General features: G+C 35.1%; 3 protein-coding genes and 1 long non-coding RNA gene across 6 annotated transcripts; 2 read left to right on the top strand and 2 right to left on the bottom strand.

Annotated features, from left to right (window-relative positions):
• The first annotated feature begins 20,512 nt into the window (after positions 1 to 20,512).
• Positions 20,513 to 34,876, top strand: LOC149408684 (uncharacterized). Its single transcript, XM_089650522.1, has one exon. The coding sequence runs from the start codon at positions 23,074 to 23,076 to the stop codon at positions 24,388 to 24,390; it is 1,317 nt and encodes a 438-aa protein (XP_089506648.1). The 5' UTR covers positions 20,513 to 23,073; the 3' UTR covers positions 24,391 to 34,876.
• Positions 28,675 to 38,459, top strand: LOC149408683 (uncharacterized). 2 transcript variants are annotated; one of them, XM_089650523.1, is made up of 2 exons: positions 28,675 to 29,462; positions 33,325 to 38,459. In XM_089650523.1, the coding sequence occupies exons 1-2, from the start codon at positions 29,260 to 29,262 to the stop codon at positions 34,358 to 34,360; spliced, it is 1,239 nt and encodes a 412-aa protein (XP_089506649.1). In that variant the 5' UTR covers positions 28,675 to 29,259; the 3' UTR covers positions 34,361 to 38,459. The 2 variants fall into 2 exon arrangements, with proteins under 2 accessions (XP_089506649.1, XP_089506650.1); XM_089650524.1 differs by lacking the exon at positions 28,675 to 29,462 and adding an exon at positions 30,183 to 31,743.
• Positions 38,460 to 44,927: 6,468 nt separating this feature from the next.
• Positions 44,928 to 64,493, bottom strand: LOC149408681 (uncharacterized). Of its 2 annotated transcripts, XR_016305427.1 has the most exons (6): positions 61,774 to 64,493; positions 61,328 to 61,480; positions 60,602 to 60,759; positions 60,171 to 60,364; positions 59,270 to 59,368; positions 44,928 to 47,450 (listed from the first exon to the last, which is right to left on the bottom strand). It is a non-coding gene; the product is annotated as an uncharacterized LOC149408681 (long non-coding RNA). The 2 variants fall into 2 exon arrangements; XR_016305426.1 differs by having other exon boundaries at positions 44,929 to 47,450; positions 61,328 to 64,486.
• LOC149408682 (uncharacterized) lies at positions 51,452 to 57,346 on the bottom strand. Its single transcript, XM_089650525.1, has 2 exons — positions 53,057 to 57,346; positions 51,452 to 52,158 (listed from the first exon to the last, which is right to left on the bottom strand). Exons 1-2 carry the CDS (start codon positions 53,320 to 53,322, stop codon positions 51,621 to 51,623), a joined length of 804 nt encoding a protein of 267 aa, XP_089506651.1. The 5' UTR covers positions 53,323 to 57,346; the 3' UTR covers positions 51,452 to 51,620.
• Positions 64,494 to 72,089: the final 7,596 nt, after the last annotated feature.

Below are 72,089 nucleotides of genomic sequence, written 5' to 3'. Positions count from 1 at the left end.
CTAAGGAATTTTAAAATAAACAAATCTCACATTTAGGTTAGTGTGTCAGGAGATGTTTATATTATTTGTTTACAAAACAAAGGATCACTGGAGAATTGGGTCAACCGCATAGTTTGAAAACGACCTTGGCCATAATTAGTTAGTCACAAAGGATTTTATTAATTACCCGAAACAGCTGGAAGATGCGTGTTCTCAAATACTTATCAATCACAAACGACAATTGAAAAATCACGGGTTAGCCAGATTTATATCAAAAAATTACATGAAACATTTGAATACCATTGATTAGATAATCGCACAGTTTTATTAGTTACCTGAAACAGCTGGAAGCTGCGTGCTTACAAATACTTATCATTCACAATCGACAATTGAAAAATCACGGGTTAGGAAGATTTATATCGAATAATTATACGAAACATTTGAATATTATTGATTGGGTGCTCATACAAAACCCCATCAGTTGCCTGAGATATTTGAGGGTCGAGTACTCTCTAATGTGGCAATCAACTACTTGAAACAATTGGAAAATCACGGGATAGGATGAACAAAAATTAATGTTGAACCCTGGAGGTAAAATTTAAAACAAATACAGTTCATCAATAGGAGGCAGTGGTCGCTCCTATAACAAGACCATTAACCAAATCCAATAGAGATGGCGATTCTCTTAAATAAAAACGTCAAAACCAAACAAACAAAAGCTTGGAGTTCGATAGCTCTCCAAAACAAACTATCAAATATGACCTTATTCTACTAGTATTTATTAGTATCACCTTATTAGTACGTATATATTCGGTTACCAGACCTAGAGCTTCGCAGAGTTCTTGGCGCGAGATCCGAGCTCGGGATGCGAGGTAGATAGCCTCGTATTGCGAGTTATAAACCTTTCCCAAACTGTATGTATACATATATTTATTCGTATGTACTGTTTACTGGAGAATGCGGACCTGCATACAGCTTGCATTTAGGTCGGTAGACCACTCTCGCATTCTCTCTTAAACGTGGAATGAGGATTCACGACCCGTAAGTCCACACCAACCGTGAGTATATGATTGTATATAGGACGAAACCGGTTCGCCCTAAGTAAATTGTAGTCCAAGGAGGGGTCGGAATTTGGGGGTATCGAGACCCGAGGGGAAACTTGAAGGCTGCACATGATGACGTGGAAGGCTTTTTGGGACGAGATAACTTAGGTATCAATCAAAGAGCCGTGTCAAAGGATTGTGCAAATTTCTTGTTGACTCACGATCATCTCGTTTACTTGCAGGAGGATTTGGAGCCAAATTATGCCAGCAAATGGGCTATTCCGAGTTCGTCAAATATGCAATTAACTAATTACATTAACCTACTAAATCAATCTTTACATGTACCTTATAGCAGCAGAATCATAAAGGAGTGGCGCCCCACAGACACAAGAGTTTACCAAAATCAAATTTACTAACAATTAACCATTTGAGTTATATCAAATTACCTGTCCAAATAAACATGTATAATATCTTTTAGCAGCGTTTAACTACGATTTTGTTAGGGTGCAGGGAATCAGAATAATTACAATAGGAAAGTTAGCTCATTCAGGGAATTCATTTAAGTCTAGGTTTGCAAAGGAAAGACCAATTAAATTGTGAAACTCAACACCTCGATCAGAACCAAGGGGGTTACCACAAAAAATGAAAGTAATTAAAATCCTATATCATAAATCAAAAAAATTACACAACGTTTGATGGAATTTAGTTACAATATAAATACGGGTATATTTGCGTTCAAGATCGTAAATAACGTATTAATTAGTTAAGTACATATGTCTATAAAGATATATAGTACAAGAGAGCTTTAAGTAGCTTTCTGTAGATATCAAAGAAAAGGGTCCAATTTTCATGGAGGCTTATGTGTTGTAGGGGAGGAATTTTCCATCCCTGCGAACACATATGCAAAGCCTTAGAGAAAAAAATTAAATATCGGTCATAGCCAAGAGAGAAGAAAATTTTATATTGTTTTAAACAAAAAAAAAAAAAAAAAAGAAATATTTAAAATTACTCTCACACCCAAAAAGGTGAAACATTACAACTGGTGCCGTGACCAGGAGGTTCAGGTTTTATAAGTTTTGAGAGAAAAAAAACAAAGTTATTGGTCAACCTATTGCAAAAACGGAGAAAATAATAATAATAAAAAGAACGAAATTAATTAAAGAGTTAACAAAACAAAAAAAAAAAAAATTATCAGAAAAGTGCGACATTACATAAATATACAGTGAAATTTAAAAATAAATAGATTAACGTAAACAAACAATAAATCCAAAAAGAAAGTGTTAACGAATAAATCTTATAATACAAAAAGTGTCCTTATAAATAAAAATGTGTTAATTCAAATGACCGTGAACTTTAGAGTCAATAAAAATACCTTTCATACGATAGTATAAACAATATGAAAGAAGTAGGTTAATGATGTCATTCACTCGAGAGGAATGCGTTCCGTAAACAAAAACATTGTTTATGTTTTGGGTTCATCGAACAAATCGGAATGTTGATATAAAGCAAGTTTAATAAACAGACAAACCCGAAAAACATCGAACTTATTGGGACATCAAAGAACATCTAAAAATTGATAAGATAAACATCGAGATTTTAAAAAGTCGGAAACATCGTTGAATAATACGTATCACTCCGAGGAACAAAAAATTAAATAACAAACGTCGAGATTAAATAAACAATGACACAAAACGAGATAGCTGGAACAAATATAACATAAACATTGCATTTGGATATCGTGAAGTATTAACGTAAACAATTATTGTTTATCTTATATCCGACCAGCGGCGGGCCGTGGTACTTAACAAATTATTCACAAAGTCAGGAAAAGAAATTATTATTTCATCGCTAGACATTCGACAGAATTATGAGGAGGATAGAAAGGTTTAGAGAAATTAAATTGATTAATGTTTTACAACACCCAATGTACCTTACTAGATATCATTGGTTTTGCAAAAATAATAATTACGAAAAATATAAAATTGATTAATATCAATTGATTAACAAAAAAAAATATATATATTTTTTTGATTAACTTTAATATCATTATAAAACAAAAGAAAAACAATTCTTTTGAGATGTTGGGGTGTAATATATTAGGATCATGTTATAACATAATAAATAGCGGAAATATTACACCCATATCATGTGATAGATAGATCTATAATAACAATAATATCAAAATAGAAAAGTGTAATTGTATTACATCATAATTACTCATTAGGACCACGTGTTAGATTCAAATGGTCGCGCTACGTGCCGCCAATGTAGATACTTGTTGTAAGAATCACAAATCTCGATAGTCGACAGAGACATTAATGAGGGTGAAACATTTGATGTTTTGTTTTGTGAGGTAAGATTAATCTTACATAATATAATTTACCATATAAACGGGTAAGTTGAAATAACGTAAGATTTACTCATGATAATTTTGTTGACATTCGGATCAGGTTGTTGACTATTAAGACATATTTTAAGACACAGAGAACCCAGTCAATGGATTCGATAAAGAATTCAAGTATAGGCCAAACAAATAAACGTTGTTTTGAAAAGACAAAATGTTAGTTGAGAATTCGACCTTCAATCTCAAAGAAAAAAAAATTCAATTCACAGTCGGCTCGAGACTTTAATGTCGTTGACGAATGTTTATGATGGGATATATATATATGTGTATATATATACCTATTGAAAAGAAATTCATGTTAGGTATTGAAAAAAATCATGTTAGGTATTTCAAAAAAATCATAATAGAATTTGCAAATTTTGCAAATTGAATATAGATTTGAACTCAACACTAAATAAATATGGCAGAGAAAAGAAAACTCGATGACGCGAAGGTAAGCCCCGAAACAGTTCCTTTAGGTGATGAACTGAGAGAAATATTCAAACGATCGCGAAAAAGTTCGTTACAAGTTGAAAATCTTAAGGCACCTGAAAATATGAGGCAGTCAGAGGGGGAGGCTAGAACATATTCGGATATCAAACAAGACGAGGGTATACAAGAGAGTGATGTGAAAATCATAAACGAACTTGAAATTTACAGGAACAGCCAGGTGACAAAACACGGAAAAAAATCTAGAAAAACAAAAAAAATAGGAAAAACGAGAAAATTGAAAAAAAAAAAAATAGAATAAGAAAGGCAACATATATATAAATAATTAAGAAAATTAAAATAGGAATATTAAGGTTGTCGCTTAGTAAGGAAAAAATATAGATACATAAGCCGGTAACACTCGGGAGAGCTAAGAAAATGGTGGGAAAACGTGGAATGGGGAGGCAAACAGAAGCTTTAGTGACGGCAATCGAGGAAAATGCTACAGCTGGGACGTCAGCAGTGAACATCGGAGATATTACTACAATAATTCAAGCAGCTTTAGCACCGCTTGTTGATAAAATGCAGGAACTTGAGAAACAATTAGGAAGACCAACAACAGTGGCGGTGACAGGAGAGGATAGTGCGCCGAAAAACGTTCTCCAAGTAGTGGAAATGCTACCGCAGCAAGAACGACCTTCATTTTCCGGTGGAAATCAAAACCCCATAAGTTTCTTAGAAGATATAAAAGAATACACTAGAAAAGTGAAACGTACAGATCCATTAATTGTCGTGCGGGAGAATTTGAAAGGGGAAGCAAAAACGTGGGCCAAACTATACAACAAGCGATGGGAAACAATGTTGGATTTCGAAAGAGATTTTTTAGCTACCTATTGGGGAGACATAAAGAAGAATGAGGTTCGCCGTCGTCTTGCGGAAGGGGTATATGATGCCAAGAGAGATATATCCATGCTCACTCATTTCGCGAATTATTGGGATTTAGCGAAAGCATTAAAAATCACAGAGGCACCGTTAAGCGTAGTTGACGAAATTATGAGACATTACCCTAAAGAAGTTCAATCGCTATGGTTTTCAGGACAGTCAGGGGATGAGATTGTCGCTGCTGAGTTTCTTCGAAAACTAGATACAATGGTTTGCACACCGGAAGAACGGAATACAAAGAAAAGGAGTGGGGAGGAGTTCGCCAAGAAGGACAAATACCGTGACCGTTACCACGCTATAAAGAAGAGAATTCACGCAATAGAGAGTGTGGAAGGAGGCGCTAGCTGCAGCAAGTGTGCCGAAACTACGACATCTTCAAAAGGAGGTTCTACAATAACTACAAGCGGCAAGGAGCTAGTCATCGCGAACAATTCGGGAAACGGCCGAGGGTTGATTCATTAGCCCTCATGAATACGACTCACACAGGGAGAGGGACGCCGGCACCAAAACACAACACTGCATTGAAGATTATGATGAAATGGGGGTGGAATCCCATGAAAGGACTGGGAAGAAATGAACAAGGGATGACTGTTCCAATAAAAGCAGAAAAGAATGTGAGAAGACGAAAGGATGGAGCGGAAGAAACGAGAACGGAAGCGGAAATAGATGTGGAAGTATGTGTCAATTCTTTACAACAAATAACGGATGAATGGAATCAATTGAAAGTGAACGAAGAGAAAACAAGCAGGGAAATTAGTGGGTTCAACAACATTTTCGAAGACAGAGATTATGAGGAAGTAGAAAAGGGTAGCACTTTACCGTTATTACCGGAAGCCAAAGCACAGATAGATAACACGGAAGTTCACTGTTTAATAGATACCGGAAGTCAAATCACGTGCGTTTCTCAAGAGTTTTATGAAAATTATTTAAATGATCAAACAATTTATCCTATTATGCCTGTAACGACTATACAGATTAAAGTAGCGATAGGACACAAAAGTCAGAGAATATCTAGGTTGGTTCTAGTACCGTTGCGATTTGGAGATGTTATAATAAATACGCCGTGTTTAATAATACCAAAGTTAATTAGGCCAATTATATTGGGTATCAACTGGTTAGACGAATATACAGCTGAATTTAAATGTGGAGAGAACAGAAAGTTAAAAATAAAAACAGGAAATGGGAAGAAGGAAATAGAGTTAGTAAATTCATCCGTAATTCATAGGAAACCTAAACAGGAGGTTAGAAATCAAAATTTCACAAGTGGAAAAATAATTAGTATTGAATTAAACCCTGAAATAAATAATACGGCGTGCCTCGAGCGTAGAATAACTACCTTTGTGTCCGAGTTAAATTTAGATTCAAAAGGAAAAGAAGGGTTAGAAAAGATTTTAATTAAACATAAGAATGTATTTATAGACAAGCCGGGTCTAACTACTTTGTACACTCACGAAATAAGAATGACGGACGAGACGCCTTTCGTTAAGCGATCCTACCCAGTACCATTTGCTTACAGAGATAAGATTGATGAAAAAATTAGAGAATTGGAGTCATTAGGAATCATCAGTAGAGAGGCCACGCAGTTTTCTAGTCCTCTAACATTTACCTTGAAAAAAGATGGGACGGTTAGGATACTCTTAGATGCTAGATTCTTAAACACCAGAATGCAGGCGGAAGTAGAAAAACCACCATTAACTTCAGAAATTATACAGCGTTTTCATGGTGTAAAATTCATAACCACAATAGATCTAAATTCAGCTTACTTTCAAATACCTATCAGTCCAGAAAGTCGCAAGTATACTGGGTTTGTATACAATGGAAAATCTTACGTATACAAGGTATTACCGCAGGGGTTAAAAACATCAGTAGGGAGTTTTTCAAGAGGAATGGACAAAATTCTAGGACCAGGGGTGAGGGAATTCTGCGCTAATTACTTAGATGATTTAATAATATATACGTGTGGTAGTCAAGAAGATCATTTTGAACATGTAAACGCAGTGCTTGAGAGGTTAAAGGAAGCAAACATGACTTGTAAACTCGAAAAATGTCAATTTTTATTCACAGAAGTACGTATGTTAGGACATATTATAACGCCTTTGGGAGTTCAAATGGATCCGGAAAAGATTGACGCCATAAAAAATTTTCCGGTACCCAAGAAAATAAAACAAGTTAGAGCCTTTCTTGGACTTTGTAATTATTACCGTAGATTCGCGAATAAATATGGGGAAACAACACGGGTTTTGTGCGATTTACTTCAGAAAAATAGAACCTGGCGATGGGGTGACTCAGAACAGCGCGCATTCGAGAGGGTGAAAACATTATTTTTAGAGACAGTTATTCTACATCATTATGACCCAAATAGTACTTATTATTTACAGACAGATAGTTCGGGGTTCGCCATAGGAGGAGAATTATATCAGTTGGATGAGGAAGGGAATCACCACGTTATTGGATTTATTAGCAAAGCTTTAAGAGGACCGGAGTTGAAATGGACCACGTCAGAACAAGAGTTATGGGCGATAATATATGCTTTACATAAATTTGAGACATACTTAAGAGGAGTACACTTAATAATTAGAACGGATCATCAAGCATTGACATTTTTAAAGAGCTGGAAGATGTACAGTGGCCGCCTAACACGGTGGATTTTGTATTTAAATCAATTTAACTTCACTGTAGAGTACGTCAAAGGGAAGGAAAATATAGGGCCTGATATTTTATCTCGTTATTCTTGTGATGCAAAAAATGTACAGGAGGAGAAAAACACGTGCCCAGAGATAGCAGCTTTTGCAGTTAAAGGTAGACAACAGATTCGAAAACACTTAGAAAATATAACTGAACTACAAAAACAAGACACATTTTTGGGAGAAATTTCCGGATATTTGCGCAAGGGAAAATTTGGGCCGCCGACAAAAGATGTTAATAGGTATTTGAAAAATTACAAAAAAAATAGGCAAGACTTTATATTACACAACAGGACTAAACAAAACGGTGTTAGCAGTACCACAAGAGTTGACTGAAGAACTAATAAAAATGATACATTTAGAAATTGGACACGGAGGAGTTTTTAAAACAGGGACAGCTTTGGGAGATAGGTATTATTGGCCAGGAATGCACCGAGATATAAAACGCATAGTGAGAGGGTGTCACCTATGTCAGCTGGCGAAGCGCGAAATTCGACCAACTGTAGGGCCGAGTAAATCCATAATTACCAAAGAAGTAGGACAATTAGCTATGGCAGATTTATACGGACCTTTACCGAGAGGAATAGGAGGGGTTAAATTCATTTTCGTGATCCAAGATTCATTCAGTAGATTTGTAAAATTATATAAATTGAGGATAGCAAGTACTAAGACCGTGTTAAATTGTGTAGAGGATTTTAATAAAACAATACAAATAGATGCTTTGTTAACTGACAACGGATCTCAATTTACGTCGAAGAAATGGGAAAACAATTTAAATAGGATGGGCATACGAATCGTACATACTTCAATACGAAATCCCGGACCGAACATAACAGAGCGCGTGAATAAAGAATTAGGTAGAATTTTCCGTATTTATTGTCACGAAAAACATACCAAGTGGGCGGCTTTCCTTAAAGAAATAGAACAAACCTACAATAATTCGATACACTGTTCAACAGGATTCTCACCTAATGAAATAGCTTTTGGGAAATCACCAACTTATAGTTTAGACAGGTATACTCAAGGCTGCGGAAAATCTACGAAAACAATAAATGAAATAAGATTAGCAGCACGGAAAAATTTAGAGAAAAGCGCTGCAAATCGACAGAAATACTATAATCTCAATAAAAGATTAATAACTTATGAGATTGGGACTCTGGTCAAGTTGGAAAAATTTACACAATCAAACCTACTCAAAAAAGAAATAAAAAAATTCAATCTGCTTTACGATGGACCTTATGTAATTGGGTCAGAAGTTTATAGTAACACGTATACGCTAATTGATCCGGTAACTCGGGAAATAAAAGGAGATTATAGCGCAATTCATTTAGCGAAATATTATACATGTAATAAGGAACAAAAACCGAGTTTAGAGATAGTGGAAATCAACGAATAAAATGCGAAATTTACAAATATTTGAAACTTTAAATAAACAAACGATTGAGAAATACAAATAAGAATATGTTAGAATACGATATAATTTAAGGAGGGAGGGAGAAAGAAAATTACTAAAATATTAGACTATCAGTTTGTTTGCGAGGGGCGGGTCGTCCTTAAGTCTTTAAGGTTGAGTGAACAAATTTCTTAATAAGCGACAATCATATTCTAATTTACTAATAGAGTAAGAGAAAAATTTTTTCGATAATATTGATTTTCTAGTTTAGAAAAAATTTTGTGTGTTAGTATGTAGGAAAATTTTGTTAGATAAGTAAGAACACAGAAGGAAAGCGTATGGGAGTTATATACCCACAAAAGGAACTTTAAAAATATATATATTATAAATAGGATAGGGTACGTTTTATAAAACAAGATTTTAAATTGACAATGCATAGAGTTAGAATTTTTTTTGAAAACTTGAAATAAGGTTATCTATAGATTTAGAGTAGACATTAGAAAAAGATAAAAAGGGAACATTAGAAATTACGATATGGTTAGGTTAATTTTCAAAAAAAAAAAAAATTTTTCATTAAAGAAAAAAAAAGATTGAAGAATAAAACGTCAAGAAACGCTTGTTGTGAAGAGGGAGGTCTTAGTCCAACCAGGTTGAGGACCACCTAAACACGCGAGTCGAGGGGCGTGTTTTTTTTTTCCCAGAAAAAAAAAGAGATTAATTTTGAGTTTATCAAAATTAGAGAAAATTCCATAAAATAAAATCTACGCGAAAAAAAAATAGAAAATACAATGTGATTCAAAGTCAAGGTTGTTAACAATCCAAACAGAATGGAAAGAGAGATAGGGAATAACAGAATGAGGGGGGGGAGAAAGGAAATAACAGAATGGAGAGAGAGATAGGGAATGATAGAGTGAGGTAGAGAAAGGAAATAACAGGAAGTGATGTAGGAAAAGGAAATAACAGAATGGAAAGAGAGATAGGGAATAACAGAATGAGGGGGGGGGAGAAAGGAAATAACAGAATGGAGAGAGAGATAGGGAATGATAGAGTGAGGTAGAGAAAGGAAATAACAGAATGGAAAGAGAGATAGGGAATAACAGAACGAAGGGGGGAGAAAAGCTAGACTACATTTTGAACACAATTTCGATGTCTAAAGTAGTATACAACGTTAGCCACAGCAAATTGAGTTCAGAGGGGGGAACTGTGATGAAAGGCTTTAAATCACAGTGAAAGAAAAAACAGATAAACCATAGCTGCAAGAAAATATGCAAATTATTTATGAAAACGGACATGCTAACGACATCTGGCGGAGAAAGAATTGATCCAGCTTGCTTGCAGTAGATTCCTGTAATAGTTGAAATTAAATCAAGGTTCCGGGACGAGAGCAGAGATGTCGTAAAATCGTCTAGGACTAGACAGGGCTTCCCCTTTTCTAGGCCTAAAAATAAACAATGAAGGTTGTCAACCAATAGATCTAAACAAAGAGCTATAAAAATTTTGAGTAACCAATCAGTGAACGAAGGGGGGTGTGTCTACGAAAGACAAAGGATTGAACCTTGGACCCGACATTAAAAAAGATAATTAATTGCATTTCCGTTCCCACAAAAATTAGAGGTGAACGCACTATGGCATAAACACTGACGTTCAAGGCGACAAACTCCTGGAAATGTTTACAATAACCGAGACATTTAGGTGATGGCGAACCGTTGAAATCGAGTGCTTTGAAGATTTTACAAATTGAAAAACACACGCACGAAAATGCAATGGAAAATTTATAAACGTGATAGTATAAAAAGGGACGGGAAAAGCGAAGGAAAGTTACTGGCGGAATTTCAACTGTAGTGCAATTATTTATGATAGAAGGAGGGTGTCATGTTCGATAAAATTCGTACTAAAGAGAGGAGTGAGTGTTGGAAACAATGGAAATTAATCGTTATCAATTTAAGATGAAACGGACATATTGGTAAATCAATCTTGAATGAAAATCTCGCAAAAAAAAATACACATTTTAGAAAAGTGCGGCGATCGAATGGAAGGATAGTACAGGGATTTTGGACTGCTACGAAGGTTCTAGGAAAATGAAAATTGAGTATTAGAAGAAGACAGTAAAATTAAACATATATCGATAGATTAGATTCAGGAAAAGTAGACATTTTCATGATTATTAGGTTAGATATATATTAGAGTTACCCAATATTACGAAGGGTTCGAAACAAGATAAAAGGTTGGCGGTCTCATGTATATTTTGAAGGGTAAACAATCGAAATCCGAACATGATTTTTATTTACGTTAAGGTAATAAACGATTAGAAAAGCGATTAACTTTAACGTGGACCTTATGGAAGTATTTAGATTAGTCAAAAGAGATTAACATTAATAGGTTTGAAATTAAACTAAATTTACGAGTCTGGTACCAAAATTTTAAACGTAAACAGGTGTCCAGACATATAATTTATGTGAAATCTTGTAAGTGAGGGATGGAGGATGGGGCGGAGATTGGATCAGGCAATAAAAATGACAGATATCCCAGAGTCTAATTAGGTATATCTCCCATAGAAGTGTGGAAAATTATATATTAATTAATAATAGATGAAGTATGAAATTTTCCTGGAGACCACACACATCGGGAAAAGTGGAGAAAAGATGAAAGAAAGGGTAAAGAACGGAGATAAAGAATAATCCAAGTGGAGAAAAGTGATACAATTCAAATTTATCCGTGAAATAAATAAATACGACTTGGAAAATAACTAGTTAAAGAGTTATGAGAAATGACATAAGAATAAAGAAGAAAATTGTGCAAGAAAACGTCGCGGATAAAAGAAAATCCAAAAGATAAGGAAAAATTCAAATCTGCGGCATTAAGAGAGAAAGTACTGGTGAAAATGGAAAAGCTCATATAGGTGACAATAAAATTGAGTAGAATTTAGATAAATCGAAATTCTAAACTGCATAGTAGGGATTTCAACATGGATTTAGGTATTTTTCACACGAGATGCGTAAAATTGAGATGTATATATATATTATTGAGGACGGACCTATCGCAAATTGAGAAAAAAAAGGAACACAAAATCATGAGAATTTAACTACATTTTGTATGAACACAGGACAAAGGAAGCTTGGGCGATTAACACAGACTTACCCGATTCGGACCCTATCGACTTAGATTTGTGAGATAAAAACTAACTACCGCCCAGAGCCGGAAAGCAGAACATCTTATGGGAGCACATTCGATATTGATGGAAGGGGTGTTTGGATTTACGAGTTGATAGGAGATAGAATTAAGCATCAAGAGACATTCAGATACGTCTTTTGGAACCTGAGAGGGGTATAAAAGATGGAACTCATCAGTCAGGAGGTCAGTCGCGCCGAGGGTTTGAAAAGTTGTTACGTGGCAGTACTACGTCTATTGGTAAAATTCTAGTGAAATAATCTAAGTGTTAAATTCTGAACAAGTACCTGGACTTAGAAAGTTTTGTAAGAAGTCTTAAATTCAGTTTCTAAATTCTGAAAACCCCACCAGTGAAGTTTTGTTAAATCAGTTTAATTTGGTTAAACAGTGGAAATAAATATAATTTAAACTCAGTGCTTAAAAGTGTTAAGTGAAGTGCAAAAAGTGAATTGTGAATTAATTAAAAATTTAAAAATAATTATTTCATTCAAAGTGAAAACATTCAAATTAAATTTAAGAGTTTGTTATCGTTAATCTAAAGTGAACGTGATCGCGTATTGATATTTAAAAATAGATTATAATTTTGTGTAAAAATAATAATAGTAATAAATATTTACGTCTTAGTTTAAAATAAACACAATCTAGACAGTTCGAAAAGAAATAATAACAAATGCTCAAACCTTTGTTCTAAAATTAACAGTTCGGAAAAGAAATTAATTTTAAGAATCGAGATAATTAAAAGTCTGCGCAATTCGAAAAAATTTTCTTTTAAAAATATATAAAAAGAAATTTAGAATTAATAAATTGTTCAATTAAAATCCATCGTGCGTATAGCGACAGTGTTAAAAGTGTTTGTCATTTTAACCGGAATTCTAAACATCAATCTACCATTTCGAAAAAAGTATTTTAACAGCTATCATTCAAAAGTCTAAACTAGAAAAGTGTTATTAAATCAACGGGTTTTCTGAATTAGGATTTCGTTCGGAAGAAAAATTAAATATCAGCTAATTTATACGATTCAAGCGAGAATAAAATATTAAATAGGAATAAATAGTCGAAAAGATTTATTTTGAAATTAGTTGAAAAATACAATTAATTAGGTAGGATTTCTTCATCAAGGTTGTTGTGTACTACCCGACCGGAAATACCTTGACGTGGGTGAGTTTTCCTTTTATAAATAATTTTCAGGTCCCAGGAGACACAGAAGGGCTGTGAAGTGGAAGTATATCAATTGAATATTAAATTAAAACAACAAAACAAAGAATTACACATTAATATATGTATATTGTATATTTGTATATATATTTATAAATATAAAATAAAATATTGTATATAAAGAATATATATATGGGTAATGTAATTATATATATGTATTTTATTTATTAATCGAAACATCGAAATGGTAGCGATTTTTAATACCTACCCGAGAACATATCTATATTATTGAAAAAGAAAATATGTATTTATTAATATTCAAGACCATGTAGAATCATATACCTTATATTTATTTATTAATATATGTAATCTTAGTTAACATATTTTGATAATCGAGATATGTGTACTTATATATGTATATTTATTCTTCAATTAAACCTAGTAAGTTTACTAAATTCGGAAAATGAAATAAATAGTTTAACTTCAATAAAAGATTTAAAAATATTTTAATAAATAGTGCGCAATAAAAGTAAAGAGGCACAAATGACTTCTAAGGAATTTTAAAATAAACAAATCTCACATTTAGGTTAGTGTGTCAGGAGATGTTTATATTATTTGTTTACAAAACAAAGGATCACTGGAGAATTGGGTCAACCGCATAGTTTGAAAACGACCTTGGCCATAATTAGTTAGTCACAAAGGATTTTATTAATTACCCGAAACAGCTGGAAGATGCGTGTTCTCAAATACTTATCAATCACAAACGACAATTGAAAAATCACGGGTTAGCCAGATTTATATCAAAAAATTACATGAAACATTTGAATACCATTGATTAGATAATCGCACAGTTTTATTAGTTACCTGAAACAGCTGGAAGCTGCGTGCTTACAAATACTTATCATTCACAATCGACAATTGAAAAATCACGGGTTAGGAAGATTTATATCGAATAATTATACGAAACATTTGAATATTATTGATTGGGTGCTCATACAAAACCCCATCAGTTGCCTGAGATATTTGAGGGTCGAGTACTCTCTAATGTGGCAATCAACTACTTGAAACAATTGGAAAATCACGGGATAGGATGAACAAAAATTAATGTTGAACCCTGGAGGTAAAATTTAAAACAAATACAGTTCATCAATAGGAGGCAGTGGTCGCTCCTATAACAAGACCATTAACCAAATCCAATAGAGATGGCGATTCTCTTAAATAAAAACGTCAAAACCAAACAAACAAAAGCTTGGAGTTCGATAGCTCTCCAAAACAAACTATCAAATATGACCTTATTCTACTAGTATTTATTAGTATCACCTTATTAGTACGTATATATTCGGTTACCAGACCTAGAGCTTCGCAGAGTTCTTGGCGCGAGATCCGAGCTCGGGATGCGAGGTAGATAGCCTCGTATTGCGAGTTATAAACCTTTCCCAAACTGTATGTATACATATATTTATTCGTATGTACTGTTTACTGGAGAATGCGGACCTGCATACAGCTTGCATTTAGGTCGGTAGACCACTCTCGCATTCTCTCTTAAACGTGGAATGAGGATTCACGACCCGTAAGTCCACACCAACCGTGAGTATATGATTGTATATAGGACGAAACCGGTTCGCCCTAAGTAAATTGTAGTCCAAGGAGGGGTCGGAATTTGGGGGTATCGAGACCCGAGGGGAAACTTGAAGGCTGCACATGATGACGTGGAAGGCTTTTTGGGACGAGATAACTTAGGTATCAATCAAAGAGCCGTGTCAAAGGATTGTGCAAATTTCTTGTTGACTCACGATCATCTCGTTTACTTGCAGGAGGATTTGGAGCCAAATTATGCCAGCAAATGGGCTATTCCGAGTTCGTCAAATATGCAATTAACTAATTACATTAACCTACTAAATCAATCTTTACATGTACCTTATAGCAGCAGAATCATAAAGGAGTGGCGCCCCACAGACACAAGAGTTTACCAAAATCAAATTTACTAACAATTAACCATTTGAGTTATATCAAATTACCTGTCCAAATAAACATGTATAATATCTTTTAGCAGCGTTTAACTACGATTTTGTTAGGGTGCAGGGAATCAGAATAATTACAATAGGAAAGTTAGCTCATTCAGGGAATTCATTTAAGTCTAGGTTTGCAAAGGAAAGACCAATTAAATTGTGAAACTCAACACCTCGATCAGAACCAAGGGGGTTACCACAAAAAATGAAAGTAATTAAAATCCTATATCATAAATCAAAAAAATTACACAACGTTTGATGGAATTTAGTTACAATATAAATACGGGTATATTTGCGTTCAAGATCGTAAATAACGTATTAATTAGTTAAGTACATATGTCTATAAAGATATATAGTACAAGAGAGCTTTAAGTAGCTTTCTGTAGATATCAAAGAAAAGGGTCCAATTTTCATGGAGGCTTATGTGTTGTAGGGGAGGAATTTTCCATCCCTGCGAACACATATGCAAAGCCTTAGAGAAAAAAATTAAATATCGGTCATAGCCAAGAGAGAAGAAAATTTTATATTGTTTTAAACAAAAAAAAAAAAAAAAAAGAAATATTTAAAATTACTCTCACACCCAAAAAGGTGAAACATTACAAGGACGACCTGGACTTTCTGGTCAATGTATTGTTTAAAAAAATTACCTTCTTTTGAATACAGATAAATGTAGCATCATATCTTATTCTCGAAAGAAAAATACAATATTCTATCCCTACATAATTAAGAACAAACTTAAATAGGGTAAATGTTACTAGAGATCTTGGAGTTCTATGAGAACTTATAATCTCCTTCCATTTAAGGAAGGACATTATTTTCACTTGTTTTTTTTAAATGTAAAGCCGCACTAGAGTCCCAACTGCTCCCAACCGTCTGGAGCTAGTGAGACTATGGCTTTCCCAATTGGGGTATGTTGTAAGGCTGAAGGTAGTGGGGAAGAAGGGGGAGAGGAAGGTAGGGAAGTACCTGGCTATTCAGACCTGTTGACCTGGCTAAAGTCATTTCAAGTTTCAATTTTGAATGGTGGTCTTACATCTGGGCGATACTGAGAGTATCTTCCATTCTGGAATGTGCCGCAAAGTGCTATATATTATTTTAAATAAGAAAATTGTGAAAAAACATAAATTAATCAAATAAAATTTACTTGCCCACGCTGGGATTTGAACCTGTGACCTCTGGCTTGCTAGTCGAGAACCTAACTCTTCGATCACGGAAGCCTCTTGACCTTTTTTTGATTAAAACAGTTGGAAAGGAACACTTGGAAGGTAGGAGTACCTAACTGAAATAAGTCAATAACAAAATAATGTAGAATACTTATAATGCCTTTAACTTCTCACATTTCCTATATATTCTGATGGCAGTATGCTACACTAGCACCTCCTAGGGGTGCGAGTTTCAATCATACATTTGAATGAATTTTATGCCATACTACACTAGCCCCTCTAGCGGCCAAAGTTGCCAACCAAAAGTAAATACTGCTAATATTTTACTGGAGTTGGGAGTATTATTAACATTCTGACGGCCTTCGTCAGTAGTCAGAGAATAATATAATGAATTATAGCAACTTACCTTCAGTTCCGGCTCATTCAGCCAGTGGGTCCTGTCGAAAGGGCAGTTCACCTTTGGTAAGTTTGGGTGCGCCTTGCGACACTTGTCCAGGTGAAACTGCATCCTGGCCGTTGCAATGGTATGGTCACTGTTATACGGGCACTGCATATAAGATGACGTGTCGTGGGGCTATTCAAAACAATGCATAATTACCAACCCATCATTTCAATTTAATTTTATAATGTTCTGAAAAATAACAGTCTTACTTGTGAAGATTCCCTAATACGCCGTTGCAGTGTTGGTATAGCTAAACAAACTCGTATAGCTCGGGTTAAAATTGTTACACATAATAATATTTCGCTAGATTTTTTTAGACTGGAATCACTTTTTGTTCTAAACCTTAGAAACACAGTCATTTTCGCATTTCGTTCCTAACTTCACATGGTCTATTTTTATTTGAATCGAAATCCGGCCAGTTCGATTATGCGTCCATTTGCTTTGGTAAATCGATTTAAAATATCCCACCGATAGTGCTGCAAATGAGTATTACTGCTTTTTTACATTTTCATTATGTGATCAGTAAATTAGGTCAGTAAATTTATGCATTCTTCATATTGCCGGTGCTATCCTGACACTATAGTAAGGGGCCAGCCGGTATAAATCTGACAGTTACGGCCGTAATACGCACGATTATGAGTAATATTTTCCACTATCACAACATTATATGACTGTACAGGGTGCGCCAGAGAAACTTACTTATTTGAAAGTTCAATAAAAACAAAAGAACTGTAGTTATTGTTGTAATTCTTTTTTTATTTGAAAATGCAATGTACCAAGTTTTTTTTCATACTGTTTTAAAAATTACATCTTTTAAATGGCGACCCTCATCGCGCATACACTGGTTAAGTCGTTTTTTGAAGTTTTCGTCCACTCTTCTCAGCATATCAATCGGAATATTGGCAATAGCATCAGGAATGTTGTTCTTCAGGTGATCTATGGTCCGTGGTCGATCGACATAAACAAGGGATTTCAAATAACCCCATAAAAAAAATCACATGGAGTCTCGGAGAGAGATGAGGCGGTTGGGGAAATGTTGTCGCAGCAAATTCATGCCCGCTGCTCTCTAGACCACAGCATAATGGCAACTGACGAGAATGGGAAACAAACTTGGGGACGTCCTCCTCCAGATGCGCCCCCTCCCGCTCCTCTACTTGCCCAACTCAACGGTCGGGAATTTTTTCAAATAAGTAAGTTTCTCTGGCGCACCCTGTATAATATTTATACCGCAAATATGAATAAGTCGGTAAAGCTTTAAGAGCAGAATTCCCCGCTCGTTGTGCAAAACAGCTGTTTTCATTTTGATGAAAATATGTTACAATGTTTAAAATTATCTATCTATCTATCCCCCATCCGTGAAGAAGGTTTTTACCTGAAGGGCGTGCTTTTGAAGATATAAGGACTGGAAGATGTTTCGCCCTCTAGAGATTTCTAGAACAAGTATTCGAGAGCATTGCACAACATTCCGGAACATTCTGGAATATTCGCGAATAGTCTAGAACGTTCGGGAACATCCCAGATCATAATGAACTAAAAATGGGATTAAAGGCCGTTATAAATTTTATCATAAACTTTTAGTAAATTCGTAATCGTGACAATACAATGGTATCTCTAAATATTATAAAACAAAGTCACTATTCGCGTCTTTCTGTTTGTGCGCTTAGTTCTTCTAAACTATACAACAGATTTTGATAGGGTTTTCACTATCATTTAAAGAATTTCTTCCGGAAGGTTTATATATATAATATACTGAAAGTAGAGAAAAATTGAGTAACGCAGGGTACATATCAGCTAGTTCTAAATATAGGAGAATTAACAAAATACTCATTTTAACAACATCAACGATGTCTAAACCTCGTATTAGTAAAGAGCTTCTCGAATAATTTCCAGTCAGTGAGTGAATATCAAAACGGGAGGACGTCCGTTTTTGCAGGAAAAAAGTTACATCAGAAAAGGGCTCATACTAACGGCATCATTGCATTACAAGTTGATTTTTTTACAACTACCTAGCAAGTAAGTTCTTCAATACCTGCCTACTAATTATTAGAAACCATATATAAGTAACATTTTTTAAAATCAAATAACGAAATATTTAATTTGTACAAAGAAACATCTCTATCTCAATAAATTTTAAAACTTTCTTCGGGTAGTTACCTACCATAATATTGAAAAAAAAAAAAAGTGAGTAAGTCCGATTTATTAAACAGGACGATTTCACATTTGATAAAAGAATATTGACTGCACCATTATGGGCCTCACAGACGACTCAATATGATTGAGCGGTATATTAATTTGGTCGAGATGAACGTAAGTATGCAATAAGGTTAAAACTAAATGGTTGACACAAAACAGTTAAACCAACCAAATTGAGCGGTCTGTATGTAAAACGGCCACACATTTAAAAATCGTAAATTGGGGGAATATTTGTATGCGAATGTACGAAATAAATTATGGTTTGATGAATTAATATATTAATAAATTATATTGAATGAATTACGGCTTTTTAGCGTAAAGATGGGAAAACGTGCATTTTTTTCATCGTTGATTTTGTGGCGATACACCGATTAATTCGCCAAAAACATCAAACCAACAGAAAACATAATTATTTTGGTATTTTCCATTACTAGAGGGTACAATCTATAGTATTTCGTCTCGCACAGCCGGCAGCACTATTTTTCGCTTCCCCGTAGCAAGTAACCTCATTTCTTTCACCCCCGAAATATTATCCCAATCTTCGTCTTTTTGTTCTCAAAATATAAAGGTACAATATGTGTCAATTGGTATCAAAACTGGTCAACTCCACTTTAGGTGAATTTTCAGGAAACACCAAAACAAGTGCTGGATTTGACTATTTTTCATACAACAGCAGCTTTTTAAACCGGTTTCTCTTACAAAATATGCGGATATGACTGCTTTTGAAAAATAAGAACTGTTCTTTTGTTAATAATGAATACAGTTCAATACTTAGTTTATTTTTTTTTAATTTTGGATCTGACCAGTTTTGATACCAAACAACTCATATATTGATGACACCACATTATGGCAAAATAAGTAGATATATTTTACCTACCTACTTTTCAAAGCATATTGCAATAATAACGCAATCGAAAATGTTAATAGTGAAAATAATACCAAAAAACATTTGTTTCATCAGTAATATGCATTGTGGCAAATGTATTTTGCATTGCACATAAAAATTATTACTTAGTCAACAAAATAATCATAGCTTTGGGTATTTTCGGCCAATGAATTGAAAATAATTGCGAATTTGAAATTATCATTTATTAACATACTTACCACGTTTGCGGATCCTGTGCCATCTGTGAAATCCGATAAACGGAATTCCATGTTTGTGACAACTTCTTTGTTGGTGGACTGACTGGAAACGAAAAATATTTAACCTTGGGTTCAAGAAATCAAGCAAGGTAACATAGGATAAAAAATTTCATTTAAAGTTGTCAGTGCCAGCCTGACAAAAGCAACTGTCCTGATTCCGATTGGAAATAATAAGGTTTGCTGAAATTGCACAAAATATTGCGAAGACGAAAATTTATAATCTTATAGGCATGACATAAAGCACTATACAAAATTAAAAGGTATATTTTAGTCGAAGTGTGGAGTCAAGATAAATGATTTCTTTGAGAATAAACAAATTCTAAATTGAGATAATAACAATGTTTAAAAATAAAACTCACAAGAACAGAAACAGAAACTCCGAACTTCCAGCGAAACAGCTGAAAACACACCGGTCACAGAAGCAGTCAGTAAAATGCTTAGAAGAAAAATTACTGAAGAAGTCCATAGAAATGTCGAAAGAACAAAAGTAGACGGGCTTTCAACTTGGGAGTCGGGATTCGAACTTTGACAGTTGAAGAACTCACTTGTCTTTTTTCCGTTCGAATACGAAACAACCTAATTTTATTGCCTTTTTTCGGTTAAAACTATATTTTTTGTCCTCTTTGAGTGCCTTTATTGCTGACCAAGTCCAGTAAGTGTTATTTTATATTAATATACATTCCTTTTGCCCCAATGGCCTTTGCCATGGGTAAAAAACCACCAGATCCCGTCCCGGGTGAAATGCAGATCACGCCAAACTCTGGGAATTGAATAAAAATGCACTTTCTAGATGAGAAAAGTGTGTAGAAACTCATTAAAAAAAGAATTAAGGCGCGGAAGAATAAATTGAGGGAGATACAGCCGATCAAAGTTTAATAAAATTGCACTTCGCGATCTGAGGGTAATATTCGGTTTATGGGAGTATAACCGAAATTGAACTTGATTTAGACTAATTTAGGGCTGGGGAATCCGAATCTGAAAGAATTAGGTGGGGGTCGGCACTATTAACTGAGTTATAGGGTTTTGAAACTTCGTACGCGATACATAGGAACCATGTTTTATTTGTCAATTATGACTTAAGAAAATCAAATTAGCAACTATTTACTTTTGAAATTTCAGTAGTGCCAACCAAAAAAAAAAAGTGTTGCCATATAATAATAATATTTTTTTACAAAATAGGTTAGGTGTTTAGTTTGGGTTAGAGTAGGCAGAAGAACATGGGAAAAATGTATTAGAATTAAATCACAAACCAGTCTATACAACCTAGCGTAGCCCACAAACTACTTGAAAACTGGGATATAACTCTAAAGGGGACGCGAGCAGGCGTTATTAAAGGGGCAATTTTGTGTAACAGGAAATAACATGGAAAAAAGGTATTAGTATTAAATCACAAACCGTCTATACAAACCTAGCGTAGCCCACAAACTACTTGAAAACTGGGATAAAACTCTAAAGGGGACGCGAGTGGGCGTTATTAAAGGGTCATTTTTTTGTTATAGAAAATCACAGTTAGGTTAGGTTATATATATACATAAATTAAGTATTTACAAGATTTTAAATAATAAACTACCAATCTGGCAACACTTTTTATTTTTTGGATGGCACTACTGAAATTTCAAAAGTATTAAAAGTTTTTAATTTGATTTTCGTGACAAAATATGGCGGCGGACTGTCCGAATATGGTGATAATATCAGATCGCGAAGTGCAATTTATTAAATTTTGATCGGCTGTATCTCCCTCAATTTATTCTTCCGCGCCTTAATTATTTTTTTAATGAATTTCTACACACTTTTTTAATCTAGAAAGTGCATTTTTATTCAATTCCCAGAGTTTGGCGTGATCTGCATTCCTCCCAAATTGCACTTCGCGATCTGAGGGTAATATTCGGTTTATGGGAGTATAACCGAAATTGAACTTGATTTAGACTAATTTAGGGCTGGGGAATCCGAATCTGAAAGAATTAGGTGGGGGTCGGCACTATTAACTGAGTTATAGGGTTTTGAAACTTCGTACGCGATACATAGGAACCATGTTTTATTTGTCAATTATGACTTAAGAAAATCAAATTAGCAACTATTTACTTTTGAAATTTCAGTAGTGCCAACCAAAAAAAAAAAGTGTTGCCATATAATAATAATATTTTTTTACAAAATAGGTTAGGTGTTTAGTTTGGGTTAGAGTAGGCAGAAGAACATGGGAAAAATGTATTAGAATTAAATCACAAACCAGTCTATACAAACCTAGCGTAGCCCACAAACTACTTGAAAACTGGGATATAACTCTAAAGGGGACGCGAGCAGGCGTTATTAAAGGGGCAATTTTGTGTAACAGGAAATAACATGGAAAAAAGGTATTAGTATTAAATCACAAACCGTCTATACAAACCTAGCGTAGCCCACAAACTACTTGAAAACTGGGATAAAACTCTAAAGGGGACGCGAGTGGGCGTTATTAAAGGGTCATTTTTTTGTTATAGAAAATCACAGTTAGGTTAGGTTATATATATACATAAATTAAGTATTTACAAGATTTTAAATAATAAACTACCAATCTGGCAAATGATATTTAATTTTTAGAATTTTCCATGCATTGATATTATTATATGGCAACACTTTTTATTTTTTGGATGGCACTACTGAAATTTCAAAAGTATTAAAAGTTTTTAATTTGATTTTCGTGACAAAATATGGCGGCGGACTGTCCGAATATGGTGATAATATCAGATCGCGAAGTGCAATTTATTAAATTTTGATCGGCTGTATCTCCCTCAATTTATTCTTCCGCGCCTTAATTATTTTTTTAATGAATTTCTACACACTTTTTTAATCTAGAAAGTGCATTTTTATTCAATTCCCAGAGTTTGGCGTGATCTGCATTCCTCCCCCCGTCCCCCCTGATCCTGACCCTGTTAATTTTGATAATGACATTGCTAGCGAGGTTGAAATAATGACTGATTCCTCTACTCCCAAAAAACGAAAAGTTAGCGTCCTTCCGAAAAAGGAATCTTCTCAGGTTACAGTTCCTGTAGAGACTGTCGCTCCTCCACTCGCTTCACTGTACCCGACTTCAGCAAAAGCCCCCTTCATCGTGTATGTGCAAAACAACACACAAGGCCACTCACTGCATCCCCTTGATTTCGGTAAATTTGTTGGAAAAAAACCACTTGGCATTTCCCCAGGTGGTATCAGATCCGAAGGAAGATTCCGCATTTGTGTAGAGTTCACAACTGCACTCAATGCCAATAAATTTATAAATTCCATTGACTACCTCTCTGCCAAAAAATACAAGGCTTACATCCCTTCATTTAATGTCTCCCGCATGGGTCTAGTGAGAGGTATCCCCACAGACCTATCCGAGGAAGAACTCATCACGGAACTTATTATCCCAGCATCTTCGGGGAAAGTTTTAAAGACTAGGCGGCTGAATTATAAAGATAGAACTTCCGATTCTATAGTTTGGAAACCCTCCCAAACTGTAGTTCTTACATTTGAAGGCCAATCTCTTCCCTCTCATGTGTACCTTTTCCACAACTCTCTCCCAGTGGAAATTTATTCATACCCGACAATTCAGTGCTTTAACTGTTGTCGGTTCGGCCATTCCAAGCAATCATGTCGTTCTTCTCCTCGCTGCTTTAAATGTGCAGAAAGTCATTTAGCAGAGCAATGCCCCTCCCCTTCCAACCCCCCTACTTGCATCAACTGCTCAGGCTCTCACACAGCCATAAATCCATCCTGCCCCGAACTTTCACGCCAAAAAAACATTAAAAGTTATATGGCTTCCAATAGCGTATCATACTTCCATGCTTCTAAAATAATAGCTCCCTCTAAAAAATCTTTTGCTGAAGTCGCCTCTCAACCCCAGTTAACTCAAAACATTATTCCTCCAAACTCGTCATACAGGAAGACTGTAATGACAAAATCTGCTTCTCGTCCTCTTAAATCCCCCGGATATGATCATCTTGGCCATAACTCCCAGCTCTTGTTCCCAAATGGTAACATCAGCTCCCCATTTCCACAAAATACCGTCTTTCCTAACACCAATTCTTTGAACTACAATTCCTTTATCCCTGATTCAAATCCCAATTCCTCAAACAACATCATTTCTAATGACAATTCTAATATTATTCAAACTCTCATCATGTTACTTATTTCTATAATTAATAACAATAATTCCCTACCGTCCAACGCTGCCTCTATACTCTCCTCCTTAAATTCTCTTGTTTCCAATGGCTGCCCTGACAGCAGGGATTCTTCAGTGGAATAGTAGAAGCGCCTTCTCCAATAAGGCTGACCTCATCCGCCTTCTACAATTACACACAATTTCTATTGCTGCCATCTCTGAGACTTGGTTTAAACCATCTCAGCTCTTCAAGGTGAGTGGCTACCAATGTCTGCGGGACGACCGCATTGATGGGAAGGGTGGTGCAGCCCTTCTAATCAAAAACTCCCTGTCCTTCACCCCTATTTCCATTAAACCCCCAGATTCATCCTTCCAGTTAGTGGCAGCTACTGTCTCTAATATTACGTTTGTATCCCTCTACATTCCCCCTTCTACATTCCCCATTCCCCCTGGGCAGAGCCCTAGTGCGGTGGATATAACTCTTTGTTCCCCAAGTATATATCCAATAATTCCCTGGAGAACTTCATCAGACCCCTGCGGCAGTGACCACTATCCAATTATTATAAATCTGGCTCAAGGGTTAAATACTAACCTCTTTAAAAGAAAGCCAAAATTTATCACAAAAAAAGCCGACTGGTGCCATTTTAGAGAATCTGTCCAGGGTCACACCCTTTCCCTGCCTACACCTTCTTCAGATAACTGCACCTCCTCTTACAAATCTTGGTCTGATTCCATTCTAAAATCTGCAGACAAATCTATTCCCAAATCATCCCCTGTAAGCACGAAGGCTCACCCTCCCCCCTGGTGGGATGAAGAATGCCTTCGAGTGCTGAAGGAGAGGAAAGCGGCCAATAAGATATACTGCCAACAGATGACAATGGAAAATTTCTTGAAAGCCAAGAATGCCCAAGCTGTTGCTAAACGTACATTCCGTTTTAAAAAAAAAAACAGCTGGCGTAATTTCTGCACTAATATATCCCCTGCTACTCCAGCGGGGGAGGTTTGGTCCATGATTCGCAGGTTTAGGTCTTCCTTTTCCCTGCCGAAGTCATCTCATAATTCTGGTATTTGGATTTCTGACTTTCTTAACAAAATTGCTCCCCCTTATGTACCTAATCTTGACGAAGTGCCTGTTTTATCTTACTTCCCAAATTCTTCATCTTGGCTAGATGCTCCATTTTCCATAGACGAGTTAAAAAGAGCCACGGAAGACCTAAAAGACTCAGCTCCGGGCAATGACGAAATCTTGAACATATTCATCCGCCACACTGATGACGATTCCCTTTCCTACTTTCTCTCTCTCATCAATATCTTTCTGGACTCTGGTATTATTCCCCCGGACTGGAAAATTCAAAAAATCATTCCCATTTGCAAAAGTACCAAAGATCCAAGTCTAGGCTCAAGTTACAGACCGATTGCTCTCTCTTCAACACTTTGCAAAGTAGCTGAAAGAATGATTAAGAATAGATTAGACTGGTTTGTAGAGAAAAATCATATTCTTCCCCCTTCCCAGTTTGGATTTAGAAAGGGTAAAAGTACCCTTGACAACCTTTCCTCTCTTGTTACAGATGTCAAATTAGCGTTATCTAAAAACGAATATTGTATTGCAGTATTTTTAGACATCTGTGGAGCATACGACAATGTAAATATACCCATTCTTAAAGAAAAGTTACTGGCGATTGGCATTCCTCCTAAATTGGTTCAATTCATTATCAATTTGCTCTCCGAAAGAACTGTTTTTGTAGATGGATCCGAATCCTCTCCCCACATAAGACAAATATTCAAAGGACTCCCGCAAGGGTCTGTCTTAAGCCCGATTCTGTATAATATTTACACATACGATCTGGAAAAATCTATTAATTTTATGTGCAACATACTCCAATATGCTGACGACTTAACGTTTTACAAAATATCCGCCAATCTTTTCATCGCAGCATCAGCAATTAACAACGCTCTTAGAAAACTCTTGGCTTGGTTAAATAGTAATGGTCTTGAACTTTCCCCTGCCAAAAGCAAAGTTGTCATCTTCACTCGTCGACGAAAGCTTCCGGATATTCAGGTAATATTTGGCGATGAAGTGATCCCTATCTCGAAGGAAGTTAAATTCCTTGGAATGTTTTTGGACTCCAAGCTTACTTGGAACTCTCATATAAATCACGTTGTTACAAAATGTGAAAGCAACATCAATCCCCTCAGATTTCTAGCAGGAGTGTGGTGGGGATCCCACCCAGCTTCATTAAAACTTCTATACAATGCCCTCATCCGAAGCCATCTCGATTACGGATCTTGTCTGTTTGATCCAATGTCCACTTCAAATTCTCATAAATTAGATAAAATCCAGTCAAAATCACTTCGCCTTGTCTTAGGAGCCATGAAATCTTCTCCAATCAACGCAATGCAAGTGGAATGTTGCGAACCTCCCTTACATATAAGAAGGCGATGCCTAGCAGAAAAATATGTTTACAAAACATGTTCAATAACATCCCATCCCTTGATTCCTATACTTCAATCCTTAAAGTATGAGGTTAATTCAAATCACTTTTGGAAAAATCATACCCCTCCCCTTTTTTATGATTGCTACAACTCTTTCCTGGATTTATCTACAAACACCTATCTCAATGAATCTCTTCCCTTATACTCATACCCCTATGAAAGCCTTACTTTCTATCCGAAGGTCCATCAATTTATAGGAATAAGTAAAAAAAACATTAAAAACTCAACTCAATTAAATAATGCAGAATTTAACACAATTATTGAAAACAACTGGCCAAACTACATAAAATTTTTCACAGATGGCTCCAAACTCAGTCAGGACTCCCATTGCGGGGCCAGTGTCTATGTTCCTCACAGAAAATTGTGTTTCCCACACAAACTTCCCAAAGAATGCTCCATTTTCTCTGCTGAATGCATAGCTATCATAGAAGCTCTTCTACTCGTCAAATCATTAAATATTAAAAACGCACTCATCCTTTCAGACTCGCTTAGCTCACTACAAAAAATAAGCGCATCCCCACTCAATTCCAGTAGCGACTCTCTAATCTGCTCGATCAGGGACCTACTGCATTCCTTGTCACTGGTTCATGCATCAGTGGTCCTAGCCTGGATACCGGGACACCTCGGTATTACTGGGAATGACATGGCTGATCATATAGCTAAGGAAGCCACTGCCCATGGTCCATTAAGTGATATCCCTATTCCGGTTAGAGACCATTTCCCTATCCTAAAAATTAAGTACCAACTCCAATGGTCTTCTGAATGGAAAAAATCTTCTTTGATAAAAGGTCACCAGTACTCATTAATTCAACCTTCTATTCCTGTTAAGCCCTGGTTTCACAAATACACTACCATGCCTAAAAAATATATTTCTTCCTTAACCCGAATGCGGCTGGGTCACACTTGTTGTCTTAGCCATCTTGCCAGGTTCCACATAGTCAGTTCGCCGTACTGTGATTGTGGGTCAGAGGATACTCTGGACCATAATTTTTTTGAGTGTCCTATCAATGACCAATTTCCAAACTTCATGCATGAATTGGTAAAACTTGATATTAAATTGCCTACCAGTATTCCCTGCCTGCTTAGTTTAAACACTCCTGAAATTTACCATTTGTTGGCAAAATTTATTTATAAAAATGGCCTTAATATCTGACCATAATAATAAATATAAACCAAATTTCTTTCACTTTCATTTGTATTCACTTGTTCAGGTTCCTATTTTCATCTATTTTTACTAATCCCAACTCTGCATATTTTGACTGAGTTAAAACACTATTCTTTATGCATTTGTATATTTTTCTTGATTCTTTTATTGTATTTGTTTATATTCATATCATAGAACTGTTTTAAAAAAAATAATGCTTCTAATTTTGGAAAAATCTGTTCTTTTAAATAACAAAAAATGCCCACTACTATTGTGCACAGGTTCCTATTTTTATAATTTAGTAATTACCCATTATTACCAGCTCTGTATTGTTTTTGTCAAGTTATGTTTATGTTACACCCATGTTATGTTTATGGTAGGTTTATGTTTATGATATGTTATGTTCATGTTATGTGCATGTTATGTTATGATATGTTTATGTTATGTTCATAGTATGTTTGTGTTATGTTTTTCTTTATGTTGTTAGAAATTGGAGTTTGGTTGGCTTTGCATAGATGTCGCTGTGTGTATATGCTTGCCTTTCCAACGGACTGAAGTTAATAAATAAGTTGATAGTTTTTTCAATAGATGTCGCCATAAATGCTCCCCTGCTAAAAGTCAATAAATAGGTTGATTTATAATTTTCTTCCTCTTCTGCAATAAACATTTCTGGCGAAACAAGTGGGTTTAAATTTCTACCTGGATCCAAAATTATACATTGGACCTTCGTGCCGCATCCGTATTATCGATTGAATCGCGGATGATAAAAGAACCAGCAACCATCTTCAACATCCAACATCAGAGGGGATCTTCAGAAAAACGGGCAAGTGACCATATCCCATATACCTACCTTATTTTCCCAGGCAGGAGAGCATGATTTATTACACAGCCGTATTTCTTTGTTTGTTTTAAAATTGAATCGGGCTGATTGTTACCAAGTGTTGTTTGAATTGATTTCATACCCATCATCGAAATTGTAGTAAGCAATAATAATTGTTACAACAATATAAAAAGAAGTTAGAATACAAAGCAAGTATTTTAAATTTCTTAAAAGATTTATTACGAGCGGTTATATTTGAAAATCCGTTAGTTTAAATTTCGAAAGTTACCGCGAGTCGGTAAAAACACCAACCCAGCCGCGAAGCAAGCTGACGCATGCGCGGTGGAGATTGTGGAGAGAATAACAATAGTGTCAAATTGTTTTCTTTTTGACAGCCATCGAGCTGTTGCATTTATAAAATTCAGATAAAATTCATTGTTTATCGGTTAATTAGTAAAGTTCTGTGATCAAGGACAGTGCACGTGTAGTGATTGATTACAAGTGATTATCATTTGACAATACGTTCTGTGAATACCTCCTTTCTTGATATTTAAAAATGGATCTCAAAACTTTGATTAACCAGCGTGGAATTTGCAAGACGAAATTAACTAGGTTCAATGAATATATAAACGGTGATAATTTGTCGCAATCTGAAATTGAAGTCAGATTGAAGAAACTTGAACCAATTTTAGACACTTTCGACTCATTACAAGATAACATAGAAGCAATTTCGCCGGAAGAATTAACCAAAACAGAAAGGCAAGCATTTGAAAATTTATATTATAATCTTGTTGCTAAGGCTAAAGATAAATTGTTAAATAAAGTTCAGAATACAACATCACATAACATACGTTTGCCTATACTTGAGTTGCCAAAATTCAATGGGAGTTACGAAAATTGGTTGAATTTTCGGGATACTTTTGTTGCCTTAGTTGAAAATAATCCATCTTTAGAAGTTATTCAAAAATTGTATTATCTGCGATCATGCCTCGAAGGTGACGCAGCTAAATTATTAACCTCACTTCCAAATAACCAGGAGAACTATCATACTGCATGGGAGATGTTAACTTCTCGCTATCAAAATATAAAAATTATTATACATAAGCACGTTGAAGCATTATTTAAATTGCCTGAAATAAAATTTGAAAATTCCGTAGCATTAAGGAATCTTATCGATGAATCCGAACTACATTTAAAATCGTTAAATAAGTTAAATATACCCACCGAAAATTGGGATATCATGTTAATATATTTATTGTCGCGAAAACTAGATAGTGAAACTCGACATCATTGGGAAGTATTTGCCACAAAAGAAAATCTACCCACATATAAAGAGTTTATAAAATATTTATCAGATCGAGTTCAGATTTTAGAATTTGCTGGAATTACTGAAGGAAAATTTAATCAAAATAAAACTTTTCCTTTCAAATACCGAAAAGAAGCTATGATTTCTTTAACGCCTCAAATGGCAAAATGTATTATTTGCAAAGGCGATCATAAGGTTTATAATTGTAAAAAATTTTTAATATTAAATACTAAGGATAGAATTATAAAGATACGTCAAGTAAATGCGTGTTTGAAATGTTTGTGCTTGGGTCATAAGCTAAAAGAATGTAAAAGTAAATACAATTGTCGTATATGCGAAAATAACTCGCACAATACTTTGTTGCATTTAAAAAAGGAAACAGATAATTCGAAGTCTCAGGATAAGGATTCACCATCAACATCAAATAATGAACCTTTAGTTACAAATCACTCTACGAAAATATCTAATAGTTTTGTTTTGTTATCTACCGCCGTTATTAAAGTGTTGAATAATAACGGAAATTTGATTAAGGCTAGAGTTTTATTGGATAGTGGTTCTCAATCCAATTTTATAACAGAAGAATTTGCAACAAGGTTGCAATTAAAACCCAAAAGGGCAAACATACCGATTACCGGAATCCAAAACAAAATATTGAATATTAAAAATAGCATAAATTTAAGAATTTTCTCGAACTATTCACCGTATGAAAGAGACATAGAATGTCTCGTTTTGAAAGAAGTAACAAGTCATCTGCCGCAAATTTCTTTACAGAAAAAGGATGCCAACATACCTGATGGTCTTCAGTTAGCGGATCCTGCCTTCTATGAAACAAGCTCCATAGATATGCTACTCGGAGCGGAAATCTTTTGGGAAATTATGAAGCAAGATCAACTTCGAAATGGAGACTCAGGACCCATATTACAGAGAACTGAATTCGGATGGCTGGTGTCAGGACCCATCGTCACAACAAAAATAAAAAGGCCAGTAAAATCTTGTCAACTATCATTAAATATAATCCATAAACAGATTGAAAACTTCTGGAAATTAGAAGAATTCCAACCGGTGAAGCACCGGAGCCATGAGGAGCGAGCGTGCGAGGAGATTTTCAAGGACACTTATAAAAGGAATGACAATGGTCGTTTCATGGTAAGCTTACCACAGCGCCCCTGTGTTAAACAGTTGGGAGAAACGCTGCCCATGGCGGAAAAAAGACTTTGCAATTTGCAAAGGAAATTTTCTTCAAATCCTGACCTGATGAAAAAATATAAAGAATTCATGCAAGAATATATAGACTTGGGTCACATGACCCGGTGCGAAGCACCTTCTAATGAAGATTGTTATTTTTATTTGCCACATCATGCAGTATTGAAAGAATCGAGCACTACCACTAAGACTCGAGTGGTATTTGACGGTTCAGCAAAATCATCCAATGGTATATCGTTAAACGATGCTCTCATGATAGGACCTGTTTTACAGAAAGATTTAGCCGCACAATTGATATGTTTCAGAAAACACCAGTACGCGATAACAGCCGACATTGAGAAAATGTACAGGCAAGTATTGGTGCGACCCGAAGACAGAGATCTACAGCGAATAGTATGGAAAAATTTCCCGGAGGAGGAAATTCAGCATTATCGACTTAACACCGTTACCTACGGTCTGGGGCCGTCATCATTTTTAGCAACTAGATGCCTCCAGCAGCTGGGAAATGAAAATATATCATCAAACCACAAGGTCAGTCAGATTATAAAGAATAATTTTTATGTGGATGATTTAATTACTGGAGATGAAACTGAAGAAAACTGTTTAATAATTAAAGAACAACTAATATCTATCATGGCATCCGCTGGGATGAACTTAAGGAAATGGCGGTCGAATTTGCCCTCGTTATGTTCGAAGGAAGAAAACATGTCAGATATGATTATTAGTACAGATTCAAATGACAACAAAATATTAGGCCTGTCTTGGAACAATCAGCAGGATAATTTCCTATACACAGTGAAGTTATTAAAAAATCCAATTAATAGCAAACGACAAATACTGTCATGCATTGCGTCCATATTTGACCCATTAGGATTAATAGGTCCTGTTACTGTTATTGCTAAATTATTGATGCAAAAATTGTGGCAGGCAAAGCTTCAATGGGATGAGCCTATTCCATATGATATGTTGAAGACATGGGAAGCATATGTGAATGAACTGCCTCAATTAAATAATTTAAGAATAGGTAGAAAGATAATATGTCAAGATCATGTAAATTTACAGCTACATGGATTTTGTGACGCCTCAGAAAAGGCATATTCGTCCTGTGTTTATATGGTGTCTACTGACAAATTGGGTAAGAAGTACTCCAATTTGATAATGTCCAAATCACGGGTAGCGCCTTTGAAAAGTGTATCTCTACCCAAGTTAGAATTATGTGGAGCCGTATTACTGACAAGACTGGTGAACTACATTAAAGATGCTCTATGTACTCCGGATATACCTACTACATACTGGTGTGATTCCCAAATAGTACTGTGCTGGATCAGGGATCAGCCAGTAAGATGGAACACTTTCGTTGCTAATAGAGTGGCGGAAATCCAGGAAACCAGTCAGCCGGAGCAATGGAACCATGTACGGTCAGAAGACAATGCAGCAGACGTGCTTTCCAGAGGAATCGGCGTTTCACAGTTATTAATTTCCAACATTTGGTGGCATGGTCCAGATTGGCTGACGTTGGATTCAGCGTGCTGGCCAAATTCCAACTCATTTTGTATTGATCCACCAGAGATCAAAACAAGCTCGGCACTGTTGTCTGCTGTGAAACAGGACTGGGACATTTTTGATAGATATTCCAATTTTTCCAAATTACAGAGAGTAACAGCATACATTAATAGATTTAATTTTAATTGTAGAAACCCTTCGCAGCGCCGCTATAGTAAATTGACAGTGAGTGAGTTGGAAAATTCAGTAAACAAATTAATATCTCGGGCGCAATCATACTGTTTCAGAGACGAAATTCGAGCTTTAAATAATGGAGGTAATATACCTAGGAATAGTGCACTAAAGTCATTAGATCCTTTTATTGAAAGGGATCTAATTCGTGTGGGGGGAAGGCTCTCCAAAGGTAAAATGGTAACCGAAGGCCAGCAGCACCCAATTTTGTTACCTTCGCATCATAAATTAACAGAGCTAATTGTAAAACACTATCATTACTTGAACTTACACTCGGGAACGCAGTCATTATTGGCGTTGATTAGAATGAAATTTTGGCCGATTAAGGGAAGGAATGTTGTAAAAAAAAATAATAAAAAAATGTATAATTTGTTATAGATGTAATCCCAAATCCGAACAGCAGTTGATGGCCGACCTGCCAGCTGAAAGAATAACTGAATGTAGGCCATTTCAGATAACAGGAGTGGACTACTGTGGACCAATATTAATAAAGTCGGGTATTCACAGAAAATCACATAGCGTTAAATCATATATTTGCTTGTTCGTATGCATGGTCACTAAAGCCGTGCACTTAGAAGCTGTGCTGTCCTTGAGCGCAGAGAGTTTTTTAAACTCTTTGAAACGGTTTATCTCGCGTCGTGGTAGACCAAGCAAAATGTTCTCGGACAATGCAACCAATTTTAAAGCGGCTAATAATGAACTAAGAGAAATTTATAATTTTTTAAATATGTCTAATGATAAAATTGATAATTATTTATCCACATTAGGAATACAATGGCAATTTATACCAGCTCGTGCGCCGAACTTTGGGGGGCTCTGGGAGGCTGGGATAAAGTCAGTTAAGCATCACTTAAAAAGAATAACCAGTATCGCTTCATTAACTTATGAAGAGATTAATACGGTGTTGTGTCAAATTGAATCTTGCTTAAACTCCAGGCCACTGTCTCCCTTATCAAATGATCCTTATGACCTTAATCCCTTGACTCCCGGTCACTTTCTAATAGGAACTAGTTTGGCGGCGATTCCAGAACAAAATTTGGAACATATCACATTCAATCGATTAAACAATTACCAAAAACTAATCCAGATTGTACAATTTTTCTGGTCGAGGTGGCGGAAGGAGTACTTAGCAGAACTTCAAACCAGAAGCAAATGGACCAATAGGAATCAAAGGCAGATGCGGTCTGGCGACATGGTCGTAATAAAGGAGGACAACGTCCCTTCTTGCTACTGGAGGCTGGGACGTGTGAGCGCCGTTCATCCTGGCGCTGATGGAAGAGTTCGCGTGGCGACCATCATCACGTCGAAAGGCATCATCCAGAGGGCCATATCAAAGATCTGTCTGTTGCCAATAGATGACAACGAGGAGCTGAAAATGTCGACACCCCCACCCAACGGACCAGACGCTGAGTAAGCGCAAAATAAAAAAAGGTTTTGTGCAAAACAATATAAAAAGTTTCGTGATAAAAACAATATAAAATTTTTGTGTATTATCATAAATAAAAATAAAAAATAATAATAATAAATTAAAAGAAGATAAGGAAGAAATAATAATAAATAAAAGGTAAAAACAGTGCATAAAAAAGTGGATAACAATAAAACTTGCGAGTTTGATAAAAAATGTACAAAATAAAAAAAAGGATTGTAGATCCGTATATACCAAGAAAAAAAAAAAAACACTTTAAAAATGAACGCTTATAAACCGAGATAGCCTGCTGGCTATATGTAATTTCAAACTACACAAATACATCTGAAGAAACTAATTATAAATGTGGTAATGAACTATAGAAAAACACAAACCCTTAAGAAGGATGACCAGGAAACCAGCGCTCCATGTTGTGTTGTCTATATTATTTGTTTTATGTTTGATTATTGTTATGATTTCTGTTAGAACAAGGTTATTGGAATTATCTTAGTTGTTAAATTATAGTATAGAATAGCTTAGTGAATTGCATGAATTTGATTTGAACGAAAGTAATAATTTTAATCTCATAATTAATTTGTATAATTTTAGTTAGTTTGAAATTGTCATTTCGTTTTTAGAGTAGTCTTATGTTTAAACTTATGCTTAGAAATAGGTTACCTATTATTTCAAATATTTATTGTTAATCAATTTTTTTTGTATTAACAGTAATAGTAAATAATTACTATTTTTGTTTCTTCCAAATTAATTTTGGCATATATGTAGATATTTAGCTGCTTAATTTTTATTCTTATGTTTTGGGGTTTGTTTCAGAAAAAATGACCTCCAATCCTTTTTTCGGGGGGAGTTTATGTTAGAAATTGGAGTTTGGTTGGCTTTGCATAGATGTCGCTGTGTGTATATGCTTGCCTTTCCAACGGACTGAAGTTAATAAATAAGTTGATAGTTTTTTCAATAGATGTCGCCATAAATGCTCCCCTGCTAAAAGTCAATAAATAGGTTGATTTATAATTTTCTTCCTCTTCTGCAATAAACATTTCTGGCGAAACAAGTGGGTTTAAATTTCTACCTGGATCCAAAATTATACAATGTTTTATAATCACATTTGTTTACTCCCATATTCTGTGTTTGTTTATAAGATTGCCAATTTCATAATTCTATTTTTAAAAAACGCTACTAATTTTAGAAAAATCTTTGGTTTAATAACGAAAAGCGCCCACTTATATTGTACACAGGTTCCTATTTTTATAATTTTGTGATAATCTACTGTTACCAGCTCTGTACCGTTTATGTTAAGTATGTTATGTTTATGTTATGTTATGCTTATGTTATGTTTATGTTATGTTATATTTATGTTATGTTATGTTTATGTTATGTTTGGTTTATTTATGTTACGTTATGTTATGTTATGTTGTTTTATCAATGTTGTTTTGTCAATCATGTCAATTTTATCCTGTAATTTGTTGTATTTATTAATAAGAAAAATGTTGTAATGTATGGCCAAGATCACTCTTAATGGGTGAAAGCCAAAATAAAGAATAAAAAAAAAATAAAAAAAAAAACTTGGGAGTCGCTATATGCACAGCGACTAGTCGACAGGGGCGTGGCCAACATATCCGAGCATACCCGAGTGTGTTCCGAGTAAATTGTTTCTCACTGCCTGTAATGCAAAATCAGAGTGGTTTATTTATGGCAAAATCAGTGAAACGCGGTGGGCAGGGGCATTTAACTAAGCTTTGGCCTTGAAACTCATTTGAAACCGCCACGCCCACCTCAAAATTCTTGTAGAAAACGAATAATATGGCTAAAAGCCAATGATATATAACACCCATAGTGGACTAGATCGCCAACCTGGCGGCCATTGCCGTAGGAATTTGAAGCCATCTTGAAAGAGTCAGATTACGGCGGGAATTCAAAATACATGCATTCTATCGTACATTAAGAACATATTTTTATGTAGTATATTATCAGTTATAATATACTACATTATATTTTTATTACTATATTATTAGATTCATGTAGTATATTATCAGTTATAATACACTACATGAATATACATTAAATAATGTTAAATTAATACCAGTATCACATATTCGTGACTTGGGTGTAATATTCGATGAAAACTTGTCATTCATTGAACACATCAACTACATATCTAATAAGGCTTTAAAGATGCTTGGCTTCCTTTGCAGAACTTTAACTAATATTAACTTAATTTTAACCCATGAGACGTTGTTGATTTGCACGGATCGAACCTTCTACAAGCTTCCATTTTTTCAAAGACAATAACAAGCACTATTTCGTTCTCTTTCTGACATAAAAGAAATAATTAATTTTTAGATGAGAGGAAGAGAGATATATGCATTTTAATAATGTGCGGTCGTTCTGGGACAAATATGGTCTTAGGAGAGTATAATGCGCGCACGGCATTTGGGACTGTTTGGGTCTTAGAAGGTCCCAAGGGTTAAGTCCATAGATTGTATGAAAACCCTCTATATTTCATTAGTCAGAAGTCAATTGGAGTATAATTCACCTATTTGGTCCCCTTTATATAAAGTTCACTCCAATAATATAGAAAGAGTTCAGCACAAATTTCTTAAGTACGTAAATTTTAAGCTCGGAAGTCCTATTGATTACATTAATAATGTCAGTTTGATAAATCAATTGCATCTAATAACACTGTCTGACAGGAGAATTATTTCAGACCTGGTTGTGTTACACAGAGTCATTAACAACTTAATTGATAGTCCTGCCATCTTTGCCACTATTAAACTACATGTGCCGACTAGGAATACAAGACAAAATATAACATTTTTCTGTAATACATACTCGACCAACTATCAGACACACTCACTGACCAATAGGATGCATGATCTGGGCAACAAGTATGGGGGCGCTATTGATTTATTTATTGACTCCATATATAGAATTAAGCATAATCTACACCAACACTTTGTTGAATCCTACAAATTAGAGTAGCGTTGGTAAATTAGTTTTAATGTTTTGTCTTATATGTAGTGTTGTTGTAATTTCTTTTTTACTTTATGTTACTCTTACGTTTTACTAATATTGCTTCATATTTTTTAATATTTTCTTATTATACTTGTAATCACAATTTTACAAGTGTGTATTTTGTACCTTCTTTAAAATGGATTATATCTATTTACTGTCAATATCTCCTGTATAATACATATTCTCCTATGTACACTGCATCATGTATCACTTCTATGTAAAAGCCTTTTTAGGCGTATATATATATATATATATATATATATATATAAATAAATAAATAAATATTTGTTTAAACATCTTTTTATGAAATGTATACTATATTTCTAATTAAATTCTAATTTTCTCTTCTTGTCGCGTCTGTTGGTGCAACCCCATGCTGCACACGCCACAACCATGGTTCAAGCAATCCAAAATATTTAATTAAACTTGATAAACTTGCAATCAATTCTCTATTATACACAAGCAGGCAAATCACGGCTGACCTTTACAAGATGGCGGATCGGCTCTTCAAATCACTACGGGCGCTGCTATACGGGAGGTAGGGTGATTGGCGATCTAGTCTACTATGGGTGTTATATATCTATGCTAAAAGCTCAGATCTCATTGGTGAGAACAGAAGGATTGGTTTGATCTCTCGCTCTCTACCATAATGACTCGTGTAACAGAAAGAGATGACGGAATTTTGCCGTTTGACAGTATCAAATCATTCAAACAAAATGAGAGTGGTTTATTTATACACGCGGGTTGTCATTTGCTGCCGAAATACTATCATTTCCGTCGAAAATATTGCGTTTTAAAGTTGTTCGTGATAAAAATACAATATAAGCCAGTATAGTGTCAGCGAGTTACAAACATATTATATTCAACCTACCTACGTAAGTTCAAGTTTAAAGTGAATAAACAGTTTTAGGTTATTCGTTCGGTTTTTTGAACAATGCTTCATACTTGACATATGTCTTCCTCCACAACGTATAAATGTTATTTATTATATCGATAAACTTATTCATGTTATTGATTATGTCATGTGTTATCCTGTATTATCTTATTGTTTTGGTGAAATTAAAGATTTTTAAACATATGTAACCATGAGTTCATGAGGCTGAAAAATGTCGGAATTTTTCGACGTACTGTCGGACAATCATGTTTTGGAAATTTTCTTCAGTGTTTTTGCAAATTTCTTGTCATTTTGGGTTTCTTCTTCTCAGATTAACAAGTTTCATCTTAAGGAAATGCACTGTAAAAGTTTATTTTCTAATGGCCTTGAGTTTCCTCTACCTTGTCTACTGCTCTGCTCCGCACGGTAGGTACTGCTCAGGGGGGTATAACTCCGAGAAAAAAGTGGGTCAGAAAAAAAAGACACGGTAATCTCTATGGGTGACTTGTGACGTATATTTTCCACAAACCAATACGAACTTCATGCATGTTTATAGGCCGCTGTCATTGGCCGATTTTAGGCTAGCCAATGGGTTGGCTCCGAATGAGAATTATATTGTCTATGGTTACGCCTTTTTTATAGTTTCTATCCTAGTCGATGGTGAGTATGTGTAGTAGTGACGTATATTTTTCAGTTACTGACTTTTATCTTTGGCAAACATTAGGACCCACGGGCTCAGTACTAAAAACCCAAAGATATTGATCTAGTGAGTGGTTCATTTATGGTACTGCTTGTATATCTGTGGGTACTGTATAATTCTGTTTGATACAAAAAGCCGGAAGATATCGATCTAGAGAGTAGAGGTGAGTCGTACTAGCTCTTCTTGGTACTTGGAACAATTGGTACAAATATGAATAAATACCTAGTCCAAATACCTGTTCCCTAGTATTTCACTTGCTCATTACATGGGGGGGGGATTGTTAAAGAATTTCTAAAAAAGTAATTCCCGTAAAAAAATGTGATTCCCACAACGACTTTTCAAATCCATTATGGGGGGGGGGGTTGCTAGAGGATTTCAATTTCAATGGAGCAAAATAAAATAAATTTTTAAAACTTTATTTATTTCTCTCCGAACGAACCGGTTTCGGAGATTCTCATCTTACCTAACCTAATTAATTTGATAAATGAGTCTTAGCACGGAAAACTTGCTACCTAAATAAGAGGCCCCAAGATGTTAAATTATTAAATGACTGTCATCCCGTACAACGAAAGCGAATTTTCATTTTATAATGAAAATTAGAATGTTAAAATTTAAATTTCCTTGATATCTAATGGATTTTTTTTCCGAGGTGCAAAGTCTCTTGTTATGATGCAGATTGGTTTTATAGTAATTGAGGTGAAACAAAAGGACGACACAGTGGTACTAATAAACATGGACGGAAATAAACAACATGGCCAACACAGATACATCAAAGAACTAAAAGAAGTGGTTTGACATAAATTTACTTCTTAACGCTATGTTTAAAAAAAAATTATTATATACAATTCTGCATAAAAAACAAGGAACACTAAAGAAAAATAAATTATAATCTACTCTAAGCAAATACACAACAACATATCTGCAATATCTTGTGTTTAGTGATAGAAAGCCAAACAGAAATAAAATACCTATACATTACAGTAGACAAATTAATGGATAAAATCGTCCACACACATTAACGTACTCAAAGACAGAGTGAGGAAACTAAGATACATCATAGATTCAAAAAAATAATAATTAAAAAATAATTCCACTTAAATCATATAGGTACATATATTCATCAGAATTTCTGTTTAAAGAATTTAAAGTCAGAAAACTAAATGCATTATTTTTATATCACGTAATTTTACAAATTTACAATAGACAAGAAAATAGTCTAAATAAAACTGCACCTTTTAAAATAATAGAAACCCCAGATAAACATCAACTCTCACAACTCGAAAAAGTAATTAAAAAAACAGTGCAATTCAACTATAAATATCTTGGAGTGATTTTTTTTAATACACTATCAGAAAGTATTAGAAATAACAATAAAAATTTTAAATACCACCTTAAAAATACACTGAAAATATAAACAGAATACTCATAGTAAAAATAACGAACATAATATTACACCCCCACATACACAAGCCAAGCTTTATTATGGTGGTGCATCTCAACAACAAAGATTTTAAATGCCAACAAAGAACACAGTGAAAATATTTTTATTATAATATTTTATTTCTAGATGGCGCCACTTTCGTTCACAGTTCGCACAAGATAGCTTCCAATTTTCGAAAGCGAGAAATAATACATTAGCCGTGCACTAATTATGTACACTAGGTAGGAAGCGCCCGGCCGGACCTCGTCTCCGGCGATGCTTTTGTACTCTTGCTAAAACCTTTTTTAACTGGTGGACGCATACTGTCGGAATTTATTGACAATACCAGTCAAGATCGCGATCTACTAAATTCAGTATCATATCCTTTCTCGCTTACTCACCTACATAAGAAGAGTGTTTCCCTAATATTCAAAGATTAGGGAAACACTCTTCTTATGTAAGCGAGTAACGAGATGCCTATACATATGCCCCGCCCTCGGATGAATACGCGAGACGCGAGACTCGCAAGACTAGCAAGACGCGTAAGACGTCCAATACTCGCAAGACGTGCAATACTCGCAAGACGTCCAATACTCGCAAGACGTGCAATACTCGCAAGACGTACAATACTCGCAAGACTCGCAAGACGTGCAATACTCGCAAGACGCGCAAGACTCGCAAGACGCGCAATACTTAAGAACAAATACTAAGTACGAAAGTCTCTTTGAAATATCTGTTCCAAACATCTGTTCTAGTAAATACGCTTCACCTCTAGTCTTGAGTGTCTTCCACTAATCCACTAGAGGTGAGTCGTACTAGCTATTCTTGATACTCGGAACAATTGGTACAAGTATGAATAAATACCTATTCCAAATACCTGTTCCCTAGTATTTCACTTGCTCATTACAAGGGAGGGGGGGGGGGTTGTTAGAAAACTTCTAAAAAAGTAATTCCCCCAATAAAATGTCATACATGTTATTCCCACAACGATTTTTCAAATCCATCATGGGGGGGGGGGGGTTGCTAGAGGATTTCAATTTCAATGAAGCAAAAATAAATTTTTAAAACTTTGTTATTTCTCTCCGAACGAACCGGTTTCGGAGATTCTCATCTTACCTAACCTAATTAATTTGATAAATGAGTCTTGGCACGGAAAACTTGCTACCTAAAGAAGAGGCCCAAAGAAGTTAAATTATTAAATGGCTGTCATCCATACAACGAAGGCGAATTTTCATTTTATAATGAAAATTAGAATGTTAAAATTTAAATTTCCCAAATGCAGATTGCCTTAAGTAATTAAGGTGAAACAAAAGGACGACACAGTGCTACTAATAAACATGGACGGAAATAAACAACATGGCCAACACAGATACATCAATGAACTAAAAGAAGTGGTTTGACATAAATTTACTGCTTAACACTATGTTTAAAAAAAAATTATTATATACAATTCTGCATAAAAAACAAGGAACACTAAAGAAAAATAAATTATAATCTACTCTAAGCAAATACACAACAACATAATAATATCTGCAATATCTTGTGTTTAGTGATGGAAAGCCAAACAGAAATAAAATACCTATACATTACAGTAGACAAATTAATGGATAAAATCGTCCACACACATTAACGTACTCAAAGACAGAGTGAGGAAACTAAGATACATCATAGATTCAAAAAAAATAATAATAAAAAATAATTCCACTTAAATCATATAGGTACATATTCATCAGAACTTCTGTTTAAAGAATTTAAAGTCAGAAAACTAAATGCATTATTTTTATATCACGTAATTTTACAAATTTACAAAGAAAATAGTCTAAATAAAACTGCACCTTTTAAAATAATAGAAAACCCAGATAAACATCAACTCTCACAACTCGAAAAAGTAATTAAAAAAACAGTGCAATTCTACTATAAATATCTTGGAGTGAATTTTTTTTAATACATTATCAGAAAGTATTAGAAATAACAATAAACATTTTAAATACCACCTTAAAAATACACTGAAAATATAAACAGAATACTCATAGTAAAAATAACGAACATAATATTACACCCCCACATACACAAGCCAAGCTTTATTATGGCGGTGCATCTTAACAACAAAGATTTTAAATGCCAACAAAGAACACAGTGAAAATATTTTTTTATAAAGCCCTAATATTTTATTTCTAGATGGCGCCACTTTCGTTCACAGTTCGCACAAGATAGCTTCTAATTTTCGAAATCGAGAAATAATACATTAGCCGTGTACTAATTATGTGCACTAGGTAGGAAGCGCCCGGCCGGACCTCGTCTCCGGCGATGCTTTTGTACTCTTGCTAAAACCTTTTTTAACTGGTGGACGCATACTGTCGGAATTTATTGACAATACCAGTCGAGATCGCGCTGATCGCGATCTACTAAATTCAGTATCATATCCTTTCTCGCTTACTCACCTACATAAGAAGAGTGTTTCCCTAATATTCAAAGATTAGGGAAACACTCTTCTTATGTAAGCGAGTAACGAGATGCCTATACATATGCCCCGCCCTCGGTATGAATATGAATACGCGAGACGCGAGACGCGCAAGACTAGCAAGACGCGTAAGACGTCCAACACTCGCAAGACGTGCAATACTCGCAAGACGCGCAAGACTCGCAAGACGCGTAATACTTAAGAACAAATACTAAGTACGAAAGTCTCTTTGAAATATCTGTTCCAAACATCTGTTCTAGTAAATACGCTTCACCTCTACTAGAGAGTGGTATATTTATGATATCGATCAGGGGGGTATAACTCCGAGAAAAAAGTGGGTAAGAAAAAAAGACACGGTAATCTCTATGGGTGACTTGTGACGTATATTTTCCACATTCCAGTACGAACTTCATGCATGTTTATAGGCCGCTGTCACGAACCTCATGCATGTTTATAGGCCGCTGTCATTGGCCGATTTTAGGCTAGCCAATGGGTTGGCTCCGAATGAGAATTATATTGTCTATGGTTACGCCTTTTTTATAGTTTCTATCCTAGTCGATGGTGAGTATGTGTAGTAGTGACGTATATTTTTCAGTTACAGACTTTTATCTATGGCAAACATTAGGACCCATGGGCTCAGTACTAAAAACCCGAAGATATTGATCTAGTGAGTGGTTCATTTATGATATCGATCTAGAGAGTGGTATACAGCAGTGGTATATTTATGGCGGTGGGCAGTGAAACCAGTGTTGCCAAACGTACGAGGTTCCTCGTACAAATACGAGATTTGTGGCCTTCCGTACGAGGTACGAGGAGACTATCAACCTCGTACAATTGTGTACGAGGTTTTGATAATACCTTTGGCCATACGAACATTTTACATCACTATTATATAACAGTAAAAACTAGTGCCATCTATCAGAACTTGTAGTATTTAGTAGGAAACTGGCAATACTTTATTTCACTGAGTAAAAAGTCCTAAATCCTACCCCCCCCCCCCCCCCGAAACGGGTTTTGTTTGCCAAGATCTTGTTTTGTTCAAGGTTTGCGAAATGTAGGGAAATTCTAGGGAAATTTCGCCTCGAAATCTGGGGAAATAATTATTTTGGGCATACCATCCCTGTTTCCATATGTCATTTGAACTCAATATTTATGTTTGAAGTGTAGGATGCGCATTTTTTTGCAGGTTAATAATAATTATTTCATAACACTTCGATTTATTTTATAGTTTCTATGAGGCTGTGCAGTTTAATGTTTATTATACCATAATTTGCAGCAAAAGCTTACGGGAAATGCACTGTGTTTCAGTAAACTCTTTGATACAAAACGTCAAATTCGTGCACATAAGGAAGTCTTTTTAAACTTTAATTTAATAAAAATAGAATTGAAATGCATCTTTTACAATGTATTCAAAATTAATTTGTCGTTTCGTGTCATAATTACGTTTTAACGTAGTGTGTATTCCAAAATCTGAGCCATTTTAAGGTGGACAATATTTACGAATAATAATAATCCTTGTTTCGCGAATTAGCGATGAACAAACTTGTAATATATTTCTACCATCTGTCTTACAGATTGCATTCACCGACTTGTCGATCATTAATACAAAACTATATGTAGGTACAATGTATTTGACCAACAAATCTATGCTGTGTTAAGATTTACACGCTACTTGTAAAAGTATGGATTGTTTCACAGGACTTGAACAATTCATCAAATGTAATTTTTTATTATTATTTCACTGGGAGAACGCAATACTTAAATAATAACAGAATTTGAAAATTATCTTTGAAATTCTTCAAATTGTAATTAAAATAATGGGTCGCTTTTCCTCCCTCCTACAACATGAGTCTCTTCAAGGCCTGTATTCACTCTTTTCTTTCCTCAAAAGACCCTCCTCACTGCATCCCCAAAGATGCCATAAGCCCCGAGGGAAATTATTTTCATTCAGGCCTCCTGTGCATTTAGTGTAAAAAGGGGGAAAATAAAATAACAGATTTTGGAAATAAGTAAAAATCAAACAAAGTTTTAATTTCATTAAAGTGTATTTATTTTTTTTAAATCTGATTCGATATAAGTAATATGGGAAGAACCAGAAAGAAACCCATATATAGCATATTAATTGCGTTTCATATATTCATATTTCATGTCAAATATCAGCTAGAATAATAATATATAATATAATATGTAATCTTACTTCAAATTATTTTTATATTTATTAATTATTGTAAAAAAATTGTATTTACGTATATTGTACAATTATTTTTGTGTTATAACTAAAAAAATAAGAATATGAAGTACTCTCAAGGTATAGAATGTTAAAATTAACAGAGAAACTTTTATTTAAACATATTAAAAATATGTTAAATCGTTAACACAAACTGTCCACATACAATTTTATTTGTAAATCGTTGAATTCTAGGAATTGTTTTATAAATAAAGTAATATTTATTGATCTACCTTCAAAATTATCTTTGTAAGGAATTTACTGTGCAGGTAAATTATTGGAAATTACCTATGTTAATTCAAGGCCATCTGTTAAATAATAATTTATCTGATCTGACAGCGTATTTTTTCATTTAATAAAGAATTTAACCTTTGATAGAGATAAGCATTTTAAAGTTTGCAATTTAAATTTGATTCAATCTCTGAATATAAAACATTATGCTACGAAAGCTTTCTTCCTAGAAGAGAGAAGGCCAAATGAATTATGAAGGTATCGCCAATATCGTTTTTCAAATTCGCCACAAAGGCCTGTACCTTCAAAATTCTATTCGAGTAACACTGCTCCCCGTGTCAAAGGAAGTTGCGTTACTTTTCAAATATCGCTTTAATAATTATCTAGAAAATGATGAAAAAACATTTCATTAATTGTGCTAAAATAAAACACACTCTCGGGAGATCTTTTTATCTTTCTTCTACTTAGTCTGATAGGTCAGTATGGAAACGATATGCTGTTATTAAGTATATTTTATAATAATCTCTGTGATTTGTTTTGGGATATTATGCTGTGTTGCGCTACCTCCTTCTTTAGGCAACGTTTCTATATAAGATATACTTTTTCAAAGTATGTGTGAGATAATTAATTATTCGTTTATCGTAGATGTTTACTTTTCTATAACTGAATCTATATTTCATTTATCTAAATAGTGGTCAAAGATATTTAATATTTTTTTATAGTTAATATGTTAGTCAAGCTATTTTTTTAAGTAATTTTTAGAACAACTTTTGAGTTTGAACTTGTTTTACTTTTTAAAGTTTAAACAGAATATAAAAATAGTTAAAATGCTTTTGGGAATCTATTTAATCTGAAACTAAATTTTCCTAATGATAAAAATCAACAGTTCCCTCAAATAGTGACAAATGTAGGTTTGCGTTATCATCAAATGATAAGTTCAAGTCACACTGTATGTATTTAACCCTGCGAATAAATTTAAAATGGGAAGATTAGTCTTAAATAGATTAAATTTACTGGTTTAAATAGATATGAAACGACAATACCTAATCTAAAATTTACCTGTAAACAATGTTTTGGGTTGTAACTCTGGCCTGATTTACACCTTGACGACTTCCGTCGACTATTTGAATTTTTAATGAATTTATTGTTTTGACTCTGGAGCAAGCTACATACAATTGCCCATGCGTAAAGACGGGTTCTGGTAAATAAACACCAATCTGATTAAAAGTTTGACCCTGCGATTTATTAATTGTCATTTCATAAGCAAGACTTTTTCGTTAATTTTACGTGCATCTACATTTTTGGGACACAGTATCGCTCTGTCACTGAATAAATTTGAATCGCTACAGAATGGGAATCTCCGTAAAGTGCGCTAATAACATCTTGGCAAATCGTACTTGACGGTAAAACTATTTCATGATGGTACGCAACTTTGAGGAGTTGGTAATGTTCCATTCCATGATTAAAACGTCTATTCTGTATTATTTGTAGGTTGTTTAAATACGTAAGCTCCCGATTTGCGAACCGAGCCAGGAAAGAAACGGCGTTTCGAGCCATTTGCGGTTGTTTCTTTCCTTTCCTATAAATCGAAGTTCAGCTCGTGTACATAGCATGAGGCTTTCTAAACGGCACAACTCTGATAAAAATGGAGAAGCAAAGAATGTGTTTCAACACTTTTGCTTTTTGCCCGAAAGTAATGGGTAAAAATGTGGTGCGTGGTGTAATGTTTGAATGTGAATGAAGCAAGATGTTTGTGCCAAATTTCATATTTACGATTTGATGTTCGAATGTAAATAAAGTGAATGCTTTCATTTAAATCAAATAGCTGTAGGTACCTGACCGACCCCCCTATGGTGGTCTGTGAACAAATTTTAAATGAACAAATTGGCCGTCCAATTAAAAACCTTGATCGTTTCCGATTTAAGTAGATATATTAACTGGCAAGCTAGTTATGTAATTAGTTCCATAATTATACCATTCATGGATGATTAGTAACTTTAAAATATCAAAGCGTTGAAGTGTCATCATTTTCATCACGCCTTTGGAAAGACATAGAGAGGATAGTGAAATTAGTTCCAGTTCAAAGTAACGCCGGCTGAAGTTCATTCATTCTCGAGGACTTGAAAACGCAGACAGTAGAGAAAGGTTTAGACATCCTGCAAACGAAAAAAATTATGCATATTGTTAATTCATTTATTAATATATAGTATTTTAATGTTTTTAACTTGGTACAACAAAAAAATCTGCAATAAGAGACAAATGATCAGAAGAATTGTGCAAAATTTACAGAATCGGCGTTAATGGCGATTGTCAAAGTTTCAAATGTAATATCAAATAGCGGGCCAGAACTAATTACATACATTTTGTAATAGATATTACTTGTACCCTATGTTTAAACATATATATTTAAACATAGGGGTTTATTAGCCATCTACGAACACAGTGCACGATCTTGAGATATGTTATTTGAATATTATAATTAAAGAGTCGCCTCGTGTTTTCTTGTCTCAAGTGTTTAGCGTTTTAACTTTTGTATGATAATTTGACGCTCAACATGAATTTTATAGCTATGAATTTTAAATATTACAATGGCGTCCAACGCGTCTTGTATTTTAATCTTATTGCATTGTGTTGACTTTCAAATGTTACAATGATAGTCAATAATTGAAACGCCTGATGTAACTTACTATCTAATAGAATTATGCAAACAAACTTTGTAACTTTAAGGTCCGCTTCGTGTCACTAATAAATATTATAATGGCATTACCAAAACCCAGCTTAACTCAAAACACCAGTTTTTGTAGTTGGGCCCCTGTGATTATAAGCTCCGAACCGAACCAGAAAAGGAACGCAACAACTGCAAACGGCGTTTCGAGCCATTTGCGGTTGTTTCGTTCCTTTCCTATAAATAGCATGAGGCTTTCTAAACGGCACAACTCTGATAATTAACCCTTAGAAGACTAGCAGATTTTGCATGAATTGCCCGCCTGAAACGGCTAGATTTTCGTAAATTACATTTTATACTCACTCCAGGTTTGAAATATTATTTAGCTGTACCTAAAGATTTTACAATGTTTTTATTTATTTTACGGTATTCTTTAATATTGTAAAATTAGTTTGGTTCACTTAATATTATATTTTTACTGGGTTATTTTGTGTTAGATGGAATGTAAATAAAAAATATTACCTTCAAATGACAAAATCCCGGAATGGAACAGATTGTTTATTTATTGTCAAGTCGTAAAAATTCCTTTTTTCACACAAAAAATGAACCTTTGGCAATCAAGTTATTTAATTTTACGATGAGTTTTATATACACAGTAATTATAATAAATGTTTTCGTACAATGCAGAAAAATATTTGGCCAACACACATACACTTGCGCAAGGCCACTTGTCGGCATTAGAAAGGGTGGCCACAAGATTGTACAGCGCGACGGGCTCTTTTAATTATTAAAACTTTTCTACAGTGTGATATATACGAAAACATGTAGTGGGGCACAAGGCAACTTGACAACAGTAACACCAATAACGTGTCTGAACACGACGTTTAGGATTTAGCGACGAATTTTTGCATACGTGACACTCCCGATAAACTGATTTTCTCTTAGAATTTGAAGATGGTGGAACGTCCGAAGGAAAATGTCTGGCAGTTAGCCTCAGCGGATAATCGCCTACTCGATTTACCTTTTTTACTGACCCAGGAGCATGGTGTTTAGTAGTACTGGGCGTTGACGATAATTCCATCCAACGCCAACGTCGTTATCGTTGGCGATTTTCAACTATTGAAAATAACTGTTGAAAATAACGCCGACGTTGACGCAACTATAATTGATTATTTCTAGTGATTTATTAACTCAGGTCTGTTTTTAGTGCTTAATTCTCCATACTCGATGAAACCTTATTCATTATATTTTTTATTATATTTTTTTAGATAATTTACTAATATCTACACATATATAGGTATAATATATATTTATTTTTTTTATTTTTTATTATTGTTCCGACAGACAGGTAAGTCCAATTATGGTACAATTTTATTAAATATTCTATATCAATTATATATTCAAATTATCATAAAGCATTAAACGTCATAAATTATTATTGTCCAAGTATTTCGAATTTCGATGCTTATTCAGCTTAGTTATTTGTAAGAATATAATTTCCATTTTTGAAAAATTAATAAGATTAGACGTTTTTTAAGAAAAATAAAACCATGACTTATTTGATAGGTTTACTCCAAGCTCAGTCTATTTAAGGTCCAACTTTTTTAGCACAGTTCGGAAGTTTTTACACATAACATTATTTGTGTACAATATTTACGGTTATTAAGTCATTTAGGGCCGGTTTTATAACCATTTATAACCATCCGTTAGTCACGCTTGATACCATTTTTAACAAATATTTGGTCTACTGCTTGATTTCGCCGTTTTATAAACATTCGCCAGGCTACCGGTCGGTTAAGTAGCGGTTAACGCTTTACCGACTGATTTCGGGCAGTTAAATGGATAACGATCCGTTTGCTGTTCATATGCTGACGTTTTTTGACAGTTCTGTTATCAGTAGTTGTTCCCGGCGCTCACTTGTTTGGAACCGTGCACTATTTTTGAAATAATATTAGATACTATATAATTTGTGTTTGTGCAATGAATTCCTCATCGAGCAGTGAAAGTGAAGATGGGCGATTGATAATTCTCGAAGATAGTTCATCGAGCAGCAGTGAAGACGAAGTTGCAAGACGCAGACAACCGCGTGTTTTTATGCATAGACTGGACTATTTTAATTATTTCGCAGATATAGATTTCAAAATGAGATTTCGTTTGTCAAAGAGGACCGTTGCTCAAATTTTAAATATAATTGGAGCTCAATTAATGCCGGCGACATATCGAAATCAGCCAGTTACGCCAGCCCAGCAGTTATTATTAACACTACGATTCTACGCTCTGGGATCAATGCTTCAAGCAGCCGGCGATTTTACAGGAGTCTCCAAGTCGACGGCGTGCATTGTTGTATGGAGAGTGACGCAATTAATAGCCTCCATGAGAAACGTATACATAAACATGAATAGTGACGGAGTTCAAGACTTCTACAGGATAGCAAGATTCCCAAAGGTCATCGGTGCCATTGACTGCACCCATGTCAGGATCCAGTCACCCGGAGGAGACCAAGCGGAAACTTATCGTAACCGCAAAGGATATTTTTCTTTGAATGTGCAAGCTGTGTGTGATGCAAAACTTGTGCTTAGGAATGTAGTAGCAAGATGGCCAGGTTCTGCTCATGATTCAAGTATATTCAATAACTCCTCTCTTAAAGCCAGATTTGAACAAGGTGAATTTGGCGACAAGACCTTGGTAGGTGACAGCGGTTATCCACGAACCAAGTATTTAAGGAAACCACTGAGCAATCCTTTGACAGAAGTGGAACGATTGTATAATGAGTCCCAAATAAGAACCCGAAATTGTATCGAGCGTTGCTTTGGTGTGTGGAAACGTAGGTTCCCTGTGTTATTCTTACCAATAAGGCTTTCCCTACACCGCGTTGAGGGTGTCGTCGTGGCTACTGCAGTACTGCACAATATTGCAAGAAAGGAAAATGAAGACTATCCCATGGAAGCACCCCAACCACCGGACCAACAAGATCCTGCCAATATTGTTGATGAGGATATGACTATTGATAATGAACTATATAACTTCATTAATACTTATTTTGGGAGTCTGCTTTAATAGTGCATCTGTGTGTATTGTGTACTACTAGCTACTAGGAGTTTCGTTGGTATAACAACAATAAATAAAATGCTATTTTTCATCCAATGTTTCGCATTACTTCTAAATACATATATTGTAAAATGCTGTTCTTCATCCAATATTTCACATTACTTCTAATGCTATAATATAATTACAGCATGGCTCATATTTTTATAAAGAAATATATTATTTCAGACAGACTATAGTTTTATTAAAAGAAAAATTCTCTACCTTATATACCCCTATTAATTTAGCCTTAAAAATAGTTCAAATTTGAATGTTACATTCAATACTCACTTTAAATCCCTCTCTTCCGGGTAATCTAATTGTATATAATAAAATAATTCATCTTCAATAAACTTACTTTTTATTTTCAAATACAAAGTATACAAGCGAAGAAAATAAATCTTAATCAACATATATTTTAAAAGAAAGTGTTCTACAATGTGCGTGCCGATAAAACGCTAAAGTAAGATACAATTGTAGAAGATAGAATTTTCAGAAGATCATCGACTCGTGTTGGAATAGACGTAGCATTGGACAGGAAACGATAAAAGACTAAAAATCAAATAGTTGAAGGGCCTCAAAGATCCTCGAGATCAGAAATAACATCACAAGCAACAGGGGGTGACAGCACTTGCTCAAGTGGGATGGTTGGTATCTTCTTTAATTTCTTCAATTTTTCTTCGTAGTACAGAGCAATGGCGTTATTTTTCCTTATTTTGGAGGTCATCACTTGATCCAGTAAATTTTTCTTCTTGCTCTGCTTTAATTTGGCGTTAACCGGAGTCTTCAGAATTGTAGGATTCCAACAATCCCACTTATTACCTCCAACAACTGCTGCCACCGCTACTCTTGGTGTTTGTGTTTCATCAACTGATGTCTGAGGACCTTCATCTACCTGCATACTTTGTACTTGTGTTGTTTCCTGTTGTGCGTCGGATTCAACCTCTGCATCTAATACAAGTCCACGGTCTTCTGAAAATTCTAATACCACTTGGCCGGCGTCATCATCGAAGACACTCCGAGGGCCAACACAATTGATCAATTTAATGATGGAAATTATTTTATCCAGTATTGGATCTGGGATGATTGCCGGCCTTTCCCCTCCGCCAGTAGCTCTAGAAAATAAATTAAAACATGTAAATAATATGAAACTCCTTGTTCGGGTGTATCTGCAAATCTTACAATGCCTCAAGCGATATTGACACTTCCACTATACCTACCCTTAAATCGTTTAAAATCAAATTAACCTTACTTTGTACCTAAGTTAAAACTATTAAGGTAGAATCATATTGAGTCGACGTACGTACGCATCACTAGGCCTAACAATATCTGGACAGCTTAGCAACCATACATTTTATATGAAAATATTTGTTTTAGAATCACACTGGCCATACGTTGCCATGCGTATGGTCAGTGTGATTCTAAAACAAATATTTTCATATAAAATGTATGGTTGCTAAACTGTCCAGATATATTATAGGCCTAGTGATGCGTACGTACGTCGACTCAATATGATTCTACCTATATATTCATATAAAATGTATGGTTGCTAAGCTGTCCAGATATTGTTAGGCCTAGTGATGCGTACGTCCTTCGACTCAATATGATTCTACCTTTTTACTGTATTGTTTAGTATTCTCTTTTTAATAATTTTTCACTCACACTGCGTATGAATGTTTGAATTAACTTCTAGCTGCTATAAATATTATATGGAACATAACTGGTTTAAATCATGTTCTCTATTTCATGTTCAATTATTTAAAAAAAAACTGTATGTGTCCTAAATAAACTTAAATAAAATAAATTAAAACATATAAACAACATAACATGCTCTTTTGGACGATCTAATAAACTCTCTGTATAAAAATGACCATGCAAATGGTGGGAAAAGCTATTTAAGCTGTTTTTTTTATTATATAGCTATTTAAGTTGTTGTTTATTTAGCATTCGTGAAAGAAGAGAAGGTATTATTTTACATTATCCAAAGAAAATCATACAAAAAATGATACACACCTGTTATTGGAGTTTATTGTGGTTGCCCGCTTCTTTGCTGCCTTCTTTAAATTATCCCACTTCAATTTCAATTGAGATACATCCCTGTGAATGCCCCCGTTGTCTGCGTTAAAATTTTCGGCCACTTCGCTCCACGCTGTTTCCTTTGACGCATTTGTGACGGCGTCTGTTTTTTTGCAGGTTAATGCCGGCGTTTTTTCTATTAAATTCAGAAGTCTGTAGAGATCTTCTGTGGTGAAGTTTCGGCTCTTCGTTCTTTTATTCATGTTTATTTCTGAAAAATTACAATAATTTCATTAAAACCACATCACGATAGTGTAAAAATATGTCAACCTTTTTAATATACGTAGGTTAGTTTACGCGCACATAAAACTACAAAATAATGTTGATCAACACTATATGCATTCGTATCCACTGTATTATAAATATAAACTTACTTATTTTTGATGTATATTGAAGATTTATAAAGTTATTTAAACTTATAGCTTAACAACGATTGGCAACGATCTTGACAGCTGACTAAATCCAAAGATATGCCATAGATGAAAATAGTATCACAGACAATTATTTACCAAAAACATTGCCAGTAAAAAAACTTTCGGACTAAATGTAACCGATGACCGCTAGTAATGCAAATATGTTTATAGAACGCAAAATAAGATAACGAACGGATAGCGGCCCGTTAAAGTAAAACGGTTCGTTACGTAACCGAAATTTGGTACTTCGTTTATAAAACCGGCCCTTAAAGGTTATTTACAGATTGTTTTTTTGCGCATTTCTATATTTTCGAATCCATATTCAAAAACACCAGTTGTCGCACTTTTCCAGCCTTAAGACTGCACCTGCGGTCGGATGTAATTTGTCCAGTCTTGGAAAAAATTCGTTCACAAGGAACGGATGTTGCTACAATACCGTTTTGTTCTATGAAGATTTTTTCAAATTCGGAAAATATACTCCATGTTTCTTCCACCATTTCAGGGGACAACTCTTTCTATCAAGAAGATCCATTTCGAGATACATGTCCAGTTCTTTGCGGGTTTTGTTATTTGGATTATTCACTGGCTTAATTTTTTCGACTACTGAATTTAATGCATTCCAAAATGATAACGGTTCGTCTGAAGATTCTGTTTTATTGTCAGAAATATCTTGCGAATAGTCTTGTTCTTTCGAGAGAGTAGGTACCCCCCTTAACAAAAGTTTGTGAACTATATTTTTAAACACATTAACAGTGTTGGGATTAGAGTAATAAATCACCATCTGTTCAACTGTTTAATATTTATCATCAGTCCAAAGTTCAATCACTACGGCACTAACACTAATAATTATTATTCAATTAGAAATTAGTTTAATCATCAAATTTATATCAAACACTTATGTATTTTTACATCCTAAGTAAAACAATTAAAAAAAAACAGATTGAATAGACGCGCGACAAGCCAGTACAATCAAACTAAACGTATAGGAGATCGACACGATACCATAAATATGCACGATACTAACAAAAAAACAAACAAAAAATAGATCAACATCGTATTAGGGAATCCCTATTAACGGGTGGTTCCCCGGATCATTGATGTATTATTATTATCTCTATGCGCCACACACGTAATAATAATCCTATAATAAAGTTGAAACTGTTGGAAGACGTTGGTTTCGGCGTTGAAAACATTACCCTGTTGAAATATCAAAGACGTTGAAGATATATTTTGCTTGTCGTTGATAAATTTTATTGTCCCTTGGCGCTGCGTATCGGCCGTATTGGATGGGAAAATCAAAAAACACGTGCAGTAGGTACGTACATTACCAAAAGACCATTTCAAATTAGGCGTAATATCGTTCACGAAGTGTAATCTCTTAACCCTTTTGATTTAACAAGCCAAACTGTTGAAAACAATAGGTACAAAACGTAGCTAAGCGGCCAACGTTGGTTTTTTTTTGCTAGTCGTTGATAAATTTGATTGTCCATTGGCGCTGTGTATCGGCCGTATTGGATGGGAAAATCAAAAAAAACGTGCAGTAGGTACGTACATTACCAAAAGACCATTTCAAATTAGGCATAATATCGTTCACGAAGTGTAATCTCTTGACCCTTTTGATTTAACAAGCCAAACTGTTGAAAACAATAGGTACAAAACGTAGCTAGGCGGCGGACGTTGGTTATTTTTTGCTAGTCGTTGATAAATTTGATTGTCCATTGGCGCTGTGTATCGGCCGTATTGGATGGAAAAATAAAAGAAAAACGTCTAGCAGGAGTTACATAACCAAAAGACCATTTGAAATATCGAGTAATGTTTTTCACGAAGTGCAAACACTTAACCCTTTTATTTATTAGGCAGTTGAATCGTTGACTGCGTTGAATAATATTCGCAAGTAGGTATTATATTTCAACTATTGACGCTAATTATTTTCAACAGCGTTGAACGTTGAAACAATATAACTATTGTTTCCAACGGCTAGTTATATTTTGATACAGTACTAGTGTTTAGTAATAAGTTGCCTAATTACTTCCAAATGAAAATCAGTTAAGCTTACTTCTTTTTTTGTCTGTAACTTGTACATTGCGTGAGCATTTATTAAAATTACGTCAATTGCCCGAAAAGCAATTTTTTTGTACCACTTGATAGTTTTTCGAACACTTTGCACAAAAGTAATTAACATGTCCGACCTGTCAACACCTCCCATATTCTTATTATAATTTATTATACAATTGGGTTTCATTATCGGAACTTTGGTTTTCCAGCTGTTTTTGCCTGTTTCTTTCATTGACGCATTGTGCGATGTAGTCAGCATATGCACTTCCCTCTTGTCGTGCCATTTGATTGCAAGTAAGCACCCAGTTGTTTTGCATTCTACGTCGCCTTTTTTTACATTTCCAAATGTCGGCATATTTTTTCGGGTCTTTTTAACAGTACCACAGGCATTAGTTTTTTTGCTGTGCAAATAGCTGAATAGATAGGGGCTTGAATACCAGTTGTCTGTGTAAACTGTATGACCTTTCTGTAAGTAATCCGCTAGTAAAGAAACAACCACTTTCCCAGAAGTCAGTAGTTGCCGGGATATTTGTTCATCTATATTCGGTATTTCAATGTAAGTTTTAGCACCACAATAAATAACAAATTGTAAAACAAACCCAGTTTTACAATCACAAATAACAAAAAGTTTTATGCCGAATTTGTGCCTTTTCGCCGGAAGGTACTGCTTAATGCACAATCTGCCTTTGAATAAAACCAAGGACTCATCAATGCACAAATTCTCATACGGATAAAAATATTTTTTGAATTGAATGCATATCAAATCCACAAAATCTCTAACTTTATGGGTAGTATCACCTTTCTGTTGCTTTTTATTGTCTGAAAAATGGAGCATGCTTAGGATAGATAAATATCGATCTCTTGGCATTGTTTCTCCAAATATCGGTGATGAAATTAACCTGTCTACCGACCAATATTGATGGATTTTGCCTTTTTTACTTCTCGCCATAAGCATGGTCAAGGCAATGAAAACGTACATTTCATCAACATCAACATTTTTCCATCTGTGCAACTTAGAATTTGGAGCAAATGTTTTTTGAGATTTCACAGTATCAAAATATCGGTTTGTTTCGATTACAACACTGCTCACGACATCTGAATTAAAAAATAGCTCAAAATAATCAGCCTCACAACTCTCTTGGTTAAGTTCACAATCTCTTAATCCTGATTGTTGATTAAAACTATGCACATCTGGCTGAAAGTTAATGCCACATCCCCACGTTGGAGAGAAATTTGTAAAATTTATATTATTGGAGGGATCTTCATCTAAGCGTTCAAAATCTCCAAATTCACTATCTTCATTTTGTTCTGAAGCTTCCTCTAAGCTCTCCAAATGTTCAGGAATATAATCTTCATCATCACTCATCGAAAAATCAGAATCGCAATCTATCACAAAGTTTTCAATGACGTCTTCATTCATTTTAAGGATTAGAAATCAAATTTAAATAGTTACAACAAACACTCAAATATACAAAACAATAAAATGATCTTAAATTCACAAATAATACGCACAATATAATAATAAATACGAACGAAACACTTCATAAAAGTAAATATTAACACAGAAACACTCCAAGAGTTATAAAAAAACGGTCACCCTAATATAACAATAAACAGTGTCCAGCAGAACGGCCAGAAACGCGACACTCACACGGCGAAAGGACAACTAAGACTGTATGCGTGCGCTGAAGATAAGAATCAAGTGAAGAGGGATACAACGTACTTAAAAGTTCTGTTAAAAAAAAACTATACGTAAAAAGGAGAATCTGTTAAAAGGATGTGGTAGAAAATAAACAACTCAATGCAAAACATTTTTTACCTCAAAGTTTTACTGTTAAATTTACTAAATACAGTAGAACCCCGTTAATTCGAACCCCGATAATTCGAAAAAACGCGTAATTCGAAATTTTCGCAAAAAAAATTTCCGCTGAAAAATTTTTTCATACAAAATTTTTTTTAATTCGAAATTCGTTAATTCGTAATTCGAAATTTATTTTTGTCCGCGCACGAAAATTTGTTCGTGTAATTCAAAAAAATTTGATTTTTGCGAAAATAAATCATAATATTTCGTAAATCTGAATCTAAAAGTCAGCCGTGGCGGTGAAACGCCGAAAAATGTATTTTTACGTGGTTATACATCGTTCTAATTAGTATTATTATTTTGTAAATCTCAATCGATTTACACTGGAATGTTGTATTTTTTCAAATTTATTTCGAATATCCGAGTTTAAAGGGCCGAGAAAATACATTTTACGCGGATATATGTCGTAGTTTTACGAGTTTACGCCAAATATCTGAATTTAAAGAGTCGGCCGCGACGAAACTCGGCCGCGTAATTTCGATTTACGCGTAAATATATCGTATTTCATCACCGCGACGGAAATCGGACGCGAAATTTCAATTTATGCGGAAATATATCGTATTTTTACTAACTTTACTTCGAATATCTGAGTTGAAAAAATACGGCGCGACGGAAATCGGCCGAAAAATTTCGATCCATGCCGAAATATGACATATTAAATATAAAGGGTAGGCCGCGACCGAAATCGGCAGCGAAATCTCGATTTACGCGTAAATATATAGCATTTTTATGAATTTATTTCGAATATCTGAATTTGAAGAGCCGGCCGCGACGGAATACGGCCGCGAATCCTCGTTTTACGCGGAAATATATCGTATTTTCACGAATTCAAATTCAAATATTTGAAATATACGGCCGGCCGCGACAGAAAATTACCGCGAAATCTCAATTTACGCGGAAATATATCGTATTATTATGAATATCTCAATTTAAAGGGTAGGCCGCGACCGAAATCGGCAGCGAAATCTCGATTTACGCGTAAATATATAGCATTTTTATGAATTTATTTCGAATATCTGAATTTGAAGAGCCGGCCGCGACGGAATACGGCCGCGAATCCTCGTTTTACGCGGAAATATATCGTATTTTTACGAATTCAAATTCAGATATTTGAAATAAAGGGCCGGCCGCGACCGAAAATTACCGCGAAATCTCGATTTACGCGGAAATATATCGTATTTTTACGAATATCTCAATTTAAAGGGTAGGCCGCGACCGAAATCCGCAGCAAAATCTCGATTTACTCGTAAATATATAGCATTTTTACGAATTTATTGCGAATATCTGAATTTAAAGGGCCGACCGCTACGGTAATCGACCGCGAAAATAAAGAAATAATTGGTAATAATACGAATTTACAACTAAAATACCACCCGGATTTGAAGAGGCGGCCGAAAAAATCGATTTTCGGCGTATTTAAAAATTATTTTTTTTTCATAAAATTTCGAATTACGTGGGAATTCGTTAATTCGAAATTTGATTTTTGATGTCCGCTGGATTTCGAATTAACGAGGTTCTACTGTATTTAGCGATGAACATGACAAATGCTCAAAACTACACTTGTAGTGAGCCGTTCTCTAGGAGAACTTTTCTTCCACTACGATTGTAGTTGGCCGTCTCCTTGGGGTTAAATACATATGCTTGCGTGTAGATGTAGCGGACTGCGTGTCAACACTTTTTCCTTTTGCCCAAAACTAACGGGTTAAAATGTGGTGTGTTATGAAATGTTTGAATGTGAATGAAGCAAGATGTTTGTGCCAAATTTCATATTTACTATTTGATGTTGTTCGAATGCAATATTATGAACATGATACTATTCACCTGAAAGTGCCAGAATTCTGCAGTCCTTTGTTCAGAATTTCGAGTCAAAGCGCTGAACGTCAATTGGAAAACGCAGACAGCAGAATACGTTTCTAAATCCTGCAAATTACATTAGATAACAGTTAGCCATTATATTAATATATATGTAACGTTATATTCATTTTCAACTCGGTACAGCAAAAAGATAAAGAAACGTCATAATAGAAAAAGTTATGTCAACGTCAATTGGAAAACGCAGACAGCAGAATACGTTTCTAAATCCTGCAAATTACATTAGATAACAGTTAGCCATTATATTAATATATATGTAACGTTATATTCATTTTCAACTCGGTACAGCAAAAAGATAAAGAAACGTCATAATAGAAAAAGTTATGTCAACGTCAATTGGAAAACGCAGACAGCAGAATACGTTTCTAAATCCTGCAAATTACATAGCCATTATATTAATATATATGTAACGTTATATTCATTTTCAACTCGGTACAGCAAAAAGATAAAGAAACGTCATAATAGAAAAAGTTATGTCATACTGAAACTAAAAACTGGCGCACGTAAAGATTAAAGGAACCGTTGTGTCTGCGAATATATCCGGCATGATTGTAGGCAAAAAATGAACGCTTTCTCTTTTATCATTTCACGTGACTTTCTTGTAAAACATTATCTGATAATTCCCAACCATCATACTTGTGCCATTGTATACCTGTTCAAGAAACGCTTAAAGCCGGCTGACAACTTTAATTTCAAACTTATATTTTTAGATATTTCTGAAGTTCCACGACGCCCGGTGGAGATTTCCTCCATTGTCAATTGCAATAAACAGACAGTAGAGATGTTTCAATAGATGAAAGATAGGCTTTTATTTACGTTATAATAATAGTATGAACATGATAATATTCACCTTGAGAAAGTGCATTCAGGATTCTGCGCTGTCCTTTGTTCAGAACGTCGAGTCAAAGCGTTGCACAGTCATCACGACTTGACGATATTTCTGAAGCAACGCCAGTAACGTATGTAAGTAACGTAACGCCGGCTGTCATTACTCGGCTTTCTCGAATACTGAAAAACGCAGACTGCAAAGACGTTTTCAAAACCCTGCAAATGACATTTTAATAACAGTTAGGCATTTTGTATCATTTTATTAATATATATTGCAAAATTTACAGACTCGGCGATAATGGCAATTGTCAAAGTTTTAAAATGTATGTCAAATAGCAGCCAGAAAAAACTACACGTAATATGCAGTCGTCTTATGTCATAATACTAATAATCATTTATAACACTGCCGCTAAAACATTCTGAAAAGTTCCCAATTATCATACGTGTACATACCTGTCCAAGAAACGCTCCCAAAAACCATCGATGAAATCGCCTAGGTGTATTTTTAACCGAATTTGGAAAAGCGTAGACGCCATTTTTTTAGATTTTAAAATCCACTTGAACACAACGTCCCGTGAAAGTATCCATTAAAGTATCCATACAGTAGAATCCTGCAAATAACGAATGTAATAACATTAAAATATAATTTAGAATATCATTAAGAAAGGGACGTTAGTTTTCTTTTTAATGAATCTACTATATTTCATTTCGTTTCCCCAAATAGTGATGGGTTTTGACAAATTTAATGATTAGTTCAAGTCACACTGTATGTATTTTACCACGTGAAGAAATCAATAGATTAAAAAGAATGTGTTTCAACACTTTTGCTTTTTGCCCGAAAGTAATGTGAGAGGCATCTGCCTAATTTTATAATTAAATACATATGCTTGCGTGTAAATGAAGCGGACTGCGTGTCAAAACGTTGCTTTTTCCCCGAAACTAATGGGTAAAAATGTGGTGTGTTATGAAATGTTTGAATGTGAATAAAGCAAGATGTTATAGTTATGTCATACTGAAAACTGGCGCACGTAAAGATTAAAGGAACCGTTGTGTCTGCGAATATATCCGGCATGATTCTAGGCAAAAAGTGAACGCTTTCTCTTTTATCATTTCACGTGACTGTCTTGTAAAACATTATCTGAAAATTCCCAAATATCATACTTGTGCAATTGTATATACCTGTTCAAGAATCGCTTAAAACCGGTTGCGATTGCAAAGAATGAGCCTTCAAAATCAACGATGAATTAGCGCCCAGGTGTAATTTTAATCGTATCCAAAGAGCTTGAAGAACGGAATCAAACACTTCTCAGGTCACGTTCGTGGAAGAACGACCTGCAGAATAGAAAAGAGACGATTGATTAGAAGAAATGAGCAAAATTTACAGACTCGGCGATAATGGCGATTGTCAAAGTTTCAAATGTTATGTCAAATAGCAGCCAGAACTAACTACACATAATATGCAGATGTCTTATGTCAATACTAATATGTAATAATTTATAACACAGCCGCTCGTGTCAAGAGAAGTTGCGTTACTTTTCAAATATCGCTTCAATAATTATCTAGAAAGAAGAAACATTTCAATAATTGTGCTAGAAATTTATAAATCTATAAATAATAATATTTACCTCGAGAAAGCGTCAAAATTCTACGCTGTCCTTTGTTCAGATTGTCGAGGCTGGTAAACATAAATATACCACTCTCTAGATCGATATCTTCCGGCTTTTTGTATCCAACAGAATTATACAGTACTTAACCACAGATATACAAGCAGTACCTACCGTGCGGAGCAGAGCAGTAGACAAGGTAGAGGAAACTCAAGGCCATTTAAAAAAAGATGCGACCATAGACAACATAATTGCTCTCAGCCTACTCTATTCACTCACTAGCCCAAAAAAACTATTATAAAAATAAAAATGTCCTTGAAGCAGAAAAATGTCGAAATGTTTTCCAAGGGCAAGGTTCATCTGACTAAGAAAATAAACTTTTACAGTGCATTTCCTTAAGATGAAACTTGTTAATCTGAGAAGAAGACACCCAAAATGACATGAAATTTGCAAAAACACTGAAGAAAATTTCCAAAACATGATTGTCCGACAGTACGACGAAAAATTCCGACATTTTTCAGCCTCATGAACTCATGGTTACATATGTTTAAAAATCTTTAATTTCACCAAAACAATAAGATAATACAGGATAACACTAATCAATAACATGAATAAGTTTATCGATATAATAAATAACATTTATACGTTGTGGAGGAAGACATATGTCAAGTATCAAGCATTGTTCAAAAAACCGAACGAATAACCTAAAACTGTTAATTCACTTTAAACTTGAACTTACGTAGGTAGGTTGAATATAATATGTTTATAACTCGCTAACACTATACTGGCTTATATTGTATTTTTATCACGAACAACTTTAACACGCAATATTTTCGACGGAAATGATAGTATTTCGGCAGCAAATGACAACCCGCGTGTATAAATAAAAAACTGTCATTTTGTTTGAATGATTTGAAAACTGTCAAACGGCATAATTCCGTCATCTCTTTCTGTTACACGAGTCATTATGGTAGAGAGCGAGAGATCAAACCAATCCTTCTGTTCTCACCAATGAGATCTGAGCTTTTAGCCATATTATTCGTTTTCTATAAGAATTTTGAGGTGGGCGTGGCGGTTTCAAATGAGTTTCATGGCCAAAGCTTAGTTAAATGCCCCTGCTGGTAAATTTGACGGTTTGACGTCCTGTAAATGTCAAAAATTATATTAATATTTAGTATTATAATGATATTCACTTTTAACTTGGTACAACAAAAAGATCTGCAGAGAAACGCTCGTTTAATGATTAATTTTGTGAAGATATCCATCGTCAATTACAAAAAGCAGACAGTTAAGACGTTTCAGTATATTACATATAAATAATATAGATAAATATTACAAATTTCCTCATTTATCGGGAAAGATTTTTAATTTAAGTGAAATTGTTTTTCTTTGCATAGTGGTATCATTGGACAAAATTTAGTCACGTGGTCAACACGAGACCACGTGGTACGATTTATTTATAAAATCTACATGGTCATCCTAATGATTAAATTCCGTCGCAAACACGCAGTCTGCAGGTGAAATTATCGAAAAAAATCATCGTCCGAAGGTTAAGGAACGTTTTTCGGCCGTTCTACAGATGGCGCTCGGTTCAAAATGTCTTACAATAAGCGGCTTAAGTTTCGACATTTGCAATTTGAACCGAAAAATGCCAACAGGCGGGCTTTTGTATAATCAGAAATCAGCCAATCATAGACAAGCACCGAAGAGATGTTTTATTACATAGTGATGTTACTTCAAAGAAACGATAAAATTTGTAGAGGTTACTTTGGCAGTATATTTTTAAAAATCGATAAAACTTTTGAACGAAATTAAATAAAGTTCGGTAAAAATAATTTGACACGGATACCGTCGCCCCGTAGTGAAAAACTACATCAATAGCGTTACGCAATTTTTTAATTTCTACCAGGAGCGCATAAATTGGAAGAGGTTAGCCTGCGAGACATTCATATTTAAAGTTTTCATTTTTCATATTTTTTCGGTAAATTTTTAATAATAGGTGCAGGTACCTACACAGATGGTACCGGGTGGATGGTACATGGATTTAAAATTTAAAAAAACGATCAAATCTGTTCATGTACTTACTTTGGTAGTTCATATTATTAAAATCGATAATGCTTTTGAACGAAATAAAATGAAGTTTGGTAAAAATAATTTTGCACTGGTACCGTCGCCCCGTAGTGAAAAACTAAATCATTAGCGTCACGCAAATTTATAAATTGTAACAAGTAGTTGTAGTAGTAGTAGTAGTAGGGTAGTGGTAGTGGTATGGTAGTGGTAGTGGTAGTGGTATGGAAGTGGTAGTGGTAGTGGTATGGTAGTGGTATGGTAGTGGTATGGTAGTGGTATGGTAGTGGTATTGGTATGGTAGTGGTATGGTAGTGGTAGTGGTAGTGGTAGTGGTATGGAAGTGGTAGTGGTAGTGGTTGTAGTAGTGGTATGGAAGTGGTAGTGGTAGTGGTATGGTAGTGGGAGTGGTACTGGAAGTGTGAGTGGTAGTGGTAGTGGAACTGGTAGTGGTAGTTGTATGGTAGTGGTAGTGGTAGTGGTACTGGTAGTGGTAGTGGTATGGTAGTGGTAGTGGTATGGTAGTGGTAGTGGTATGGCTGTGGTATGGTAGTGGGTGTGGTAGTGGTAGTGGTACTGGTAGTGGTACTGGTAGTGGTATGGTAGTGGTAGTGGTAGTGGTAGTGGTAGTGGTATGGTAGTGGTAGTGGTATGGTAGTGGTAGTGGTAGTGGTATGGTAGTGGTAGTGGTAGTGGTAGTGGTATGGTAGTGGTATGGTAGTGGTAGTGGTAGTGGTAGTGGTAGTGGAAGTGGTAGTGGTATGGTAGTGGTAGTGGTATGGTAGTGGTAGTGGTAGTAGCAATATTTTTTTCCAAAATAAAACTCGCTGGGACTTTTGACGAGTGTCGGTGACAAAAACCGTACATACGATATGGGTATCAAATTACGCGTCTCGACTTACAAAATCCGAATGGCTCAGTGAAAAAATGATCAGAAAGCTCCTTGGCACTTTTTTTTCTCAAAATATCCATTTCTTTCTATCCATACATATATTTTAATAGATTTGTGGTCACACACACATACTTTCATTTATATGCCAAAATACATATTACATTTTTAAAAGTTTTTAAATTTTTCGTGTTATTTGAGCAATTCTTTTTCCAAAATAACAACTTTTGAAGAATGTTGGTGACAAAAACCGTACATACGATATGGGTATCAAATTACGCGTCTCGACTCACAGAATCCGAACGGCTCGGTGAAAAAATGATCAGTAAGCTCCTTGGCTCTTTTTTTTCTCAAAATATTCATTTCTTTCTAAACACAAATATATTTTTATACATTTGTGGTCACACATTCATTGCTTCATTCACGTGCAAACATACATATGACAATTTTAAAAGTTTATAAATTTTGCGTTTTTTGAGGTCAGATTAGGTTAGAACATAGGAAAAGGTATTAGAATTAAATCACAAATCAGTCTATACAAACCTAGCGTAGCCCACATACTTTTTGAAAACTGGGATGTAACTCTTAAGGGGACGCGAGCAGGCGTTATTAAAGGGGAAATTTACATTACTTAAAAAATTGTAGTCCCACACCCTCGCCTCATCTACATTCAAATACTACACCACGCAATTAATTTTTACCCATCAGTTGCCTGCAACGGGCAAAAAGCTAGTATATATATATATATACAGTAATACACAGTTTCTTTGTTTTATTTGGTCGCTTAAAATTAGGCGAAAATCGACCACTTGAACCCTCAAGTCGCTCACACTCTAGGTTCGTTTTCGCGTGCTTGAAAAAAGTTGCCTTTCTTTTGTTTCAGTATTCAAGCAAAAGTAGAGACCGAGACGTCTATCTGTTTGCATAGAATTCGAGTTCAATTTTGCGTGTAAAAACGTGAAACAGCAGTCAGTTTTTTTATTTGGAAACTCTACGGCTGGAAAATTAGAGGAACTCTGTCGACAGAAACTGGAAACGTTCGAGGCGCGCAATGCTCAAGTACCGAGGTTCACTCTCCCGCCGCCAGGACTGCCCCACTATGGCAAAAAAACGATTTGCGTCAGAGCTTCCAAATCTGGGAATCGTACCACGTGGTCTGCCGAATTTTGCAGAAATCACGAGTGTTGCCACGCGCGCGGTTTCGAAACGGCCAAATTTTGGTGCATTTTCGCAACGTTTCGTTTTCATCGATCGGGATGATCTGCAAAACATTTTCTCCTTCACCGTTTATGTTTTTATTCAACATCGAACGCACCCCGAACGCGAAATCATTAAAAAAAAATTTCTTGCGCCTTTTTGCTCGAAAATTTTGCGTTTTTCGCATTACTCGAACGTAAATTAAAAACACGATTGATTTTTATCGAGCGTCGTGTCTGATTTGATCGGGTATCGTTGATTTTGTTTTTTAAATTTTACGAAAGATGTTTTGAAATTTCCCGATTTTTAGGGTAATAGGTTTAATTTATGTCTAAATGTTTTTTTTTGCATAGTGGTATCATTATATAACGACGCCAAGTCACGTGGTATATTGGCAAATGGCGGCTGCTTTCTAAAAACCCACTACCGGATTTTTGTGTTTTAAATATATTATCAAGTCCGCTGAAATGGACACGATATTAGTCGATGTTAGTCGATGTTATTCTGTATAATGAAGTTCTGCGTGTCATCGACGAGTGTGATCATGGGATTCTTTAAGAAATATGGATTCATAACGTGACGGAAAAAACATGGTGGTTGGATTAATTGTTTTCCTTTTTCGTCAGGTAAATATTCTTATTTAATGTTATTTTTTTGCTGTACCGAGTTGAAAATGAATATAACGTTACAATATATATATTGATAAATGATTATTCAAATAGCTAACTCTTATCAAATGTCATTACAGGATTTAGAAACCTCTCCACTGTATGCGATTGGCAATGGGGACACCTTCACGGGGCGTTTGCGTGCGGATTTTCGGTTAAAACTACACCTAGGCGATTTCATCGATGGTTATTGATGGCGTTTCTTGGACAGGTATGTACACGTATGATAGTTGGGAATTTTTCAGAATGTTTTACAAGTTTTCAGTTGAACTTGCTCGCTGGATGACGTTAAATAAATCGCAACCTCAAACTTTTAATCATCGCACGAGAGCATTCTTTGCAAACGCAGCCGGCTTCGAGTTTCAGATTAATATGTAATCTGAAACTCGAAGCCGGCTGCGTTTGCAAAGAATGCTCTCGTGCGATGATTAAAAGTTTGAGGTTGCGATTTATTTAACGTCATCCAGCGAGCAAGTTCAACTGAAAACTTGTAAAACATTCTGAAAAATTCCCAACTATCATACGTGTACATACCTGTCCAAGAAACGCCATCAATAACCATCGATGAAATCGCCTAGGTGTAGTTTTAACCGAAAATCCGCACGCAAACGCCCCGTGAAGGTGTCCCCATTGCCAATCGCATACAGTGGAGAGGTTTCTAAATCCTGTAATGACATTTGATAAGAGTTAGCTATTTGAATAATCATTTATCAATATATATATTGTAACGTTATATTCATTTTCAACTCGGTACAGCAAAAAAATAACATTAAATAAGAATATTTACCTGACGAAAAAGGAAAACAATTAATCCAACCACCATGTTTTTTCCGTCACGTTATGAATCCATATTTCTTAAAGAATCCCATGATCACACTCGTCGATGACACGCAGAACTTCATTATACAGAATAACATCGACTAACATCGACTAATATCGTGTCCATTTCAGCGGACTTGATAATATATTTAAAACACAAAAATCCGGTAGTGGGTTTTTAGAAAGCAGCCGCCATTTGCCAATATACCACGTGACTTGGCGTCGTTATATAATGATACCACTATGCAAAAAAAAACATTTAGACATAAATTAAACCTATTACCCTAAAAATCGGGAAATTTCAAAACATCTTTCGTAAAATTTAAAAAACAAAATCAACGATACCCGATCAAATCAGACACGACGCTCGATAAAAATCAATCGTGTTTTTAATTTACGTTCGAGTAATGCGAAAAACGCAAAATTTTCGAGCAAAAAGGCGCAAGAAATTTTTTTTTAATGATTTCGCGTTCGGGGTGCGTTCGATGTTGAATAAAAACATAAACGGTGAAGGAGAAAATGTTTTGCAGATCATCCCGATCGATGAAAACGAAACGTTGCGAAAATGCACCAAAATTTGGCCGTTTCGAAACCGCGCGCGTGGCAACACTCGTGATTTCTGCAAAATTCGGCAGACCACGTGGTACGATTCCCAGATTTGGAAGCTCTGACGCAAATCGTTTTTTTGCCATAGTGGGGCAGTCCTGGCGGCGGGAGAGTGAACCTCGGTACTTGAGCATTGCGCGCCTCGAACGTTTCCAGTTTCTGTCGACAGAGTTCCTCTAATTTTCCAGCCGTAGAGTTTCCAAATAAAAAAACTGACTGCTGTTTCACGTTTTTACACGCAAAATTGAACTCGAATTCTATGCAAACAGATAGACGTCTCGGTCTCTACTTTTGCTTGAATACTGAAACAAAAGAAAGGCAACTTTTTTCAAGCACGCGAAAACGAACCTAGAGTGTGAGCGACTTGAGGGTTCAAGTGGTCGATTTTCGCCTAATTTTAAGCGACCAAATAAAACAAAGAAACTGTGTATTACTGTATATATATATATATACTAGCTTTTTGCCCGTTGCAGGCAACTGATGGGTAAAAATTAATTGCGTGGTGTAGTATTTGAATGTAGATGAGGCGAGGGTGTGGGACTACAATTTTTTAAGTAATGTAAATTTCCCCTTTAATAACGCCTGCTCGCGTCCCCTTAAGAGTTACATCCCAGTTTTCAAAAAGTATGTGGGCTACGCTAGGTTTGTATAGACTGATTTGTGATTTAATTCTAATACCTTTTCCTATGTTCTAACCTAATCTGACCTCAAAAAACGCAAAATTTATAAACTTTTAAAATTGTCATATGTATGTTTGCACGTGAATGAAGCAATGAATGTGTGACCACAAATGTATAAAAATATATTTGTGTTTAGAAAGAAATGAATATTTTGAGAAAAAAAAGAGCCAAGGAGCTTACTGATCATTTTTTCACCGAGCCGTTCGGATTCTGTGAGTCGAGACGCGTAATTTGATACCCATATCGTATGTACGGTTTTTGTCACCAACATTCTTCAAAAGTTGTTATTTTGGAAAAAGAATTGCTCAAATAACACGAAAAATTTAAAAACTTTTAAAAATGTAATATGTATTTTGGCATATAAATGAAAGTATGTGTGTGTGACCACAAATCTATTAAAATATATGTATGGATAGAAAGAAATGGATATTTTGAGAAAAAAAAGTGCCAAGGAGCTTTCTGATCATTTTTTCACTGAGCCATTCGGATTTTGTAAGTCGAGACGCGTAATTTGATACCCATATCGTATGTACGGTTTTTGTCACCGACACTCGTCAAAAGTCCCAGCGAGTTTTATTTTGGAAAAAAATATTGCTACTACCACTACCACTACCATACCACTACCACTACCATACCACTACCACTTCCACTACCACTACCACTACCACTACCACTACCATACCACTACCATACCACTACCACTACCACTACCATACCACTACCACTACCACTACCATACCACTACCACTACCATACCACTACCACTACCACTACCACTACCATACCACTACCAGTACCACTACCAGTACCACTACCACTACCACACCCACTACCATACCACAGCCATACCACTACCACTACCATACCACTACCACTACCATACCACTACCACTACCAGTACCACTACCACTACCATACAACTACCACTACCAGTTCCACTACCACTACCACTCACACTTCCAGTACCACTCCCACTACCATACCACTACCACTTCCATACCACTACTACAACCACTACCACTACCACTACCACTTCCATACCACTACCACTACCACTACCACTACCATACCACTACCATACCAATACCACTACCATACCACTACCATACCACTACCACTACCACTTCCATACCACTACCACTACCACTACCACACCACTACCACTACCCTACTACTACTACTACTACAACTACTTGTTACAATTTATAAATTTGCGTGACGCTAATGATTTAGTTTTTCACTACGGGGCGACGGTACCAGTGCAAAATTATTTTTACCAAACTTCATTTTATTTCGTTCAAAAGCATTATCGATTTTAATAATATGAACTACCAAAGTAAGTACATGAACAGATTTGATCGTTTTTTTAAATTTTAAATCCATGTACCATCCACCCGGTACCATCTGTGTAGGTACCTGCACCTATTATTAAAAATTTACCGAAAAAATATGAAAAATGAAAACTTTAAATATGAATGTCTCGCAGGCTAACCTCTTCCAATTTATGCGCTCCTGGTAGAAATTAAAAAATTGCGTAACGCTATTGATGTAGTTTTTCACTACGGGGCGACGGTATCCGTGTCAAATTATTTTTACCGAACTTTATTTAATTTCGTTCAAAAGTTTTATCGATTTTTAAAAATATACTGCCAAAGTAACCTCTACAAATTTTATCGTTTCTTTGAAGTAACATCACTATGTAATAAAACATCTCTTCGGTGCTTGTCTATGATTGGCTGATTTCTGATTATACAAAAGCCCGCCTGTTGGCATTTTTCGGTTCAAATTGCAAATGTCGAAACTTAAGCCGCTTATTGTAAGACATTTTGAACCGAGCGCCATCTGTAGAACGGCCGAAAAACGTTCCTTAACCTTCGGACGATGATTTTTTTCGATAATTTCACCTGCAGACTGCGTGTTTGCGACGGAATTTAATCATTAGGATGACCATGTAGATTTTATAAATAAATCGTACCACGTGGTCTCGTGTTGACCACGTGACTAAATTTTGTCCAATGATACCACTATGCAAAGAAAAACAATTTCACTTAAATTAAAAATCTTTCCCGATAAATGAGGAAATTTGTAATATTTATCGTGAAATTAAATTTTTTTTTTCGTGATATTTAAAAAAAAATCAACGATACCTGATTAAATCAGACACGACGCTCGATCAAAAATAATCGTCTTTTTAATTTGCGTTAGAGTAATGCGAAAAACGCAAAATTTTCGAGCAAAAAGGCGCAAGAATTTTTTTTTAATGATTTCGCGTTTTGGGTGCGTTCGAAATTGAATAAAAATATAAACGGTGAAGGAAAAACAGTTTTACAGATCGGTGGCGATCGATGAAAACGAAACATTGAGAAAATGCACCAAAATTTGGCCGTTTCGAAACCGTGCGTGTTGCAACACTCGCGGTGAAAAGTTGATTTGTCGCCGGGAAGCTCTGCCGATTGACCGGCCGCGAATTAACTTATTGGAGTGTCGCCGTCCCGGCCGCCGAAGAAGAGAAAATCAGCGCTTTCGTATGGCGCGCCGCCAGCGTTGCCGGACGATTTTGACGACATCGATTCCCTAAAGAAACCTCTCGAGTTTCCGGGAATTATTTTCATAGAAAATCATACTGACTCGGATTTTCAGGTTTTACAGACCAAATTGAACTTGAATTCTCTTCCCACAGAGAGGCGTCTCGGTCTACTTTCGCTTGAAGCCTGAAACAAATGAAAGGCAACTTTTTTCAAGCACACGAAAATGAACCTAGTGTCCTATGCGACTTTAGGTGCGAGTGGTCGATTTTCGCCTAATTTTAAGCGACCAAATAAAAACAAAGAAACTGTGTATTACTATATACTAGCTTTTTGCCCGTTGCAGGCAACTGATGGGTAAATGTGATAAGCGATCTGATGTTTGAATGTAGATGAGACGAAGAGTGTGGGAGTACAAAATTTAAAAAAAGAAATGGATATTTTGAGAAAAAAAAGAGCCAAGGAGCTTACTGATCATTTTTTCACCGAGCCATTCGTGTTGTGTAGGTCGAGACGCGTAATTTGATATCCATATCGTATGTACGGTTTTTGTCACCAACATTCTTCAAAAGTTGTTATTTTGGAAAAAAAATTGCACAATTAACACGAAAAATATGTATGCTTGCATGTGAATGAAGCAATGAATGTGTGACCACAAATGTATTAAAATATATTTTTGTTTAGAAAGAAATGGATATTTTGAGAAAAAAAAGAGCCAAGGAGCTTACCGATCATTTTTTCACCGAGCCATTCGGATTCTGGAAGTCGAGACGCGTAATTTGATACCCATATCGTATGTACGGATTTTGTCACCGACATTCTTCAAAAGTTGTTATTTTGGAAAAAGAATTGCTCAATTAACACGCAAAATTTAAAAACTTTTAAA

This window comes from Hesperophylax consimilis, unplaced genomic scaffold, assembly GCF_061612785.1.
Source record: "Hesperophylax consimilis isolate HC1 unplaced genomic scaffold, BYU_Hcon_1.0 scaffold_115, whole genome shotgun sequence".
In the NCBI taxonomy this organism is placed as follows: Eukaryota; Metazoa; Arthropoda; class Insecta; order Trichoptera; family Limnephilidae; genus Hesperophylax; species Hesperophylax consimilis.
This window is presented reverse-complemented; position numbering and strand designations above follow the sequence as displayed.

Bases quoted from the DNA above. Each gene is read 5' to 3' on its own strand.
- LOC149408683 (XM_089650523.1), top strand. From the start codon at position 29,260: ATGGATCTCAAAACTTTGATTAACCAGCGTGGAATTTGCAAGACGAAA. The intron at 29,463-33,324 runs GCAAGCATTTGA...AATTTGTTATAG, and splicing joins GAATTAACCAAAACAGAAAG to ATGTAATCCCAAATCCGAAC.
- LOC149408684 (XM_089650522.1), top strand. From the start codon at position 23,074: ATGACTGATTCCTCTACTCCCAAAAAACGAAAAGTTAGCGTCCTTCCG.
- LOC149408682 (XM_089650525.1), bottom strand. From the start codon at position 53,322: ATGAATAAAAGAACGAAGAGCCGAAACTTCACCACAGAAGATCTCTAC. The intron at 52,159-53,056 runs GTGTGTATCATT...TTTATTTTCTAG, and splicing joins ACAATAAACTCCAATAACAG to AGCTACTGGCGGAGGGGAAA.